Source organism: Musca domestica, unplaced genomic scaffold (assembly GCF_030504385.1).
Source record: "Musca domestica strain aabys unplaced genomic scaffold, Musca_domestica.polishedcontigs.V.1.1 32, whole genome shotgun sequence".
In the NCBI taxonomy this organism is placed as follows: domain Eukaryota; kingdom Metazoa; phylum Arthropoda; class Insecta; order Diptera; family Muscidae; genus Musca; species Musca domestica.
This window is the reverse complement of record NW_026712311.1, coordinates 7,147,281-7,207,113: the sequence shown is the minus strand read 5'-3', so window position 1 is coordinate 7,207,113 and position 59,833 is coordinate 7,147,281. Positions and strand designations below refer to the sequence as shown.

Sequence of the window (59,833 nt, the reverse complement as noted above, 5' to 3'; positions counted from 1 at the left end):
TGGCTCTTTATACCATAGGAACTTCGTCTCGTTGTACCACAGGCCTAAGACAGAATATCTTCTAACAGGTCCACGCCTTCGTATAACCCCAATATAACGGGTGATTTCAGGTACATTATTCATGGAATCGCTTCAAATTTTTTATTGAAAGATCTCAATGGGTACTACAACTAAGGCAAAAAATTTCGAATAGAGGTCCACGTTTCGTATATCCCCCATATAACGGTACCTACCGATATTCGGATTTCATGATTTTTGCGACATCATTCACCGGAATTGTTACAAATTACGTATCTAAGATTCGTTATTTCTTTTAATATGTATTCGTAATCATCGGAGCTATAAATGATGTTTTTTAATATTTTTCGGGTACCATTAAAACTATAAACTTTAGCATATTTCTTTTGAAAGCCATCAGAGCCATCATCATGACTTTTTAATGGCCTCTTTATGACACCAGAAACTTTTAAGAGCAATTTTAAAGTAACTCTGGAAAACTATCAGAGTTAGAAAGATCCTCAGAAATATGATTTAAAAATAGCATTTTTTCATCTTCTCTCTGGCAAAACTTCCACATTACCTCCATTCCCCCAGCGCCATGGCACACAAAAGGCCCCGCTAATGTTAATCATCGTAAACTATTGTTGTGTCATTGTTGTCGTTTGGTTATATTGTTGTTCTCTGGGCACCGTTAACGTGGAAATTATTGCAAATGGGAAAAATGTACCACTAACACAATCACCAGAGAACACACACACATGCATATACATGGCGCTGTAAAGCCAGGACAACCTGAACAACATCAGCGGCAAAAACAAACGAACCCAACTACCAAACTATACCGCCAGAGCTATCATCAACGTTGGCCTAAACAATGGCCAAAAATGGAGATCATACACAAATACACATCCATCTAAACACACATACACACACACATAGATAGAGGCAACGTTTTGATGATGACAGCAACAAAAAAATAAATATAAACATTTGTAGAAATAATTGACATGTGCACACAGCCACACAAACTTAGTTTGGACACACACACACACGGAAATTTAGGCTAAAATACAATTTGTTTTTGTGTCCAAATTATGCAGGTAGTGTGTGGTGTGTGGTGGAATTGTTGTCAATGTGGTTGCTGCTGTTGTTGTTTTTGCTTCGATTTGGCAACACGTGACCCCTCTGTGATTTTTTAGCCACATAACAGAGTAACTTGATTTGGGTTATTATTGGAGTGTGTGGTTTGGTTCGAAACGGTTCCCGATCTCGATGTCCTGGGAGAACTGAGTGGTCGCGCGGGCTCTCTCTCTCGGTGCAAAAGCAAATTGTATTGTATTCATTCGGTGGCTTAATTGAAATAATTTATTTGTTGAAAACCAGAATAAAAATGCCATGGAGTTGAAAATCCATTAGCCAGACAAATGTTTGGTTTAGAGTCTGCGGGATGAGAGGTTTAGAGTTGTAGAAAAAAAAAACGTTAAAAGGACTCACTATATATTGATCAGCAGGATAGTAATAAAGGATTTAACGAAATAAAATACAAGGACTATCAAAAAAAGTGAATTTTCTAAAAATATATTCCAAGAATTTTTTGATAGAAACTTTTTATTACCTTAGGCCTTAAATATTTTATAAGGACCATCAAATGACGTTAATTTTTTAATTTTTTTCTTAAGGGACCATTAAAGGACGTGGATTTTTTAATAGCTATTTTTAAGGCCATCAGTGGACGTTGATTTTTAATAACAATTTTTTTCAAGGGTCATTAGAGGACGTGTATTTAAAATAGTTTTTTCAAAGGACGTGGATTTTTTAACAACTATTTATCAATGATCATCAGATGACGTTAACTTAAAATTTTTTTTTTCAAGGATTATCTGAGGACGTTTATTTTTTAAAAATATTTTTTTTCAGTGACCATCAGAGTGCGTGGATTTTTTAAAAATATTTTTTTCAACATCCGTCAGAGGACCTGGATTTTAAAAAAAAATTTTTTCAACAACCGTCAGAAAACCTGGATTTTTTAAAAATATTTTTTTTAACCCTACAAACAGACGTGGATTTTTTAATAATGCGGATTTTCCAAAAAAATATTTTTTCAACGACCATCATAGGATGTGGATTTTTTTAAAAATACTTTTTCAAGGACCATCATAGGACGTGATTTTTTTTTCTTTTGAAAATTAATTTTTAGGGAACATCAAAACACGTGGGTTTTTAATAAGTATTTTCCAAGGACCATTGAAGGACGTGGGCTTTTAATAAATATTTTTTGAATTTTTTAAAAATATTTTTTCAAGGACTTTCAGTGGACGTGGATTTTTTTAAAAATATTCTTTCAACGAGTTTTAGTGAACGTGGATTTTTTTAAAATATTTTTCAGAGGACGTGGATTTTTTTAAATATTTTTTCAGAGGACGTGGATTTTTTTAAATATTTTTTCAGAGGACGTGGATTTTTTTTAAATATTTTTTCAGAGGACCCTCAGAGGACGTGGATTTTTTTTAAATATTTTTTTCAGAGGACCCTCAGCGGACGTGGATTTTTTGTAAAATATTTTTTCAGAGGACCCTCAGAGGACGTGGATTTTTTTAAAAATATTTTTTCAACGACTTTGAGTGGACGTAGATTTTTTAAAAAATATTTTTTCAACGACTTTGAGTGGACGTAGATTTTTTAAATAACTATATATCAAGAACCATCAAAGGACATGGATTTTTTTTAATATTTTTCAAGGATTGATGGTCATGGATTTGACATGGATTTTTTAAACAAAATACTTTTTTAAACGACCATCAGAGGACGAGGATTTTTTTAAAATATTTTTTTCAGAGGACCATCAAAGGACGAGGATTTGTTAAAAATATTTTTTCAGAGAACCATCGAAGGACGTGGAATGTTTAAAAATATTTTTTTTAGAAAACCATCAAAGAACGTGGATTTTTTAAACATATTTTTCAGAGGACCATCAAAGAATGGGGATTTTTTTTAAATATCTTTTAACAGACCATCAAAGGAAGTGGATTTTTTAAAAAATATTTTTTCAGAGGAACATCAGAGGCAGTGTATTTTTTAAAAATATTTTTCCAGAGGAACATCAGAGGCAGTGGATTTTGTTAAAAATATTTTTTCAGAAAACCATCAGTGGACGTGGAGAGGACCATCAGGACGTGGATTTTTTAAAAACTATTTTAAGGACCAGCAGAGGACGTTTATTTTTTTAAAAATATTTTTCAAGGACCATCAGTGGACGTGGATTTTTCAAAAATATTTTTTTCAATCATCAGAGGACGTGGATTTTTCATAAATGTTTTTTTAAGGACCATCAAAGGCCGTGGCTATTTTAAAAATCTTTTTTCAACGACTATCCGAGGACGTGAATTTTTGAAAATATTTTTTCAAAGACCATAGGAGGACGTGGATTTTTTAAAAAATATTTTTCAACGACCATCAGACGACATGGATTTTTTAAAAAAATAACGGAGGAAGTGCATTTAAAAAAATGTTTTTCAACGACCATCAGAGAACGTGGATTTCTTAAAGAATATCGGAGGAAATGCAGTTTGTTAAAAATATTTTTTAACGACCATCAGAGAACGTGGATTTTTAAATAAATATGTTTTCCATCCATCAGCGGACTTGATTTTTTTTTTTAATATTTTTTCAAGCACCATCAAAGCTTTCCAATAATCATGAATCCTGCAATTGGTAATTTACTAATATTTATTTTATTTCGGGAACCATCGCAGTCATAATCTTAGATTTTGTGAATAATTTTAAGCTAAAATCCTTTTATATTCTGTTTTCAAGAACTAATGTTATTCACCTTTCGACAGAAATTATTTCCAGACCATACCAATTTTTTTGTCAATTGTGGGCATTAAACACTGTGACCAAATATGATTGTAGTCCTATAAGTTTTTTTTTACTTTCTTTCTAAATACAGAATTCTTTCCTAACCTCTTGTTCTTTTATGATGCCTTACATAGTCCTATAATAGCTAATTTACAGTAATTACTCAAATTTCATAGCCTATATAATCTGGGTCTTATCATTGGCGAAAAATCTCTCCGCTCCCTTTAAGTCTGGTACAGTGCCAATGTATCAACGTTTAAAGGCTGCTATAGCATCCATGAAAAACACTTAGAAGTAGCCGTGATAAAAAATACACACCAATCCAAGAAAGAAAATAAAGAAAAAACGCCAAGCAACAAACACTTATGACAAAGCAGATTTTCGGGAGTGTAAAGGAAACTTACAAGCCAACTAAGGCATGTATTCCCCAAACATAAATTTATTGGATTCCAGGCAGCGCACACTTGCAATGAAGGCTAGGGTAAAATTCATTTGGATTCCGTTGTTGCTGTAGTTCTCATCCACCACTGTTGCTTGCTCCTTGCAACAACAGCTGATATCACCGCCGTGGCATCAAGAAAGTTGCAATTAAATAGCTTAACCGCACACCGAACCAGGCGCGCAATTCTCTAACATTTCCTTCCATCTACAATGCAAGCCTTTGTGTAACTGAAGCAGTTAGAGAAGGGGAGAAAGAGGGGGAACTAGAGAGAGTGAGAGAAAAATAGCTTAGCATTGCATTTTAATTGACTCGATTTTCTTCTTGGCAGGCTATGCACCCAAAAATGGCTAAAGAAGTAGGACTTCATAGATGTTATTGCCATTGTTGTGGTTGTTGTTGTGATTGTTTTCGCTGTAATAATTCTAAAAGAGCTATTATTATTTGTTGTGGTTGTTGCTGCTGTTGCTTTGCTGTTAAAGTACAACTAACGACTTGTTAGCGTTAACACAAAGTATTTCCTGCGTTCTCGTCCTGTCCATTTGTAAAGGCCATATAATTGTTGTTAGCCATCGGGAGAAAGGCCAAAAACTCGGAAGGAATTTTTATTGTCTGCAATATCCGTTCGCAATAAACGCAGCCATCCCGTTTGGGGATATGAGTTCTGCAGAAATTAGTAGCAGTTTTTGAGAACAGTATGAGGATGATGGATTGGAATCGAAACTTAAATAATTTTATAAAAATCAAACTCCTTCGATAGTCTTTAAAAAAATATTTTTAAAAAATCCACGTCCTCTGATAGTCCTTGAAAAAATATTTTTAAAAAATTCAGGCCAACTGATTGTCCTTAAAAAAAATATTTTAAAAAATCCAGGTCAACTGATTGTCCTTGAAAAATATTTTTAAACAATCCACGTCCTCTAATAATCCTTAAAAAAATATTTTTAAAATCCACGTCCTCTGATAATCTTTAAAAATATTTTTAAAAAATCCATGTCCTCTGATAATCCTTAAAAAATATTTTTAAAAATTCACGTCCTCTGATAATCTTTAAAAAACATTTTTAAAAAATCCACGTCCTCTAATAATCCTTAAAAAAATATTTTTTAAAATCCACGTCCTCTGATAATCTTTAAACAATATTTTTCAAAAATCCACGTCCCCGATGGTCTTCGAAAAATATTTTTAAAAAATCCACGTCCCCCGATGGTCTTCGAAAAATATTTTTAACAAATCCACGTCCCCGATGGTCATTGAAAAAATATTTAAAAAAAAGTGATGTCTTTCGATGGTCATTGAAAAACTAATTCTAAAAAAATCCACGTCCTCCGACAGCCCTTGAAAGAATATTTTAAAAAAGTGACGTCTTCCGATGATTACTGAAGAAATATTTTTAAAAATAGTGACATCTTCCGATGATCATTGAAATATATTTTTAAAAAAAGTGACGTCTTCCGATGGTCATTGAAAAAAATATTTTTAAAAAATCCACGTCCTCCGATAGTCCGTAAAAACAATAAAAAAAAAAATATTTTTTAAAAATCCACGTCCTCTGATGGTCGTTGAAAAAATATTTTTAAAAATCCACGTTCTTCGATAGTCCTTAACAAATATTTTTAAAAATCCACGTTCTTCGATAGTCCTTAACAAATATGTTAAAAAATACACGTCCACTGATGGTCGTTGAGAAAATATTTTTTAAAAAATCCACGTCCTTCGATAGTCCTTAGAAAATATTTTTAAAAAATCCACGTCCACTGATGGTCGTTGAAAAAAATATTTTTAAAAAATCCACGTCCTCCGATAGTCCGTAAAAACAATAAAAAAAAATATTTTTTAAAAATCCACGTCCTCTGATGGTCGTTGAAAAAATATTTTTAAAAATCCACGTTCTTCGATAGTCCTAACAAATATTTTTAAAAATCCACGTTCTTCGATAGTCCTTAACAAATATGTTAAAAAAATACACGTCCACTGATGGTCGTTGAGAAAATATTTTTTAAAAAATCCACGTCCTTCGATAGTCCTTAGAAAATATTTTTAAAAAATCCACGTCCACTGATGGTCGTTGAGAAAATATTTTTAAAAAAATCCACGTCCTTCGGTAGTCCTTAGAAAATAATTTTAAAAAATCCACGTCCACTGATGGTCGTTGAGAAAATATTTTTAAAAAATCCACGTCCACTGATGGTCGTTGAGAAAATATTTTTAAAAAAATCCACGTCCTTCGGTAGTCCTTAGAAAATAATTTTAAAAAATCCACGACCACTGATGGTCGTTGAGAAATATTTTTAAAAAATCCACGTCCACTGATGGTCGTTGAGAAAATATTTTTAAAAAATCCACGTCCACTGATGGTCGTTGAGAAAATATTTTTAAAAAATCCACGTCCACTGATGGTCGTTGAGAAAATATTTTTAAAAAATCCACGTCCTCTGATGGCCGTTGAAAAAATATTTTTGAAAAATACTCGTCCTCTGATGGTCCTTAAAAATATATTTTTAAAAAACAATGTCCTCTGATGATCGTTGAAAAAAAATATTTTTAAAAATCCATGACCTCTGATGATCGTTGAAAAAATATTTTTAAAAAATCCAAGTCCTCCGATAGTTCTTGAAAAAATATTTTAAAAAAATCCACGTCCTCAGATAGTCCTTGAAAAAATATTTTTAGAAAGTCCTCATCCTCCGATAATCCTTGAAAAAATATTTTTAAAAAATCCACGTCATCTGATAGTTATTGAAAAAATATTTTTAAAAAATCCACCTCCTCTGATGATCCACTTATTTGGCCTTTGAAAAAATATTTTATAGATCCACGGAGAGAGCTTCATCTGGCCTATCACCATCTACCATTTAATAGTTTTTCCCATCGTCCTACTTTACGGCCCCCATACTGTATATTATTAAGCCTATTCATTGCTCCAGAACGACAATGGTAATTTCCTTAAAAAGCTCGTTTAGAATACATTCACCTTGAATTATTTTCTCCCAGCTTGTTATCGCAAAAAGCCACTTTCAACTGTCACACACGCCGTAACAAATAATCTGGTCTAATGCATAACTATGCCAACTTATTTCACAAACAATTGGCTAACAACAACAGCAACTACAACTTCATTGCGATCCTCATCATCACCATCTTTGCATTCGAAGCAGCAACTTATCCATAACCCAAATTTTTGGTTGAAACCCAAAACTAGTATTCCGTTCGTAACCATTAAATCAGTGGCAGTATTTGTCGTGTGAATGCCTAGACTTTACCTTGCAATTTACCTTTGTGATATCAATGACATGCTTCAGTACCGCCACCACCATCACTTCTTCTGCCTCCGCCCCCATTCCCTTGTGTAAACATATCCAACAAAGGGAAAAAATGAGACGCCAATTTTCTTTGGCGCCAAATCGCAGATGAAGCAAAAAAAAGCAACGCACTACAAAAATATGTTCAAGTATTTTTTTCGGTGGCCCGAAAACCGAAAAAAACAAGCTGTAGAAAAGCAAACGAAAGGATGACAAATGTCACGAATGCCAACGCCGCCAACGACATTACCATTATCCTGCTATTTACCTTCTCTCCCTGATGTTGTTCTCCGTGTCGACGTCGTTGTCGCTGTTGGCGTTGGTGTTACTTTCACAACAGCAACGCAATTCACAAGACATGATGAATGTCTGTGACTATGACTGTGCTCTGGGGTCTGGTGTGTATGTGTGTGCTAGTGTTGGTGCACTGTTGTTGCACTCTGCACTTTCTGCCATGACATGGTTGTGGTGGAGTGCAACATAAGCAGGCTCTTTGTCATTTGCTCTATGATTTCATAGCATATTTTCACTTTGTGTTTCCCTTTTGCACCTCCAGACAACGCAACACAACAATGAAAACTTTCACATTTCTCTTTCACCAGAACCAAGGAGCGGGAAAAGAAGACAAGTGAAATGAAAGACATTGCCCAAAAAAGCTGGTCGATTCGTAAATACCAAGACAGCAGACAAAACAACTTTGCAATGGAGCCAAAATGAGAATGGAGAAAAGTAATATTGAAATTATTTATAAGTGAATAATGTAAGAGTGGAAAGAGTGAGGGAGGGGGGAGGTGAAATCAGAAGACAGGGAATAAAATGGGATACAATGTGATAATAATTTTTAGAAAACCCCCTGAAAATCCAAAACTCGAGCAAAGGTATAAAGATAAGCAGCTAATAATATAGGGAGAACAAATAATTTCCTGTAATTATATGGACATAGAAGAGAGTAAAAAGAGAGATATTTGCCGAAATGTTCAATGGAAAAGTGCGTCAGATGGACTCCGAAGCCAATTTCGAGCTTTAAAAAATACTTTGTAGGTTCTATTAGGGTAATAAACAATATATAGCATTTGCCTACGTATATAAATGAGTTTTCCATCCTTAAATGTGCGACAGAAAGCACCCATTCTTGTCCATCTCTTTACTGAGCTTCTCTCGTCTCCTTTTCCTTCTCTTCACTGATCTTGCAGCAGTCAAAAATATTTTCTTACCACATCGCTAGCCACTATTCTTATGAGTAAATACAACTAGTATCTGAGAGATATAAAGATAGGTATCTAAAGGTCAACTTCCTGTGGTTACCAATCAGATTGGCCTTGATTTTTATCCCAGAATTGCTCGGAGGTGCAGAGAAAGACAGGAGGTGAGAAGGAATTATGACCTATTTTCTGAGATTAATTTTGTTATCTGAGATTGGAACAGAGAGGTTGAGAGATAGGGAGAGAAGGGTCAAAGACCTACTTCCTGTGACTACTGGCTAGAATTTTTTTCGCATTATTGCTCATATATTGATAAGACGAAAAGTGATTAGGACTTGCTTCCTCAGTTTACTAGCCATATTGATTACAACTTTTAATGTCAAAATTGCTCAAAGGCAGAGTGAGAGATATGGTGTGAAATGGAACTGCTCAGCGAGAGAAAGACAAACAGAGAAATAAAGATGAGATGTACATTTTCAATTTTAATTTCAGAAATAAAGGGGAAGAAGGGATGAATAATGCTAATTTTATAAAATTTTAAACCTTTGTGAAAAAATGGAAAAAATATTATTTTCCCATTTAGTAGCTCCATGTTTGGTCAGAGAGAAATTGAGATAAAAATTAAAATTTGGTTTAAATGAAAAATTGGTTTAAAATGTTGTCTCAGAAGAGCTCAGAGAAAGATAGAGGTAAAAACAGTGAAGCTGTACTATAGGTCCTAGAACATATTTCGTAGGGAGAGAAGAGATGATGATAACCTACTTTCTGAGGTTAAGGAACAGATTGGTCTCTGATTTAATTTTAGAATCAGTAAAAGTGAAAGAAATGGAATTTGTATACCAGTCTGAGAGAGAAGGGAAGATAGATAAATGCTAGAGTAGGAAGGAACGCCTAATTTCTGAACTTTCCAACGAGATAGGTGTGAATACCTTGACAGCTGTATAAAGAAACCGAGTCTTGTCAAATTTAGAAACTCTTTTGTGAGAGGTACTGCATAAATTGAAAAAATATTTCTTTTCCCAACTACTAGCCATTGAATTGCACCGACAGAGAGACATTTTCACCTGAGAAGAAGGGAAAATGCGTGATATTTAGTGAGAGATAAGAAGAGGCTTACTTACAGAGGCTATCGATCAGAGCTTGGTTTCCACCCCTTGACGGTGGTTTTAATTTTATCTGAGAGTAACTCAAAAAGAGAGAGAGAGAGAGAGAAGGTGAGAAACAGAACAGAGGAGATAGAAAAATACTTTCTGAATTTACCAACCCTAGGCCAATCTGGGTTCAGTTCGTGTCTCAGAATTACATGTTTAGAAAAATTTTAAAACTTGAATCCTTTGCGGGGCAAGAATACGTGAATTAATTGCATCTTTTTGCAATTGCTTCCCGTTGAAATTAAAGTAAGAAAGTTATGGGGAGTATGATGGAAGACTCTTTATATAACAGCTCAGACTAGTTTTAATTTATATCAGGTATATATTGGTTAGAGAATGAGAGAGGAAAATAGAGAGAGAGAAACTCAGGGAGGGAGCATCCGTCCATTTGATCCAAACTTGGGAAGTCGTAATATAATTATCAAACTTAGATCGAGTTCGTAGATGGGTAATATCGGTCCACTCCTTCTGGTACTTCCCCCAAAAAATATCAACATAATTTACTGCACAGAAAGAGAAAGAATAATCCGATTTTACTACAATTTGCAAATCATAATATTTGCATCAGTGCTAGGTCAGGTACGAAAAGGGACAATATCGGTTCACTCCATCAAGTGCTCCCCCACAAGGGGTCAAAATTTTGAATAACCATGAAGCTCATAAAACACGAAGTTCAGATCCGATTCAATTCAGACTTGGTACATCTCCATACTTCCATCAAGACAAGATATGTTATAAAGATGCCAGAGATCTGTCCATTTCTTCTGGTACCTCCCCCACAAAGTATCAACGTTTTGAATATCCATAAAGCTCATAAAACACAAAATTAACATCCAATTCCATTCAAACATGGCACATCTCAATATTTCTATCAACACAAGATCTGTTACAAAAATGGTAGAGATCGGACCATTCCTTCTGGTACCTTGCTCACAAAAGCTCAAAGTTTTTAATAACCAAAACGATCATAAAATTCGAAATAAGCATACGGTTCTCTTCATATTTCATACATCGCATTATTTCTACTAACATAAGATCTGCTGAGAAGATGGGATATATCGGTCCATTGTTTTTGGTACCACCCTCACAACGGGTAAAAAAATTTTAATCCGATCCTATTAAAACTTGATACATTTCAATATATCCATCAACACAAGATGTGTTATAAAGATGGTAAAGATCGAACCAGTTCTTCTGGTATCTCTCCCACATAGGTTATCCGAATGCTCAAAATAAGCGAAATAAGCATCCAACAATCTTTAAAATATTTATCTGTATTGGATGAATTATGAAAATGGAATACTTCGGTCGACTATATCTGACAACTCACGCGTATTTTAACATTTTCTAAAAATTGTCACAAAGCTCATATAAAGTAAAGGAAGTAAGTATAGTCATATCTGGCACGTGGCAATATTTATATCATATGTATGTATTGAGGTCCAATACGAAGTGGACAATACTGGTCCGTTCCAATAGGGGGTCAACAGTTTTGAATAATCGCAACTGAAGAAAAAATATATAAATAATCGATCAATGGCTGAGGGTATATATCTGTGGGCAAAACCGACTGATACTTTTTAACTTGTTTTTTTTATACCCTACAACACTATGTGTTGGGGGTATTATAAGTTTGATTGGGCCAAAAATTATATAACACCTCGAAATATTGATTTCCCACATAGGAAAGTATATATGGATCTTCCTATCTCGCCGAGTTGAGTCGATCTAGCTATGTATGTCCGTCTGTCCGTCTGTCCATATTAATTTGTAATCACTCTACAGGTCGCAATTATGGCCGAACTTCACGAAATTTAGAATGGAGGTGGGGCTAGGGTCAGAATAGAACCCTATTTCTTTTGGAGATGATCGCATAATATTTAGGGGTCGAAATGGACCAAATACTGAAAAAATGTCGGATTTTGCAGTAGCTATACAGATCGCAATTATAGACCAATCGACGCGGAACTTCGCATGTAGCTAGAGTTTAGGGCGGGGAAGAAGCCTACCAATTTGGGTGGTCATCGGATAATATTTAGCGGGTAAAATAGACCATATCTCTTGTGTTGAAAAAATTCAAAATTTTTCATTAAAACGCGAATATTTTAAATCCAGGCAAAATCACAAGGTTACTTCTGATCTTTACATTGATGTTAACATCCAACAGATCGGATATATAGCAAAATATGTGCGATATATATATATATATATATATATATATATATATATATATATATATATATATATATATATATATCAAAGAAGATATGCTTGAAAGATCTCTTATATGTCGAGAACGGTTGAACTGATTTCGACAGTTCTCATTAATTCAGAATGGCCTCTTGGCAGGAAAGAAACAACGTCTAAAAAATCGCATAAAAATATCTCTCTAAAGATGAAAATATTGATTTTGTAAAATTTTCTCATATTTTTTCAATTTTGTCACATTTTTGGCATATTTTCATTTTGAATTAAACATTTGGTAATATTTCTACAGCTAACAAAACTAAGCAGTTGAGATATCAGGATATCATATACAGATCGCATTTATTGCCCGATCCTTACGAAATTTTGCATGGGGATACCCTCATCTTGGTCAGAATAGAAGCCTACTCTTTTTGGAGATGATCGCCATATATTTAGGGATTGAAATGGACCAAAAAAACTGCAAAATTGTCGGCAGGTCGTAATTATCGCCCGATCCTCACGCACATTTGAAAGGGGGTTACCGGACATTGCAAAAGCCAAGCAGTTTTGGATGGCCATCCAAAAATATTCAATGTGTGAAATAGTTTGCCAACTTTTGTAGACAAAATACGAAAAGGTCCATTCCAGTGACTTTTTGGAGAATTCACAAATACAGGAAAGACACACTTCTGACTATTTCGTTAACGCTGATTTCGTTGAAGAATATAGTCAAATGTCTGTATCTCATATAGATGCGTTTCAGTCAAAAACCAATAATAAATGTTAAACTTTTGCCACTTCTGAGAGATTATAGGTCTTTGGGAAATATTGGTTCCAGATCTAGTAAGACCATTTACGTGCAACATCTTCCAATGAATTGGAAATGAGCAAATTAGTTAAAGTTGCTATTATTCGAAAATAAGAGAACGAACCCTGATGGTTTTCTTTTATTATTTGTCACAATATCTTGTGGAACTCTTTCGAGTATCTCGCCTATATAAACTGTATCGTTTATTATAGTGTTGTAGGGTATTCAACGGTCGGCCCCGCTCGACTGTAGACTTTGCTTACTTGTTTTTAATTGCTAAAGTGGTGTTATGAGTCTATGAACCCGAACGCCCTTTCTGTTCAGTTCATCAAAATTCTTTTCTGAATAAAAAATATCTATAAATTCTAATATTTAAAGTAGCCGGACTTCGGCCGGCGCTAAAGATCGCTCCAAAAATACTCATTACCAAACTGGTTACCAACCCATTACTTTAATGTAATTAAATTTTATATTCACACGAAATATGTGTTTATTTTTCGGCAACTAAATGTCACATAAGTTGTTATTATACCCTCCACCATACTATGGAGGGTATATTAACTTTGTCATTCCGTTTGTAAATCCTCGAAATACCCATGTGAGAGTGATGTCCGTTTGTCTGACTGTGTGTCCGTCTGTCTGTTGTAATCACGAGAAGGTGGGTGCCAATAAGGACCACATCGATTTAAGTTTGATAGAAAAATATTGAAGGTTATCGATGACTCCCTGTAGCATGAAAAGATAAAAACATTCCATTTTATTCTCAAAACATTAAACTTTAAAGAACTCCCAGGTGGTGTAACAAACCCATAATTGTTTCCACTTTTCAACTACAAAAAAAAAGAAACCATACCTAAAGTGTCCGTCTGATTCAGATGCTCCACCACCACCTCCATCCATCTCTCCCCTACTAGACTACTAGATGATGCAGCATTAAAGTTTTGTTCCACGAATTTGTTTTTTTTTTTTTTTGCATTTCACATTCGCATTCATTTCGAAACCATTTAAGCGGATATAATTTGTGACATTAACAGTTAACAACGCAACGCCACACAACACAAAGAGGAGAGCCACAAAACAAACTCAACGAAACAATACAACAACAACGACAGCAGCAGCATCCCATCATTAGCGGGAGGAAGGGGGAACTAGGTGATACTGGTTGGTATCCTATATTGCGTGAAAGGCAACCGCAAAAGGGCATTACCAGAGTAAACACCAGTAAACAGTAGCAAATGCATGCTCAAACAATCTACCACCTACTTATCTCCGTTGTTTTGCCGTTTTCCTCCCTCTGCTTTTTTGGATCCGAAATAACATCCTAACAACAATTGGTGATTGGGGGAAACCGCCACCATTATCTGCGATTAAAATTCTACTGACCATTTGATTATAACAATTCCTCTTTGCCGGGTTACTGTTTACACATTCAGACAACAGACTCACTGAGTGTGCGGGGGAGAAAGAAAAGCCAGTTCGACAGACATTGAATGGTTTGGACAGACCAACCATCCAACGAAACAACCGAACAGCCAACCAAGCGTTCAAACAAATGGCAACAAAAGTTTAATTAAATTTGCAAAATGCATTACTCTCGTGTGTGCGTAAGCCGGTTAGTGGATGGAGGGGGTACGGAGGGGTTCGAGCTATCATTTGTTTTCCCCGAACCCAAATACATACGCAACACTGGCGGTGAATTATCACACGCTAAAGAGATATCATCAGATAGGTTGAATCAGCTCTTGTTTCAAATGCTTAAATATTCTTGTTAACACACAACACCACCTCCTCGCTCCCCACCCCCCGCTTCAACAACAGAAGTTGCATCACAGCGGTTCTTGGTTTTGTTTGCAATTGGCTCTCAGTTGTTATGTTGTTGTTGTTGGCTGACCAAAAGGCATTTCTGGTTAGATTAAAAAAAAAACTGGAGATCACTCAAGCATGCTGAAGCTGGTCCTGTTTCTGCTGTTGATGATATGCCAACAGTCAAATGGTAATTTACAAATTAACCTGAAATGCAACAAAAAAAAAAATTGAACAAGCGGTCTACACGTTGGATGCATTCTCCTTTTGTTTGGCGGGTTGGGGCGGCCACCATTTTTAAAGACAAAATTCCATTAAATTTTCGTTTTCTTTGCCGTCCGCATTATTAATTAATATTTCAATTAATTCCATTGAAAGTCAGGTAAATAAATTCAATTGTCGTTAAACGCCATTAGAGAAATGGAGCCTATTTATCTTAAGTGCATAATTTATGAAATCAATTGTGGACGCTTCGAAAAAGGGGTGTCCTGCAAAGGATGTTTAATATTGATATGATGAAAGGGTGTTATTTCGAAAATAATGAGGAGAGAGATTTTAGGAGCAAGGGAAATGGAGTTTTTTGAAAATAGGAAGTATATAAGTACTCCCCTCATAAAGTAATTTTAGATGTATGGACCAGAGCTGCCAGCTATTTTTATACCCTAAGCCATATGGCATTTTATACGGCCAAAACGTGTTTCATAGAAATAACAGGCTTACACCCTAAGTCTCTTTGGACCAAATCCGTTTAGGACATTTGGAGTCGATCTAGCAATGTCCGTCCGTACACCTGTCTGTCTGGTGTCACTATAACTCTCTAAGGGAGTTTCCGATTTGATTCGAATTTGGTACATCGCAATATTATTATCAAACTTGGATGAACACAAAAGGAAAAAGAAATTTTCAAAAAAAATATTTTACTGCACAGAAAGAGAAAGATCTGGCTCCAACTTTGCAAATCCTAATATCTGCATATATCGGTCCACCCTTCTGGTACCTGCCCCACAAAGGGTCAAAATTTTGAATATCCATGAAACTCGTAAAACGTGAAATTAACATCCGATTACATTTAGACTTAGCTCATCTATCAACACAAGATGTGTTATAAAGATGGTAGAGATAGGACTATTCCTTCTGGTACCTCCCCCAAAAAGGTCAAAGTTTTCAATAACCAAAAGGCTCAAGAAATGCGAAATAAGCATCCATATTATTATGGGATTGATGTAGATATTTTAAAACTGAAAAATATACGTTTTTTCCATGTCATAAATCTTACATAGATGCCTGTTTAAAGCCACAAAACTGATATAGATTTTTTATCAACGTCATAAAACTGTTACAGGTGCTTCATTTACGTAAAAAAACTGGCATTGATACTTTATCCACTTCATAACATTGAACTAGACGCTTTATCCAGATAATAGTTCTCACCACAGGTCATTTATCCATGCCATAGATACTTTTTCCACGTCATAGATACTTTTTCCACGTCACAGATACTTTATCCACGTTAAAGATTATATGTCTATGACATAAAGCAGGCGTAGATACTTTATGTATGTGAAGGATGCTTCATCCACGACATAGATACGTTGTCTATTTTATAAAAAATAGCAAATATACTTTTTCCACATCATAGATACTCCATCTACTTCGAAAAATTCGAATTGATACTTTATCTACATCATAAAATTTATATAGATACTTTATTCACGTCATAAAATTAATATATATATTTTTTATCCACGTCATAAAATTAATATAGATATATAGATTTTTATCCACTTCATAAAAACTTTATCTACATCATAAAAATTACCAAGATAATTTATACACGTCATAGGTACTTTATCCACTTCATAAAATTGGCATAGATACTCTATACACGTCATAGATATTTTTTCACGTCATAAAAATGACAAAGATACTTTATATACATCATAGATACTTTATCCAATTCATAAAATTGGCATAGATACATTATACACGTCATAGATATTTTTTTCATGTCATAAAAATGCCAGAGATACTTTATACCCGTCATAGATACTTTATCCACTTCATAAAATTGACATAGATACTTTATGCAGGCCATAAAATCAACAAAGATACTTTGTACACGTCATTTATACTTTATTCACATCATAAAACTGACAACGATTTTTTATAGACGTCATATATACTTTATCTATCTCATAAAATTTACATAGATATCTTATCCACGTCAAAAAAATAATACAAATATTCTTTATGCATGTCATAGATACGTTATCCACTTCACAAAATTGGCATAGATACTGTAATCACTTTATAAAATTGTCATAGATACTTTATACACGTCATAGATGTTTTTTCAATGTCATAAAAATGACAATGATGCTCCACTTCATAAAATTAGCTTTGATACTTTATACACGTCACAAAATTGACTTAGATACTTTATACACGTCTTGAAACTAACAAACACGTCGAAAAATTGACATAGAAAGTATCATGTAGCATGTCATAGATACTTTATCCATGTCATAAAATTGGCATAGATACTTTACCCAAGTCATAAAAATAAAAAAGGTACTTTATACACGTCACAGATATTTTATACACGTCGGAAAATTGACATAGATACTTTATCCACGTCATAGATACTTTTTTCATGTCATAAAATTGGCATAGATACTTTATCCAGGTCATAAAAATTAAAAAGATACTTTATACAAGTCATAGATACTTTATACACATCAGAAAATTGACATAGATACTTTATCGATGTCATAAAATTGGCATAGATGCTTTATCCAGGTCATGAAACTAACAAAGATACTTTATACACGTCATAGATACTTTATACACGTCAGAAAATTGACATAGATACTTTATCCACGTCATAGATACTTTATCCATGTCATAAAGTTGGCATAGATACTTTATCCAGGTCATGAAAATAAAAAAGATACTTTATACACGTCAGAAAATTGAATATAGTTACTTTATCCACGTCATAGATTCTTTATCCATGTCATAAAATTGGCATAGATACTTTATCCACGTCATAGATACTTTATTCATGTCATAAAGTTGGCATAGATACTTTATCCAGGCCATAATACTAACAATGATACTCTGTACACGTCATAGATACTTTATCCATGTCACATAATTGCAAAGATACTTTATACATCTCACAGATACTTTATCTACTTCGAAAAACTGACAAAGATACTTTGTCCATTTCATAAAATTGACATAGATACTTTATTGATTTAATAAACTTCATCCACGTCATAAAACTGAGAAAGATATATTATCAACTTCATAAATTCATACCTCCGTTTTATATATGATATATATAACTGATGCAATAGATACGTTAGCCTCCACATTGGCATGGCATCTATACTTCAGCAACATCACAAAATTATGTAGATATTTTTTCCAGCTATGAAAATTTTTAATTTTTTTTATTAGATTTTTATCTCCGACATAAAATATTTCGTGAGAAATGTGTTAAGGCTCTGTGTTAAAACTGTCGGAGGTACCTTTTCTATTTTGTGAAAAGACTTAAGATACTTCATCAACACTATAGATGCAGATAGATTCTTTGTCCATGTCATAAAAGTATAAGGAAATGATTTAGGCTTTAAAATAATCAAGGATATATTTACTAGGTTGAGAAAATGACATATATACTCTATCTTTGCCAAAGATACATTCTCTAATTTTTTATAAAGTCCTAGGTACTTTATAATAGTTGTGAACATTTCCTTAACCTATTTGTGTCCTGAACATGACCTACAATGCTTCAGTAAATATCATAGATACTTATATTTGAGATTCCTAAAAATACCATAGATACTATTTAATTATACCCTACACCACAAGGTGGTCAGAGTATTATGTCTTTGTGCATTTGTTTGTAACAAGCAAAAGGAAACGAGATAGACCCATAGTTCCTTGTGATGATCTGCATAGAATCACATTCTGAGTCGATGTATGCATGTCCGTCCGTCCATCTGTCCATGTATTTTTGTAAACAAAGTACAGTTCGCATTTATTGCCCTATAGAGATGAAATTTTGCACAAATGGTTTGTTTGGCCCAAGGACGAACCCTATTGAAATTGGAGATAATCGGTCAAAATTTAGATATAGCTCCCATATATGTCTTCGTCCGATTTGCTTTTTATCGTGCACCAAACGTGTAATATCAGTCCGAATAGTATGGAATTTTGCACGTACGATCAGATTGGACCTGAAAATAAGTATGCCAAATTTGATCGAATCGGTTCAGATATAGCTATAGCTCCCATGTATATGTTTCATCCGATTTGTTAGTTTTGTCCTCCGCAGCCGAAATATGTACTCTGTAACAACAATATTTGGGGAAATATATCAAATACAGCTCAGAAATACATTTGCTAAATTTTATCGAGATCGGTTCAGATTTGGATATAGCTGCCATATATAACTTCGTCCGATTTACCTTTCATTGTGCACCAAATGTCTAAAATTTGCCCAAAAGGGTTGAAATTTGGCACATACAACCGAATTGAGTCTAGAAGCTAGTATGTCAAATTTGGTGAAGATCGGTTCAGATATAGCTATAGCTCCCATATATACTGTTCATCCGATTTGTTATATTTGTTACCCACAGCCGTAATATGCACTCCGTAATAACGATATTCAGGGAAATATATCAAATACAGCTCAGAAATATCTTAGCCAAATTTTATCAAAATCAGTTCCGATTTGGATATAGCTCCCATATATATTTTTATCCGATTTCAAATTAATTGTATACCAAATGGGCAATACAAGTCCGAATTTAAAAGATACAAATTCCTCGGCATATTTAGTCCTTTGAACTTTAAATTATAATTATAATCATAGCGTGTATGATTGAATTCTCCCATAAAAACTTTTAATTGTTATGCGGAGCTCTACTAAATTAGCAAAGTGGTGTAGGGTATCATAAAATCGGCCCCGAATGACTTTAAGACTTTCTTCACTGCTTTTAAGATAAAAAAACGTCAACCAAGTTTCGAAAGCATCACAAGAGACCCAAAACCTCTACCTCCCACCCGTATCTCACCCCCATTTCATGCAAAGTTTTCAAATCCATTTGAAACAAATGAAGACCTCTCAAACAAAAGTCGTTAATATAATAGCTATTTTGTTGACCTATCTTTTAAATACAGAGTTGCCCCTTTTTGGTTTTATCCCACATCATTACCCTGCAATTTGTTTATTTTGCGTCACATACATCCTCAGATCCCCTTCTATGTGTTCGCGTGTCTGTGTGAAGCTAATCTGTGCAACTAATTAAACAATAACTTCGAATGACACTACAATTATTGTGTAGATGCCAATGTGTTGGTGTGTGTGTATGTGTGTGTGCGTGCGTGAGCGTGTGTATGTGTGGGCAGCACTTAACCAAATGGCGACATCCTTTCACCATGATTATTACACCACAATTACAAACCGTTAACTGTTTTAGATGAATACTGCCGACACTCTGACACACCATATCATTTGCCAGACAGGGCCCTTGGGCTGAGCTAATGTCAGAACAGTTGCCGGCTGTTTACGAGCCCAGATAGACGAACAATGAAAGGAGGACAACAAAAGTGACTCCAACAACAGCAGCTGCAACAGCAACGACAACGACAAGGACGACCGACAACTATTATTATAAGGATGCCACGGAGACTATAGCCAGTTAATTGCCAGTTTTGATTACTGTTGGAATAACAGCTTTACTTTAGAATGGAACCCAAAATGTGTGTGTGTGCGTGAGAGACCGATAGAGAAAGAGAGCTGGAGAGTGTGCCAACCAAGCGAGCTGTACTATGGCAAATGATTGCCTGAGTGGTTAAGAGGATATAACAGAGGAGAAGGATGTACAGGCGGTCGACCGGGTATGCATGCATGCAGCATGATTTTGTTTTTATGCGTTTGTTTTTGTTGTCATTGTTGTTGGCCGTAAAGTAGAGGAGCTAACCATTTGACTTGTTGGCTTTATCAACAAGTTAAACTTGAGAGTTTTGTCCTTATTGTCGGGGGTTATAACAATTGTGTCCGGTCCGGTTCCTTTCACAAAGACAGATGCTTTTGCCGGCTGGTCTGGCTCATAAATGTCAGTGACTCAATGTAAGAGTGTGTGCGATTGTGTGTGTGTGTGTGTTCAGGGTATTAGCATACACTTCGATAAACCCTGAAGTGGACAACAATGACTACTTGGACGACGACGATGATGATGATAACCAGGACAATAATATGCATAGTTGAGTATGGCAATGTTAGGGTTAGACTTTCACAAAAGACAATGTAATTATAAATATTTCATTTGAAGGGGGGAGGATGTGGCGAAGTGTGCTAAAGAGTTATCTCTTCGTAACGTTGGCCTTAAATTTTATTTAATCTTTAAAATTAGCTAATTTTTAGAAATAAAGAAGAAGGTTGAAAGAGCTTCGGCATAACTTCAAGTTGGCATCGCATTGCACATTATCTATGCCGTACGGCATTAGACAACTCAAACTGTCAAAGTTTACTGCAAACACATGTTTTTGTTTTGCAGCACAAATATCCAATGTAATCCTTCCACCCTCACGCCATATTTGTAGAACGAGTCTGAAGGAAATTCGCTTGATAGACTCTTAAGACATTAGTGTTTTTCACACAATGGGGCAGGTTTTTTTAAAGTATTACGGAAAATTTTCTGCTAAGAGGGTTTTTTACCTCCTTAGAATCCAAGATGCCAAATAAGGGCCAAATCAATTGAAACAGCTGAAAATAGGGGATACCTTCATATAGCGGTTATCCCATAACGTGGTGTGTGGATTGAAATTTTGGAGATGTACCAATTGTAAATGGCGTTTTGTGAACTTCATGGATATTCAAAATTCTGACCCTTTGTGGTGGAAGTACTAGAAGGAGTGGAGCGATATTTCTGAGCTTCACAGCAGGTCTTTGTTTAGTAGAAGTATTGAGATTTGCGAAATTTGAAGAGAATCAGATGCTTATTTATCGTTTTACGAACTTCATGGCTATTCCAAATTCTGACGCTTTGTGGGGGGAAGGTACCAGAAGGGGAGTATCGATATATCCCATCTTCACAGCAGATCTTGTATTAGTAGAAATAATGGGATGTGTGAAATATAAAGTTTTGGTTATTCAAAATATTGACACCTTTGTGGGGGAGTTTCCAGAAAGAGTGGACCGACACATTCCATCTTCACCGAAGATCTTTGGTTAATACAAAAATATTTGAAGGCAATCAGACTCATACATCATATTTTATAAGAGTTATAATTATACCCTCAGCCATATAGCTACAGAGGGTATATACAATTTGATACGGTCAAAACGTGTCTAGTGGAAATAACGGTTTTAGACCCTAGGTCTCTTTGGACCAAATCCGTTTCAGGACATTTGGAGTCGATCTAGAGATGTCCCTCCGTCAGTATGTCTTGCTAGATGGTGGGCACGATAACTCTCGAAGAGAATATCCAATTTGTTTCAAACTTGGTATATCGTAATATTATTATCACACTTAGATCGAGTTCGGAGATGGGCAATATTGGTCCAATCCTTCTTGTACCTGCCCACAAAAGATTGAAATTTTCAAAAAATATATTTTCTGCACAGAAAGAGAAACGATAATCCAACTTTGCAAATCCAAATATTTGCGTCAGTGCTAGATCAGGTGCGAAAATGGACAAGATCGGTCCATTTCATCAAGTACCTCGCCCACACAGGGTCAAAATTTTGAATAATTTCAACTCTTATAGAGTGTGATGCAAGAATCCGATTGTCTCCAAATTTCACACATCCTAATAGTTTTATTAACCCAAGGTCTCGTGCCAAGATGAAATACATCGGACCATTCCTTCTGGTACCCACAAAGGTCAAAGTTTTGAAAAAATCATTTCACTTTGGGTTTCTTCTTCTTAAAGTTTAATTTAGTCAAGGAGTCCAGGTCCAGACTCCTTTATCTCCCTCCCATGTTGAGTGTTGTGATTAAACCCAAATCGTTACTTCTTCCTTCTTACTTGTACATGATACCTTCTAAGTTGTCGTCTTATTTTGGGATTTGACGGATTTAGTTGCCTTGAAGTCAATAATTGATAATTTCTCCTTCTCCTTATTCGTCACCTTAATTGTAATATAGTATTTTACTTCTCTACGGTTTGGTCGTCTATTCAAGACCTTTTTAACCAATTTCCTCATTATGAGCAAGGTCGACGGTTTTTTCTATTATTCTTACGGCGGGCATAATCATCAACCAGACATCGATTTTTTTTCTTCTAATTTCATCTGAGATTGCGGTGCCCGTCCTAGATAGACTACATTTTGCCTCATGGCATTCTCTCCGCCCCTAGTTATATCCTAGCTAGGCACGCGAGAAACTGATCTAAGTAGTCCTTTTTTCACTTTAATTTTAAGGGATCCCTTATTCAGAGGTCTGAAATGCTCGAGTAAATAGTAAAACTCGTTCGAATTCGCGTATAAGTACTCCCGTGTGTAAAAAAAACACGAGTGTGCTCTATTTCCTACGACACTCAAAAGGCAGTATCCTTTTTTCGTTTTCAAATGTGAGTACATTAGCTCGAAATCACTCGAGCAAATTCTGATCTTGTTGAGTAATCTCTTAAGATTTTTACCCACTGCTGCAGCCGGTACCTCCTCCTTACACAATGACTCGAAATAATTGTTTCCACTCAATTTCACTTTGAGAGTGAACTCTACTATTTTTTCCGAGGGGTATTCTCGAACTATCCAACAAAAACGGTTAGAGTTGAAATTTCTTGTAAAGCCCATACTTTCCGGACACTCCCTCTTGGCAAAATTTGTTTCAAAAGCGAGTAAAATCGGAATTTATATTTTATCTCAAGTGCCTCCAGCCCAAAATGCGATGTCTTTATGGATTGACATATCATAGAGGTAGGTAAACCTAATACGAGTTCGAGTTTAGCATAGTCTCAAACAATATCAAGGTATATGAACGTTATAGTAGAATGTCCTTGAAGAAGAGTATTATCCAACGTAGCTTCCACTAATTCGACAATAGTAGGACATACAGGGTTGCCCATATTCGACGGACCCATGTTTTTTTTTTTTTTTTTTTAAATCAAAGATCAAGATGTTCCAAGTAAATTTGTTTACATCAATTTTTAAATATGATATCTCTCAAATGGCCGCCTCTGGCGTTGATGACGTATTGTGCCCTTTTTGCTGCATTTTCCATCGTTTTTGCCAACATTTCGGCCGGAATAGCGGCTATTTCTTCACGAATGTTGTCCTTGAGCTCTTCTATGGTCCTTGGCTTGTTAACGTAAACTTTTGACTTCAAATATCCCCACAAGAAGAAGTCAGACGGCGTCAAATCGGGCGAACGCAGTGGCCAGTCCAAATCACCACTTTTCGACATCAAACGGCCCGGAAACAAATTCTTCAGAAAATCGATTGTTATGCGACTTGTGTGCGGTAGAGCGCCGTCTTGTTGAAACCAGAACTGCCTCATACGCTTTCGACGAATAATTGGCATCACAAAATTGGTCATCATGTCGCGATAACGCTCCTGATTGATGGTAAAAGCATGGAAGAAAAACGGCCCAATGACCGTTTTCGCACTAACGCCGCAGCAAATTGTGACTTTTTCGTCATGAAGAGGCACTTCTTGAATCTCCTGAGGATTTTCAGTGGCGTAAAAACGGCAATTTTGCTTATTTATGGTCTCATTCAATGTGAAATGGACTTCATCGAACATGATAATTTTGTTCCAAAATTGCTCGTCATCTTCGGCCATTTCGATGACTCTTTGGACCGAGCCATGCCCAATTGCTGAGAACGGCGTTTTGGGATGTTCTTGGGGACCTCTCAATATGCTCATACGACAGCGATATTCTCGGCCGATCGCCTTGGTCGACTTTTATATGGCCTCTTCGGATTAGAAAGAGCCTTACCAGTCGAAAATTTTTCGTATAAACGCTTAATGGTGTTCTTAGAAGGCGCATTTCTCACTTTATTTTTTTTCACAATTGACTTCTTGTGTTGAATGTAAATTTCAACTATTTCAGAGCGCTCGCGTGGCGTATATTGGTTCATGGTAAAAATCTGTTTGGACTGACGCTTCAAACGCGGTATGTCATTAAGCGATGTGACATCTCTGTCAAAAGTTATGGCGTGCCAGATGGGTCCGTCGAATATGGACAACCCTTCACACTCCTGACTCAGACTCAAAGCCTTAATTTACCTTGTAATACTCCTACTTGCTGCTCAAAACACAGCTAGCCTCCAGTTATTTTTAGGTCGAGGCCGGCAGTTATCGTCTGATTAGCGGGGCGAAATTTTGGCCTACAAAATCTTTTGTCCTCTTCTATGCCCAAAGGCCTCCTGGATAAAAATACTTAGTTGGCGTAAATACACTTAGTGCGACGTCAAAGTTGCAGTCGTATTAATAACTCTCTGGATGGAAAGAATGTCCTTAGTACTACCAAGAGTGCCATCAACACTAACTTTCTAATCCGACGTCAGTTGGTCATCCCAAAATTGGAGTTGCTCCTCACCTGATTCAAGACCTTAGTTTTCTTTATAAGGTCATATACTGCCTTGCTGTTCACATCCAAGTTTGCTCTCAGCATATCTCGCGTCGCGCTCAAAATTTCTTCGGTTAACCCTGAAAAATTTTAGAGTCCGAATCTTTTGTTCTCAACTATATCAGCTCAAGACAATTCAACAACAAGAACTTTACCCAGTCCTTTGTCCATTTAAATGTCCCACCTGTTATGATTGATCTGAGAATTTTGTGGTTCAATTTAAGCAGAATTGGCTGATGATGGCACCTATATAAGTTTGTGAACATTTTTTATTGTTTTTTTGTTTAACGTTTTTATAAATTTAAATAGCGTGTTTATGTTAAATGGGAGCACTTGACAATAACTTTCACCCAACATCCCTATATTATCCTTATTAGCCCATTTCATCCCATTGTGCCCCGCCTTAGCCATTTACATATGTGGAACATGCATTGCGTGCCGCCCTCAACTTCATCATTGCCATCAACCCCCCAAAAAAGAAGAAAAATTCTACGGATATAACAAAAGGGCGCCACTATTTTATTCAGATTGTTGCAACGATTGGTTGTTGCCGCTTTTGTTGCAGTTGTTGTTTTTGTCGCCGGTTATTGCAACTTTCAGCTAGACATGTTTTATATCATCACAAATGCATCATAGAAGGAACGTGTCTTCGGCATATGCAGATACTTGAGACCAGTTGTGGAATATAGAATAAGGTTCCTATCCCCCCTTCCCCTCCCTACACCCACCAAGAAGCCGACGTAAAGTTTTCTTTGCATAAATGTGTCGTTTTCTTCTCTGCTGTTGTTTTTTTTTTTTTTTTTGTCATTCGCTACTCACGTTCCCACATATTAACCACACATGACAAATGGGAAAAGTCTGTGTAAGCAGCGATAGCAGCGTTGTCTTTGCCTGATATTGTAACACGTCACAGCATGTGATGTCTGCTGGTGGTGGTGGTGGTGGTGGCGGTGTTGGATGGCTGGATGGATGCTACTGTTTTGAGTCATGATAGTGGCAACGTTGCATTTCAACCAGCCAGCCACCATTCTTGCTCCCAAATGGTTTCGGCTGCAATTTATGTGACTGACTTCTTCGAATTTTTCGTTTTCTTCTTTTGATGCCACCAGAACAGTCAAAGTAGAGCGAATGTGAGCGAGTGAGAAAAATGAAATATTGAAAAAATTATGCAATATTAATATTGGTAATGCAAATATTTTCGATTTCAACGCCAGAACAGAAATTAATACAAGTTTGATGAAAGGTGGAAAAAGAAGGAAATAAAAATATGTGTTTTTTTTCTGACGTTTGAAAACCAGTCAAACTCAATGTGGAACAGATGCTCATTTATAGAAAAAAACTGTGTCTTGAAAACTTTTCGTATTTTTTTATCTAAGAAAAAGATTTCAGTTTAACTTAACTTTGGGAGGGAAATGCTGATGTTCTGACGCATGTGGGAGGAAACACTCACGTATGAGGCTACGTTGATAACCGAGGAAACGTAGGAAATAAATAAACCAGTAAAGAAAGTCTTAAAGTCGGGAGGGGCCGACTTTATGATACCCTACACCACTTTGCTAATTTAGTAGAGCTGTGCATAACAATTAAAAGTTTTTATGGGAGAATTCAATCATACACGCTATGATTATAATTATAATTTAAAGTTCAAAGGACCAAATATGCCGAGGAATTTGTATCTTTTAAATTCGGACTTGTATTGCCCATTTGGTATACAATTAATTTGAAATCGGATAAAAATATATATGGGAGCTATATCCAAATCGGAACCGATCTCGATAAAATTTGGCAAAGATATTTCTGAGCTGTATTTGATATATTTCCCTGAATATCGTTGTTACGGAGTGCATATTACGGCTGTGGGTAACAAATATGACAAATCGGATGAACAGTAAATATGGGAGCTATAGCTATATCTGAACCGATCTTCACCAAATTTGACATACTAGCTTGTAGACTCAATTCGATCGTAGGTGCCAAATTTTATCCAATTTGGGCAAATATTAGACGTTTGGTGCACAATCAAAGGTAAATCGGACGAAGTTATATTAGGGAGCTATATCCAAATCTGAACCGTTCTCGGTAAAATTTAGCAAATGTATTTCTGAGCTGTATTTGATATATTTCCCCAAATATTGTTGTTACAGAGTGCATATTTCGGCTGCGGAGGACAAAAATAACAAATCGGATGAACAATATGTATGGGAGCTATAGCTATATCTGAACCGATTTCGATCAAATTTGGCATACTTATTTTCAGGTCCAATCTGATCGTACGTGCAAAATTCCATACTTTTTGGACTGATATTAGACGTTTGGTGCACAAGAAAATGCAAATCGGACGAAGATATATATGGGAGCTACATCTAAATTTTGACCGATTATCTCCAATTTCAATAGGGTTCGTCCTTGGGCCAAACAAATGTTGTTTGCAAAATTTCATCTCAATCGGATAATAAATGCGAACTGTACTTTGTTTACAAAAATACATGGACAGACGGACGGACAGGCGGACATGCATAAATCGACTCAGAATGTGATTCTATGCAGATCAGCAAGAGAACTATGGGTCTATCTCGTTTCCTTTTGCCTGTTTCAAACATATGCACTAAGACATAATACCCTGACCACCTTGTGGCGTAGAGTATAAAAAGGAACATTATAGATATATGGTGATTTAATGATATTCAATAGGTTAGTGACCCTTTTATAAATACAAGATCACTCAATTGGAATTGCATAGATAGGATAGGATCCGAATGGCATACGTTAGAAGAAAACTCTTGACAATGGTATTCAATAGACAGAATATCATTAAAATGGCCAATAATCTCATGACAAGGGGTTCCCCTACATCGTACTAATACGAAACAAGAACTCCACAATTGTGGTAACCAACCACCAATATGATCAGATTTGTGAATTAGTCTGTATCGGAGATAACATATATCGTTATGTTTTTCTAGATTTTGGAATCGGAAAAGACATTGCTTCGGTTAGTCAAAATACGAAATACGAGCAGACTTCTTAGCCTTCACCATCGTCTCAGTCTTCATTCGAGAATGATAAGGAACTACAGCATCATGCATCACAGGGTGTTTGCCAAGGTAGGGTAATATTTCCGTAGCTGTGAGACCTCTACTATTTTTAAAGTCTTTGCCCTCCAGATGGAATAAATATCGCTAAGTTTGGAAGCAATTATACGATTTTAGCGCCGTCGCGTTTTAATGGTTCTTGTAAGATTGAGCTAAGAGTTTTTTTTTTTTTTTTTTTTGAATGAAAGCAAAAAATTTCGGAAATAGCATCACATTTTAGAACTGGTCACCTTTAGCACAAACTATGGCCTTTAAACGGCCAATGAAATCATCACACGCTGCCCGAATGTTGCTCTGCGGTATTTTGGCCCATTCCCGGCGAAACGCTTTATTGAGGTGATCGACACTTTGATACTTTTGAGCTCTAACCTTTCTTTCCAAAATACTCCAGACACAATAGTCCAACGGATTGGTATCCGGAGATTTTAGTGGCCATCGAGCGCTGGAAATGAAACGAGGAACCTCATTTTGTAACCATTCTTGGGTGGCGCGAGCTGAGTGCGATGGTGCTGAGTCCTGTTGGAATGTCCAAGGTCTGCGGAAAAAATGTTTGCTTCCCCAAGGCTTTAATACACCCTCCAGAATATTTTTGCGATAATATTCGGCATTTATTCTGATGCCACGGTCGATTAATACGAGCGAAGATCGACCATCGGCTGTTTTGGCGGCCAACACCATCACCATGGCGTGCGCTTGAGTTTCTGGTGGCCAACAGAAGGTGCACATTTTCAGTTGACCTCTTTGGCAAGAAAACACGATTAGTTTGTTTGTTTACAAACTGCTGGACAACGAATGTTTTCTCATTGGAGAAAATCAAATTCGGCAGTTCACCACTTTCGGCCAAGCGAAGCAACTCTTTAGCTCTTTTGAGTCTATTTTCTTTCTGTTGTGGTGTAAGTTCTTGCACTCTTTGGAATTTCAAGGGCTTTACCCCGAGTTAATTTTTCAATATTTGCCGAATTGTATGTTCAGCTCACGAGCCATTTTTCGGCCACTGCGACGCGGGTTTGGATCAAGTCGCTTCTTTACTTTTCGAACCAATTCTGCTGATGTTGCTGTTTTCTTCCATCCACTTCCTTGACGTCGGGCTAAGCTACCAGTATCACGGTAACCAGCGATGGTTCGAGACACAAAACATTTATTCACATTTAAATGCTGGAGTGCTCTAACGATAGCCACTTGTGGTTTTCCAGCCTAATATAAAGAAATCACACAGTCACGCTTAAATTCCATCACGAATAACTTTTTTCTGGAAAATTTTCACCAAAATGCTTTTGTATGCTTGTAAAAAATACAATGAGCTATCACTGGAATAGTTTTAACAGCTGTCGGACGAGTGGCTCAGAAATTAAAGCAGTCTGTAGTTGGTTGCTGTTTTTTCATCTTACTCTGTATAGTACACATTTCCGAAACCACCTCCATATGTCCAAGCTACACGTGAACAGCAACCCTAATGCCAAATTTCAGATTTCAAGTGCTATCTGTTTACACAATACCAACTCATACCAAATATTGTACTATTTAGTACTTTTCGTGCACTTGTAGTACACATTTACAAAACTACCTACCAATACAAAATTTCATAATTGTAGTTTCATTGGTTCACCAGTGACTTTCATTCCTAATTTCAAAATTCTAGCTCATTCCGTTTGTCCAATATAAAACATTCAATTTTAAGTATTTTTCGTACCCTTTTAGTACGAATTTCCAAAACCCCAACCTTGCTATATGCCTACGCACCAAGACTGACCCTCGTGTAGGATTCCTCAAATTTTCGTCTGGGCGTTTTTTCTCGCTCAGTCAGTCAGTAATTCAGTCTGTCAGTCAGTGCTTCTATTATCATAAATCAAAACTCTACCCTCTATTAAGGGTTCGTATTGGGCGCGGATTGGTTCTGCCGTACATACATTACAGGCCCGGTTACTACACCACATATTTATACTTATAGTCCTATCAAACCTATCCAACTCACTTTTCTTAAATAAATCCAGTAGACCATCGACTCCGAAGTCTATTTCGAAATAAAAACAAAAATTGCAATAATTGAAATTTAAAAGTTCTTTAAAAAATATTTTGGAAAAACCCATGAAAACCCGGCCTACAGATGAACCTTATTCTATTGAGGGTATATAAAATTTGTCATTCCGTTTGTAACTCCTCGAAATATTTATAATAGACCCTACAAAGTATATATATTCTGGATCAGCGTAAAATTCTAAGACGATCTAGCGATGTCCGTCTTTCTGTCTGTCTGTCCGTTTGTCTGTCTGTCTGTTGTAATCACGTTTTCTTTCGAACGAATTGAGATAGATTTGCATGCATGCATAGTTTACCAGTAGGCAGGTTAAGTTCGTAAATTGGCCATGTCGGTCGACGTTTAGCCCCCATATAACGTCACCTCCCGATATTCGGTATTTCGATGATTTTAGCGACATTATTCTCCGGAATTGTTTCAAATATGGTATTTAAAGTTCGTAATGGATACTACAGCCTACGACAGATAATTGTCTATACAGGTTAACGTCTTCGTATAGCCCCCATAACAGTACCTCCCTATATTCGGTACTTTGATGATTTTAGCTACATTATTCGTCGATTTTTTTTCAAGTTTCGCGTTTGAATATTGTAATGGTTTATGACAAAAGTTGCCTATGCAGGTCCATGTCGTCGTATACATACATACATTCGGTATTTTTAAGATTTTAACAGAATTCAAAACATATTTTATTTTTTTGAAAATTGCCAAATTCGTTCCAAAAGGTTGGATGATATACAAAGTTCGGCACGGCCAAATTTACAGTTTTTTTACTTGTTTATAGTAGGTTGAATCCAATGTAGAAGAAAGTCTACCAAATTCGAATATTTTAAACTACCCATTTAACCCATCATGTTCTCCCGATATGATTAATAATTGGCTCAGGATATTAAAACCAAGTCAGCAAAGACTTAAGTAAGGCGGTGATTGAGTTTCAGAAATTATTTCTTTTTTATCGATCATAATTTTAACAAAAAAATATATATATATATATTTTTTTTTTTTTTTTTTTTTTTTTGAATAAAAAAATGAAATCCCTTTCAAACTGAACAAACTCACCCCTGAAGAACCTCTAAATATGAGGCAATTGGAATTCCCTTCTCCATACACATGTACGACATTCAACATACATTAAATAAACCCTTTAATCTGATATAAAAAAACTATTCCTCTCAACTTAAATCAATTTTCTATAAAAACCCTTAACTAAAAGTTATCATCACAAAATCATCCAAATCCAACAAATCCCCTCTGTCGTTGTTTGAAATAAATTCCGTAATTAAAATTCATATTTTGAAACATTTGTGGCACAATAAAACAGTGTTGGCACCGACAATAATGACATGATGTTGGTCGTTAATTTATGAATACAAATTAGCCTGAATTCATGAATGATGGAAGGATGCGAGTACAACATGGATGGAAGGATGGATGGATGGATGGGTGATACACCCATCTATCCTCCATTCATTCAAACACATAATGAACGGACTGGTTGCATTTCATTGTCCTTGTTTCGTTGCGGTTTTTTTTTTTTTGGAAATCACGAAATATTTTAATGAGCAAATCCTTGCTGTGATGCTAGCTATCAAAGCCAAGAAATGAATGCAAAAAGATAACATAGAAAACAGCGCGAAAGAGCAAAAAAAGAACACCATGCCTTTTTTTTTTTTGGAGGATGGCTCTTCAGCTGAGTGTGTTTGTATGTTTAAATCTTGCTAGTTTTGATGTCACTTTGATTTTTTTCGCTTTTTTGGTGGCCACAAACTTAAGTGATTCCTTTTCTCGTCCGTTTTTTTCCCAGTTTCTCTGTTTATTTTGGCTCGCTCAAGTACATTAATTAATTTTAATAAATTATTATTTTTTTATTTTGTTTCGTTGCCAATGGGAAGGCTATATGAAATGTTATTCTAATCAGCGTTTTGTTTGATGAACAAGGAAAACATGAGAAAATGGAGAATGGAATAAGCCAAAATTAGATTAAAGCAGAAAGTGATAGTTGTTGCAAAAGGATATAAGATCCTCTTCTTCTTGACAACTCAATTGAGTTTGTATAAATGTGTTTCCTTTCTCTGAACAAACATCCAAGACATTGCATTGCATTCTAAACACATTTCCGTTCAATTTAAAAAAATATCCATAAATGAAGTGTCTTTCACAGCATTAGTCTGAAAAAAAAAATCGTTGCTCTTCAAATAATGGGAAATTGCAAAAATTTTGGAAAATATTAATAATGTTTTGGATAATCTTAACATGAGAAAGGATCACGACCAGGGATCTAACTTTCACTAAATTCACATTTTATGAGAGCATATATACCCTCAGCCATATGGGTAGGGAGGGTATATACCATTTGATATGGTCAAAACGTGCCTCATCGAAATAATGGTTTTAGAACCAAATCTGTTTCAGGACATTTGGAGTCGATCGATCGATGTCTGTCCGTCCGTCCATCTGTCTGGCTGGTACTCACGATAACTCTCTCTGAGGGAGTATCGGATTTGGTACATCCTAATATTATTATCAAACTTAGATCGAGTTTGGAGATGGGCAATATCGGTCCCCTCCTTTTGGTACCTACCCCACAAAAGGGCAACTTTTCAAAAAGAAAATGATTTACCTCATATAAAGAGAAAGGATCATTCGATTTTGTAGAAACTTTGCAAATGCCAATATTTTCGTCGGTGCTATCTCAAGTGCCAAAATTCAAAATATCGGGCTGCTCCAACAAATACCTCCCCCACAAGGGGTCAAAGTTTTGAATGACCAAAACCATTATAAAATCGAAAATAACCATCCGATTCTCTTTATATTTCACACATCACAACATTTTTTATTAACCCAAGGTCTGGTGTGAAGATGGAATATATCGGTTTACTCCTGCTGGTACCTCCCCCCCAAAGGGTTAAAATTTTGAATAACCATGAAGCTCATAAAACTCGAAATTAATATCCGATTCCATTCAGATTTGCTACATCTCAATAATTCTATCAACACAAGATCTGTTATGAAGATGATAGAGATCGGACCATTTATTCTGGTACCTCCCCCACAAGGGGTCAAAATTTTGAATAACCAAAACTATTACAAAATTCGAAATAAGCATCCGGTCCTCTTCAAATTACATACATCACAATATTTATATTGACCAAAGGTCTGGTGTGAAAATGGTATATATCGGTCCACTCCTGTTGGTACCTCCCTCACAAAGGCTCAAAATTTTGAATAACCGTGAAGCTCATCAAACGCGAAAATGACATCCGTTTCGATTAAGACTTGGTACATCTCAATATTTCCATCAACACAAGATCTGTAATAAAGATGGTAGAGATCGGATCATTACTTCTGGTACCTCCCCACATAGGATTCAAGATTTTGGAAAACAAAACTTTCAAATAAAGCGAAAAAAGCATCCTACTGAAGATGGCTATGAAATATACGATTTCGGATAAAATTGGATATAAATGTTCGATGTTCTTGCAACTTTGCCCATATCAATATTTGCGTATTTATAAATGAAGTATGAATATGGAATACTTCGATCGACTACCAGTTCCTCACGCATATTTTAACATTTTCTAAAAATTATCACATAACTATTTATAAAACAAGTAAAAAAGCTGTAAGTTGGACCCAGACGAACTTAATACCCTCCACCATTTGTAACGAATTTGGCAATTTTCAAAAAAATAAAATCCTTTAAAAATTCTGTTAAAATCTTAAAAATAACAAATATAGTCATTACATTAGGGTCTATACGACGCCGTCGACATGCATAGGCAACTTTTGTCATAAGCCATTAAAATATTCAAATGCGTAACTTGAAAAAAAAAATCGGTGAATAATGTAGCTAAAATCATCAAAATACCTAATATATAGAGGTACCATTATGTGGGGGCTATACCAAAACGTGGACCTGCACAGACAATTTTCTGTCGTAGGCTATAGTATCCAATACGAACTTCAAATACCAAATTTGAAACAATTCCACTGAATAATGTCGCTAAAATCATCAAAATATCGAATACCGGAAGGTACGGTTATTTGGGGCTATGTGAAGACGTGGGCCGGCAAAGACAGTTTTCTGTCATAGTATCTACTATGAACTTCAAACTATAAACTTGAACCAATTCTGGTAAATAATGTCGCTTAAATCACCTAAATTCCGAAAATAGGGAGATACCATTGTATGGGGGCTATACCAAAACATGAACATGCACAGACAATTTTCTGTTATGGGCTTTAGTATCCATTACCAACTTCAAATACCAAATTTGAAAGAGTTCCGGTGAATAATGTCGCGAAAATCATCCAAATACCGAATATCGTGAGGTGCCATTATATGCGCCTTCTAAGAACACCATTAAGCGTTTATACGAAAAATTTTCGACTGGAAAGGCTCTTTCTAATCCGAAGAGGCCATATAAAAGCCGACCAAGGCGATCGGCCGAGAATATCGCTGCCATACGAGCCAGTGTTGAGAGGTCCCCAAGAACATCCCAAAAACGCCGTTCTCAGGAGTTGGGCATGGCTCGGTCCACTTTACAACGGATTATTCGCATTGATTTGCATTTGTTCCCGTACAAAATTCAATTGACGCAAAGAATGTTGCCTGCGGACAAGCCTCGTCGATTGGAATGGGCCCAAAGAGTCATGGAAATGGCCGAAGATGACGAGCAATTTTGGAACAAAATTATCATGTCCGATGAAGCCCATTTCACATTGAATGGGACCGTAAATAAGCAAAATTGCCGTTTTTACGCCACTGAAAATCCTCACGAGATTCAAGAAGTGCCTCTTCATGACGAAAAAGTCACAGTTTGGTGCGGCGTTAGTGCGAAAACGGTCATTGGGCCGTTTTCTTCCATGCTGTTACCATCAATCAGGAGCGTTATCGCGACATGATGACCAATTTTGTGATGCCAATTATTCGTCGAAAGCGACGGCGCTCCACCGCACACAAGTCGCATTACAATCGATTTTCTGAAGAATTTGTTTCCGGGCCGTTTGATGTCGAAAAGTGATTAACATTGCCAACCGCCAAATTTTTATTTTTTTCTTTGATTTAAAAAAATCATGGGTCCGTCGAATATGGGCAACCCTGTATAGTCCAAACTTGGCACGTCGCAATATTTATATCATATTTATTTAGATCCGATACGAAATGGACAACATGGCTAATCCTTTCGGAACCTACTCCATAGAGGGCCAACAATTTGAATAATCATAACAGAAGTCTAAACATATTCAAATAATCGAACATTGGCTGAAGGTATACATCTGTCGGCAAAACCGACTGATACCTTTTAAATTATAATTTTAAACCTTGACCTTTTGTGTCTGGTGTCTGGATTGATTTGTACCAATTTCCCATTAGATTCCGTTTTATTTCAAAACTTATTATTTCACCTCTCAAACTTCCACAACTTCCCTCTGCCCAATGTTCGTCGAATATGCAACACATTTGTTTTGTCTATGCAACATTTTTCATTTTCTAAACACAAGAGCTTAAACAACAACGTTCAAAAGGAATCTTGAAAGAAAAAAAGAAGAATAAGAGAAAAAATTGGAAACTTGTCTTCGCCAGCCATCGAAATACAGGCTACATAAAACGGAAATGCGAATCATACAACGCTGGTGATTGACACACTGATGAACCGGAAATGAAATTTCTCTCTGCCGAAGAACTTCAACAAATGCACTCATTTACGGTTGTTCCCCGCCTGACTGACTGCCTGCCAAGAAAGTGAGAATAATACAACATAACAAACACCTTTACAAAAACGAGGTTTTGGGTAGAGAGAACACAGCAAAAAAACCGAAACAACCATGTTATTGACATAAATAATAAACTGCACAGAGGCCACTGGGAATCGAGTGGGAAATTGTGAAAAAAAATTCTGCAGTTCGATGGTCGTGTAAAGCAAGAAATCAAAATTAAGTGTTCTTTTGTTACAAAAAGCTTAAATCAAAAACTCTTAACAAAGTTTAAATATTTAATACTTTAAACTGTTCGGCCCCACCTTTAGCTAGCAGTCATTAGGTTACATGACCCAACTATTTCTAAAAACTTTCCATGTAAAGTTCATGGCAAAACAATCAAAAGTAAATATTTTTAACAAAAATATTAAAGCATAAACTGAGCAACAACGACAACAACAACAACAACGATAACAATAACATCCGTATAATAAATAACAAACTATAAACAAATGGTTTGTAAAACCATTCCAGCCAAAGTCAACAATGACTCTAGCAACACAAACAGCAGCAGCAGCAATGACAACAACAGCAACAATAACACTGCGTCAACAACTTTCATTGTGGATAGTTTTATTTTTGTCCTTTTTTTCCTAAAAAAAAGAGGATAGAAATCTAAAATGCTAAAATGATGACAATATGTAACAAAACTCTTTCAACAAACAACCAGTGGCCATCAGGGGTCGCCAGGACGAAAAAAACATTCTCAGGTTAGTGAATTGGGACAATGGACAATTTTCTGGAGGACTTCAGTAGATAAAGAACTTTCTAGTTGTATCTCCCTACTAAATATTTCTCCATGCGACACTCTGATAATCGATAAAAAAAATCAAGGACTAAATGATTCATTATCGTGGATATTTTATGAATTTATTTTCCGACAGGACCTACAGGTTTTTTGGCATTTAAAGAATTTTTTGTGCGGACCGAGAAGTCGAAATTTTCCTTCCAAGAAGTAACAAATCTATGATCATGAATTGTATAAAAAAATATTAAAAAAATAGTCATAAATGATAGATTAAAAGAATAATAATTGCGGTGTAAAAATATAAAGGATCAATAGAGTCATAATTATGTGCGTTTTTTTAATTTTTTCTCAAGGATCAACGGACGTATTATCGTATAATTTTGTAGTATTTTTTTCTAAGACTAATAGACTTATTCTTTCAGACTTATTTTTTTCAGGAGGGAGTAATCCTGAGTTTCTTAAAAAATATTTTTTCAACAGGGCTATTTTCGTAAGTTTTACAAAAATATTATTTCAAGGACATACAAACCTATGATCTTATATTTTTTTTTAAATTGGTTTTCAGTTGCCAACATAGGTATTATAGAGGATTTTTTAAGGACCTACAGAATTATGGTTGCGAATTGTTTTTAAATATATTTTTTCTGGGACCAATAGAGTTATGATCATTATTTTTTTTTTTTTTTTAAATATGTTTTCAAGGACCTTCTGTGCCATTTTCTTGAATTTTTTGAAGGATTTACTCAGTATCATCCGGAGTGTGTATCTTTTATATTTTTGTTATTTTTTATACTTGTTATCATGATTTTTTTTAGAAATATTTCTCTAAGGACATAAGGGGATTTAAACGCGATTTCTTTTTAATGTATTTTTTCTAGGACCGACTGGCACCCTGGTGGTTTTAAAAATATTTGTTTTTTTATAACAAAAAGCCCTTTGATCTTGATTTTTTTTTGAAAATATTATTTTAAGAACCAACAGGCCAATGATCTTGCATTTTTTTGGATCGTGAATTTTTAAAACCAGTACGAGACAAGAAAAACTATGATCGCAGATTTTTTAAAAATACTTTTTTAAGGTGAAGTAGACTACTTGAGGATTTTACAAAAGAAAATGTTGAAGACCAACAGAGCAATAATCAAATATTTTTTTAAAAAAAAGTAAAAAGAGTTGCGAATATGAATTTTTATCTTTTTAAAGACCTCAAACGAGAATTTTTCACAAATAGTTTTCAAGGATCTCAAGAGCCACAAATCTGAATTTTTATACCTTCACCAATATGGCTACAGAGGGTAAATATCATTTGATTCGGGCAAAACGGGCCTCATCGAAAAAAGCAAAGGTCCTAGGTCCCTTTAGAGAAAATTCGTTTCAGGACACTTGGAGTCGATCTACGGGGTATCCGTCCGTCCGTCTATCTGTCTACCTAGTGCATGCGATGAATCTCGAATATTATTATAACATCGTAATATTATTATCAAACTTAGATCGAGTTCGAAGATAGGCACTGTCGGTCCACTTCTACTGGTACCTCCCCACAATAGGTCAACATTTTCAAAGAAAATAATTTACCTCATAGAAAGAGAATAATTCGATTTTGATCGACCCACTCCATCAAAAGACTGGAAAAATCTTTAAAAGTTTGATTGTCTTAAAATGTATCCTAATATATCAACCAACTCTATATCTAGTATGAAGATGGGTGAATGAGAAGAGAAACCAAACACTCTGTGTTGAGATCAGTTCCAAATCTCACTCCTGAGAAATAAAACACAACCGCTCGTTTGGGTTGCTGGTTTAAATCTGATTTTATTTTCAAAAATATTGTTCTTAACTGCTACAAAAACTGATCTAACTTAACCTATTCGCAGCCACACAATTGTCCTTATCTATTTTTAGATTTACAATGAACCATTGCATAGCTGTTTGTCCCTTCATTCAAGTGGTCTTGGCTACCTACTGGCGCATCGATAATTGTGTGTGTGTGGGTCATGGACTTTATTATTTTACACATTACCATATGCGACAGCGCACAAGATCACTGAATTGTATACATGTGGTATTTTATGACCGCTGGGAAACTGATAATGTTTAAATATTTATTTTTAATTTTTGGATTTTCCCAGCGCCTCAACCGCACACAAAAGGATGTACAAAGTATTTTGTACAATGGGATAGATCAGACCACTTTCTGGTACCTACTCCACAAAGGGTCAAAATTTTGAAAAATCAGAACCCTTAAAAAATAAAATTACCATCTGATTTTTTTTTAAACTAGGCACAAGCCACAAGCCAACACAAAATCTGATATGAAAATGGAATTTATTGGACCACACCTTTTGATACCTCCCCAGTAGGGGTCAAAATTTTGAATAATTATACTTTCAAAATAAGAAAGCAATTTGCTTCAAACTTCGTGCAGCTTAATTGTTCTATCAAATATAGATCCAATGTAAATGCCAATATAGTATATGTCGGTCCCCTCTTTCTGGTAATTTTCAGTTCAACACTTTCCAAAAAAAAAATTAATAGGTCACATTCAATATGGACAATATTTGTCCACTTCTTTCGAAGGCCTCAAAAGCGACTTATACTTATTAAATTTTTTAAGGAATATTTTTTAAGGACAGATCTGAATTTATAAGAGAAAAATTCACAGACTCATAAGCCACAAAAGCGGATTTTTTCAAGAATTTTTTAACAGCAAATGTGGACTAAAAAAAATATTCAGGGAAATTCTAGGGTTCGAGGACCCTCAAAGCAAATAACTAATAATATTTAATATTATTAATAATCATTTTTAGGCACTCTTCAAGCAACAAACATAGACCTTTTAATAATTGTTTTAATTCGCAAAGTGACAAGAGATGATTTTGATAATTTTTTTCAGGGACTTTTTGGGTTTCAATCGTGGCTTTTTATGAATATTTTCAAGAACTCGCGAGCAAGCAGACTTGTGTCTGTTATGATAATTTCTTAAATGATTCCATCAGATCTATAATTCTCGAATATTTAAGGACTTTGTTTAACAGGATTTTTAAGGATATTTTTTCTAGGACCACCAGACCTAAAACCAGGATTTTTTGAAAGGATTTTAACAAGGGTAGTTTAGATTAACTACAATTTTTTAAAGGAGAATTAGACCTGAAATCGTGAATATATTTAATTTTTTTTTTCTCAAGGAAAACCTGACCGTTAGTGGTGTTGGTTTTGTAATGGACTATCAGACGAATAGTCATAATTTTTTTTTAAAAGAACAATCAGAATCAGAGTCGTGATTTTTTTTAAAAAGATTTTTTTGTATTGGAATCCTTTTTAGAATTCCTCATTTAAGAACCATCGAGAAGAATTTTTTTTAACGACAATTAGAAATGTAAATTTATTGAAGCTTTTGTGAAGCACATTTGTCATCGTATCCGTAGATTTTTTAAGAATTTTTCTCTAATAATTTAAGCAAGAACCAACAGCATTAGAGTTAGGAATTTTTATAAGAACCAATCGTCGATCGATTGTTTTCTTAAAAATGTTTCAAGGACAATCATAACTATAATCGTTTCAGAGGATTTGTTTTAAAGGACTATAAGACTTTTAAGGTTTTTTTTTATCAAAATCCTTGTTCAAGGACTTGAAACGTCATTTTTCAAGATCAAATTGTATATAAAGGATCCACCGGACTAATATCGTGAATTGTATACCCTCCATCATACATAGTATGGAGGGTATATTAAGTTCGTCATTCCGATTTTAACTCACCGAAATAATTATTATTATAATAATTATTTAAGACCCAGCAAAGTATATTAGCCCTGTCCGTCCGTCTGTTGTAATTACGCTACAGTCAAAACGAACTAATATAGAAAGCTAAAATTTTGCACAGATCCCTCTTTTGTATGAAGGCAGGTCAAGTTCTAAGATGGGCTATGTAGGTCTACGATATCGTATAGCCCCTTTATAACGGTATTTTGACTATTTTAGCCACATTTTCCAATGGAAAAGTCTGAAAATCCACACGAGGAGTCCTTGTGACACTTTACTCCCTGAAAAAGAATTGTCTATATAGTTCCTCGATATCGTATAGATAATACCCCCCGTATAATGATACCCACGATATTCGGTATTTTGATGATTTTAACCACATTTTCCAATGGAATTGTCGAAATTCCACACAAGGAGTTCCTCGTGAGTACTTTACCCCCTAAAATAGAATTGTTTATATAGGTCCAGGATATCGTATAGCTCCCATATAACGGTACAAGGAGTTCCTTGTGAGTACTTTACCCCCTAAAAGAGAATTGTTTATATAGGTCCACGATATCTTATAGCCCCCGCTACCCCCCCCCCCCAATATTCGGTATTTTGATGATTTTAGACACATCTTTCCATGGAATTGTCTGAAATTCTCACCAGGTGTTCTTTGTGAGAAATTTATCCCCTGAAATAGAATTGTCTATTATTCACAATATCGTATATCTTCCATATATCGGCACCTTCCGATATTTGGTAATTTTAAGATTTTAACAGAATTTTTAATGGATTTTTTTTTTTTTTTTTTTGAAAATTTGCTAATTCGATCCAAATGGTGGAGGGTATTCAAAGTTCGGCCCGGCCGAACGTACTGCTTTTTTACTTGTTTTAATTTAAAATATTTTTAAAAATTTAAGTATTTTTAAGGACCAAAAAACCTATTGTCGCATATGAGCCTTTAAAATGTTTCATATTTATAAAATAAGTTATATCGTATAAAATATTTTTTTCTTTATAAAACATTCATTGGTCCTTTATGGTTATATAACCGGTTCCAATTCACTGACCGCCCAATTCATAAATATTCAAATTTTCCATGTTATCCATAGCATGTGTTTGTTTACATTTATATCTGAATATAGAGATGTATGTATAAATGAATGAATGAATGAATGAATGGACGAACAACCGGACGAATGAATGAACTTCATCTGTTGTGGTTTGTTTACATTTTGTCTCCTTTTTATTGTCCCTGCTCTCTTTTTTTCGGAAGTTACCTTTGGGCAACCAATACCGAACACCATCATCAATTGGATATTTTGAATGATGGTGTGCGTCCATTCAATGTGTTGTGACAGTTGTTTTGTGGACACGTCAGAACAAAAAGGTCCTGCAGGTTACATCTGTGAGTATGAGTGTGTGTGTGTATGTGAACATGGCTGAATATTGTAGTTTAATTGTCATGCTGACATATGTGTAAAGTCATATTTTGATTTAACAGTTTGACCAAAGACCTACGCAACTGAATGGAAAAATATATTTTTTTTATTTGATATCCTTTAACGGAAAATTTTGATTTCCCATGAAAATATATTCTTATGATCTGTTGTAAATGGAAGTGTTCTTGTAACTGAGTTTTGAAATTATTATTTTTTTCCATTTCTGAAATTTTTATTTTTTTCTTTTCTTCAGATAGTGCTTTAACCATTCCCAAGAAATAAAGTATCCTCGGCAATCCTAATTTCATTTCAACTCATGGAATACAATTTTAAATTGTTCCTCGAAACTTCCTTTAAACAGAATTTCCAAATAGGTTTCATGAAGAAAATGTATTTCAATTACTTTCAAGTAACTTTCACCGCCATTCATCTGGCGGGGAAACACCACAAACAACAAGTGCAACAACAACTACAGCAAATAGTTGCAACTTCTCACAAACTATTACCTGAATTATATATAAATAAGTTGAGTGGTATAGAAAGAACTATACAAGACTGGCTCAGACATAGCTAAGGAGAGGGAGAAAAAAAAATAGAAACAGTCATCATTATTTTTCATTATTTTTTTTCCATTCCTTCTTTCTTTTTATACCGGCGAATCCTAAGAACACCGTCGCTGAAAGAAAAGCGAAACTGAAATGTGATGAATAAAAACTATCAACCAATGAAAGAAATAAACCCAAACAAAGAAAAAAACGGGAAGAAGTAGAAAAAAATGCATCTCAGGGATTTGTAGGAGTTCTGCAAGGCAAAGGGATGCTGGACAAATACGTCTCACGGTTGGTGGGTGTCTAACAACCTGGACGGCTACAAAAATGCATTAGACGAATCATGTTGAAAAGGTAGAATTTTTTCCCCCATCCATGATGGATATGGAGTTGGAGCTGGCAAGTGTAACGTGGCTTAGATTCATCAGCGAAATGGATAAAAAGAAGTTGAAGATTTTATTACTTCGCCACAGTTTCAATTACAAGATCAGAATTGCAGTTTTTTCTTTCTTTTACATTTCCTGAAATTCCAGTGCCAGCCATAACTTCGATGGTATTTCATGAGAAAATATGTAGACGATTGAAAAAAAATAATAAATTGCACATAAAATAAATTTGTAAATAAACAGGAGGAGACCAAAATTAATAAAAAAAATTATAAAAATAATAAAAAAATAAAAAAGGCTCTAAAATATTATCAAAGGCTTTTTACCTATGTCTGGAAAAATTTGGTAAAAAAAATGGGAGATTAGAGGTTGGAGAAGTATTTTAGCAAGTTAAGAGGTATCCGTCGGCTTTGCAGACAGATGTCCAGGTTTAGCAATTTTATATGAGATATGTGTATGTATTTTTTTTTTTTGGAAAATGTTGAACTTTTTTGGTGGGTGTACCAGAAAGAGTAGACCGATGTATTCCGCTCTCACACGTCATATAATACCAATAAAACAAGTTAAAAAGTATCAGTCCGTTTAGCCGACAGATGTATACCCCCAGACAATGTTCGATTACTTAAATATATTTTGACTTCTGTTATGATTATTAAAATTGTTGACCCTCTATTGCGTAGGTACCGAAGGAATGGGCCAATACCGTCTATTTCGTATCGAACTTAAATAAATATAATATAAATATTGCGATGAGCCAGGTTTGGACTATATCGACAATTTCTTTCACTTTATATGAGAAATGTGATAATTTTTAGAAAATGTTAAAATGGGCCTGAAAGTCGACCGAACTTCTCAATTTTCATACTTCATCTAATACAGATAAAAAATATTGGTTTGGGCCAAATTACAAGACAATCGAACATTTTATATCCAATTTTATTTATTTTTACGTTTCTGGTTAAGAGAAATATTTAGGTATAGAAAGTTGTACAGAATAGCTGACTTGATTCGCAAGTTATGACATATTGTGGATGAGATGTCGCGAGGGTTTCGCAGATATATATCGTCTTCACAACAGATTTTATGTTAGAAAAAATGTTTTTATACCCTACAACACTATGTGTTTGATTGGGCCAAAAATTATGTAACACCACGAAATATTGGTTTCCCATATAGGAAAGTATATATGGATCTTCCTAGCTCGCCGAGCTGAGTCGATCTAGCTATGTATGTCCGTCCGTCCGTCTGTCCGTCTGTCCATGTTAATTTGTAATCACGCTACAGGTCGCAATTATGGCCCGATCCTAAAGAAATTTTGCACGCAGGTGGGGTTTGGGTCAGAATAGAACCCTATTGCTTTTGAAGATGATCGCCAAATGTTTAGGGGTTGAAATGGACCAAATACTAAAAAAATTTCGGATTTTGCAGTAGCTATACAGGTCGCAATTATAGACCAATCGACGCGGAATTTCGCATGTAGCTAGAGTTTAGGGCGGGGAAGAAGCCTACCAATTTGGGTGGCCATCGGATAATATTTAGCGGGTAAAATAGACCATATCTTTTGTGTTGAAAAAAATCAAAATTTTTCATTAAAACGCGAATATTTTAAATCCCGGCATAATCACAAAGCCATCACAAGGTTACTTACTGACCTTTACATTGATGTTAACATCCAACAAATCGGATATATAGCAAAATATGTGCGATATATATGTCTATCAAAGAAGATATGCTTGAAAGATCTCTTATATGTCGAGAACGGCTGAACTGATTTCGACAGTTCTCATTAATTCAGAATGGCCTCTTGGCAGGAAAGAAAAAACATCTAAAAAATCGTCTAAAAATATCTCTCTAAGGATGAAAATATTGATTTTCTAAAATGTTCTCATATTTTTTCAATTTTGTCATATTTTTGGCATATTTTCATTTTGAATTAAACATTTGGTAATATTTATACAGCTAACAAAACTAAGTAGTTAGGATATCAGGATATCATATACAGATCGCATTTATGGCCCGATCCTTACGAAATTTTGCATGGAGAGGGTCAGAATAGAAGCCTACTCTTTTCGGAGATGATCGCCATATATTTAGGGGTTCAAATGGACCAAAAAACTGCAAAATTGTCAGCAGGTCGTAATTATCGCCTGATCCTCACGCACATTTGAATGGGGGTTACCGGACATTGCAAAAGCCAAGCAGTTTTGGATGGCCATCTAAAAATATTCAATGTGCGAAATAGTTTGCCAACTTTTGTAGATAAAATACGAAAATGTCCATTCCAGTGACTTTTTGGAGAATTCAGAAATACAGGAAAGTCGCGTTTCTGACTATTTCGTTAAGGCTGATTTCGTTGAAGAATATAGTCAAATGTCTGTATCTCATATAGATGCGTTTCAGTCAAAAACCAATAATAAATGTTAATCTTTTGCCACTTCTGAGAGATTATAGGTCTTTGGGAAATATTGGTTCCAGATCTAGGAAGACCATTTAAGTGCAATATCTACCAATAAATTGGAAATGAGCAAATTAGCTTAAGTTGCTATTATTCGAAAATTAGAGAACGAAACCTGAGTGCTTTCTTTTATTATTTGTCACAATATTTTGTGGAATTCATTCGAGTATCTCGCCTATATAAACTGTATCACTTATTATAGTGTTGTAGGGTATTCAACGGTCGGCCCCGCTCGACTGTAGCCTTTGCTTACTTGTTATTTTTAAAATTTGAAGAGGGTGGTACCAGAAGAAATGGTCCAATATTTAACATCTTTGTGACAGATCATATGTTGATGGAAATATTAAGATGTTCCAAGTCTGAATGGAATCGGATGTTAATTTGGCGTTTTATGGGCATTGTGAATATTCAACATTTTGGGGGAAGTACCAGAAGGAGGGAGCCGATACATCCCATTTCCGCAGCAGATTTTGTGTTAGTAAAAATAATGGCATTTGTGAATTATTGTTTTCCTTTCTATGCAGAAAATATATCTTTTGAAAAGTTCGACCTTTTTTGGGGGAGGTACCAAAAGGAGTGGACCGATATTGCTCACCTCCGAACTCGATCTAAGTTTGAAAAAAATATTACAATGTACCAAGTTTGGACCAAATCGGATACCCCCTTCGACAGTTATCGTGCACACCATCCAAACATACGGACGGACGGACATAGCTAGATCGACTCCAAATGTCCAGAAACGGACTTGGTCTAAAGAGACCTAGGATCTATAACCGCTATTTCAACTAGCCACGCTTTGACCGTATCAAATGATCTATACCCTCTCTACCCATATGATTGAGGGTATGAAAAGACCACAAGTCTCTTTAAAAAGAAATATTCTTTACGAACCCAATCATAAGGTCGGAAAATTCTCGAAAAAAAATTTATTTAGAAGCCCCATTATTATTGTCGGAAAAAAGGGACCTTGACAAGAATATTATTTGAAAAAGTCCAAATTGTGCAAAAATCCCTTAAAAATAATTCCTTAAAGCTTAGAAATGTAAGCAGCCATACCACCCTCCACCATTTAGAAGGAAATTGAGAAAAAAAATCAGGCGAAAAATGAAAACCGTTGTGTGAGGACTATACGTATGAGGTCCTGCAGTACCGATTTCGGCCGCAGTACCGATTTGGAACTTTAAATACGAACTTTGGAACCATTCCGGTGAATAATGTCGCTAATATCATCAAATTTGAATGAATTCCGGTCAATAATATCCCTAAAAGCATCAAAATACTAAATATCGTTAGGGTTCTATTGTTGGGTCAGCGTGCCGACGGTTTTATATTTAGTTATTTTCGTTTTGTTTCTACATTAAATTAAATTATATTATTATTTATATTGGGTTAATTTATTCCATATTATTTACTTTCTATCAATTCCCATTTAAATGTGTTTATTTATTCATTTCGATCCATATTTATTTATATTCTATTTATTTTAATTTATTATTGTGTTTAATGTTCATTTTATCGTTGTTGCACTGTTCACGTTATCTATCTTTCGATGCTTTCTGTGCCTATGTCGATCATAAGCATAACAAAGCATTCGATAGGGAATGAGTGTTTTTTATTTTGCTTTGATCTCTAACGAGAGTTAGAAACCAAAAGCATCAATACATATAAATGTTTGTACATATGTGCATGCATGCCTATTTGAGCATATACATATGTACATTATCTGTTGTCTCGTCCTCTTCGTCTGTCTGTTTTTTGTTCAATAAATATTGTACTTCGAAACATTGAACCACCAACTTCTTTTAATTTTTTTCGCTCCCTTTTTTGGACTTCGGTTTTACACTGCCCAAGAATCTTTCTGCAGTGCGGGTTTATTTAAATAAAATAATTAGAACTCCCTGCCGGTCAAGAAAACTCTCTTGATCGTACATTTTGGCGACCGTGACAGGACAGTGTAAAATTTGTCGCAAATTATATCGTTTTTTGTGGATTTTTTGGAAACTAATTTTCTAAAAAATATTTTTGGCCCAAGCCAGGTGAAACAAACATTGTTGTTGTGATCAAATTACATCAATAATTCTCGTGGTTATTCTTTGCAACCAATTTATCGTGAAAAATAAACATTCTGTCTCAGTTTATTGAGCATAAAAAATTAGAAACAGAAAACATTATTTCTCGTGGTTATCGTTGAAAAATAATATAACAATTATTTAACATACTGTACTGGTCCAAGCCATACGTATACAGTGTTGTTGTGATCATTGAAACTGTCTAACTTTAATAAAATCAAACAAATTGTCGTTTTGGGGCAATTTAAATAAATATTTGTATACGACAAAATTTCGTGGTTCTTCTTTATAAAAATAAAACAAAAAAAAAAAAACTTTTTCAAAGAAAAATTGCACTGGCTCTACGTTATACATATGCAAAACATTGTTGTTGTGCGGATTTTAAGCAAACCAAAGCAATTTATGTTGTGAACTGTATGCAAAGAATCTGTGTCAATCGAAGGTTAAAATTGCGTAAAACAAACTAAATAATTTTGTGCAATTATAAACAATAATACAAAACTCAAAAGAGTTCGAACACATTGTCGTTGGTCGATATTTATCAAATCGACAAAAATATTAAGTTGCAAGGTTAGATAACCTAAAACCTGTGTGATTTTGTCGTAATATTTTCGCCATTTTGCAAAATCATGAGTTTGGACGATTTGAAACAACAACGCGCCATTACAAAAAAGAACATTTCCCGCATTAAAACTGTGATCGGCGCCAACGCAAAAGGTGAAGGCAAATCACTCTCTGCCGCAGAATTAAAATGTCGCCTGGGTATTTTGGACTCATATTTTAAACAAATTTTGTCGGTTCAAAATAAAATCGAAAACATTGACCCAGACGACAATGGCCGTGCTGACATCGAGGATTTGTATTGCTACATCAACTCGCAGATACAACACCAACTGGTTGAGGACGGACATAACACAACTTTTGCGGAATCGTCGTTTGCTATCGCTGTCCCCTCAAACAAGCTGCCACGACTGAAGTTGCCTAGCTTCAATGGCAAGTACAGTGAGTACAAAAACTTTATAAATTCGTTCAAACAAATCATCGATCGTGAACATGGGCTTTCGAATATTGAGAAATTCAACCATTTGCTGAACTGTCTCCATGGTCACGCTCTAGAAACAGTGAAAGCATTCCAAGTGACGAACGAAAATTATCCCAAGGCTTTAGAACGGCTGAAGACACGCTATGACAATAGCACCCTCATATTTATGGAAAATATTTCCACTCTTTTCGATCTGCCTGATGTTTCTAAGCCTAGCTCTGGTCAACTAAGAAGCCTTGTGGATAATGTTTCAGCCCTCTACAGTTCACTTCAGTCTCTTGGCTCGCCCACTGATATTGTAAATGCAATGCTGATCCATATTGTGATGGGAAAAGTTGATAGTGACACCAAAAGAAAGTGGAAAGACTCCTTGGACTTTAGCAAACTTCCAACATGGGAGGATTGCTCTAATATTCTCGAAAGAAGATGTCAATACTTGGAATCATTGGATTCAAACACAATTTCTCGTCGACAAGATCACCATTCTGGTAAATCTAACCAAAAATTATCGAAACATGGTTATACTTTCTCGTGCTCCAAACGTGTTTGTGCCTTCTGTTCCAAATCTGATCATTATATCGCACAATGTCAACGCTTTAAGGACTTAGATGTACCAACCCGCTTCGAAAATGTAAAGAAATTTGGTCTTTGCATTAACTGTCTCGCCAAAGGTCATCAAGTCACCAACTGTCCCTCATCGTTCAAATGTAAACACTGTTCTCGCTCACATCACACATCTAGAGCAGCTGCAACTGACATTTCTGCTTCTGTTCACGCCCATATGGAAAGTTCATCGCCTCATGTTCTTCTCGCCACAGCTATGGTTTTAGTTCGTGATAATTCTGGCTCATACAAGTTAGGAAGAGCTCTATTGGATTCTTGTTCACAACTAAATTTCGTCACCGATGAGTTTGCTCAGCGTTTAAACCTACAACGAGTGAAAAAATCCGTCGAAGTGTCCAGCATTGGAAATTCCAGCACGAAAGTCAAGCATAACTGTTCTACAAACATAAAATCTCGCATTACAGACTTCGAAGTTCCGCTTTCGTTTTGTATTACGCCGCATATTTCCTATCAACCTGACTCGGAATTAGACGTTACTTCGTGGAATCTACCTCCGAACACAGAACTTGCTGATGACAACTTCTACAAATCAAGGAAAATCGACTTGCTCATTGGTACTGAAACATTCTTCGATATTTTGTCTGTTGGTCAAATCAAGCTTGGTCCTAATCTACCCAAACTACAAAAAACTTTGTTTGGTTGGATTGTCACTGGGAAATACAATTCTTCAAGAGAAAACAACTTTGTGTCTTCGTATTTGCTCTCAACCGAGGAAAAAATCAACATGAATTTAGAACGTCTATGGAAAATTGAGGAAATTGATGCTGCCTCAACTCAAACTACACCAGAACAATTAGAATGTGAAATATTCTTCCAAACCACAGTGTCCCGAGAATCTTCAGGTAGGATTGTTGTAAAATTGCCCTTTAAACAATCTTCAGACTCCCTAGGTCTATCACGCAATAATGCGTTGCAACGATTTGCTGCCCAAGAAAGACGACTGGCACGAGATGCAGAACTAAAATCCCACTATTCTGCATTTATGAAAGAATATGAAGATTCTGGACACATGAGCCTGGTGAAGAAGCCTATTTCGGAAGAATCACACTACTACATCCCACATCACTGTGTATTCAAGCCGAATAGCACCTCTACGAAACTTCGTGTTGTTTTTGACGCCTCTTGCTCTACGTCCTCGCATACATCGCTAAACGATATCTTAATGGTTGGTCCTACAATCCAAGAAGAGCTTTATTTGCTGCTGCTTCGTTTCCGGCTATATCGTTTCGCAATAACCGCAGATATCGTCAAGATGTACAGGCAAGTTCTAGTTGACCAACATGACCGTAAGTACCAATATATTTTATGGAGATATTCTGAGCAAGAACCAATTCGAACATACCAATTAAATACTGTCACCTATGGGACATCTGCTGCACCTTTTCTCGCCGTGCGCTCTTTGCACTACCTCGCTGATGAATACATGGAAAATTTCGAACTTGGCGCAAGAGCTATTAAAAATTCGTTCTATGTGGATGATTTTCTTTGTGGCGCTGAATCTGTTGAAGATTTAGCTCAACTTAAATATCAGGTGACAGAAATATTGAAAAAGGGCTGTTTTGAATTGGATAAATGGCACTCCAATCATGAAAGCTTTCGTCACGACAAAACCATTAAATATTTAAATCTTGATGACTCGTCAGTCACAAATGCTCTCGGTATTTCGTGGGATCAACAAAAAGATCAATTCTTGTTCTCGTTTTCATCGAAATTCAAAATTGAAAATGTTGTTTCTAAACGCTCAATCCTGTCACTTTCGTCTTCGCTTTTTGATCCACTTGGACTTTTGGCACCTCTTATCATAAAGGCCAAAATACTACTTCAAGAACTTTGGATACTCAAGATTGGCTGGGATGAATCTGTCCCGCAAGATGTACACACAGCCTGGCTACAATTCGTCAACGATCTTCAATCTTTATCGTCACTACATATTCCTCGCTATTGTTCATCGCCTAGTCCAGAATCCATTCAATTACATGGCTTCTGTGACTCTTCAATTCGTGCTTATGGCTGCTGTCTCTACATCAGGGTGAAATCCAGCTCAGGCCAAGTTTCCTCGAAGCTATTTACTGCAAAATCTAGAGTAGCACCGACAAAAAGAAAATCGCTACCGAATTTAGAACTTTGTGGAGCTCAACTTCTTGCAAAATTGTACTCCAAAATACAACATCTTCTCAATATCCCAAGGCATTTTGTATTTTTATGGACTGACTCACAAATAGTTCTCCACTGGCTCAAACAACATTCGTCGACGCTGTCTGTATTTGTTGGAAACAGAGTTTCTGAAATACAAGAGCTTACAAATGGTTGTAATTGGCGATATGTACCATCGAGTTTGAATCCTGCAGATATCGTCTCTAGAGGATCCACTATTGAAGAGTTAAGATCCTCAATTTGGTTCACTGGTCCGGATTTCCTCTCCAGGGAACACGAAAACTGGCCTCAAAGCAGATGCGATGAAATCGACCAAGACGTAGTGGAAAAGGAGAAACGAAAAACAACACTTCATCTCCAAGTGCAACTCAACAATATCACTGAGTTCATAAACAATTGCAGCTCATATCTAAAGATGGTTCGAGTTGTAGCATGGATCTTCCGGTTTTGGCAAGGATTATCTTCTTCAAAAACTAAACAATTTGTTTCTGACTCTTTACAGCCTCAGGAATTGGAGCACGCTATACTGGCAATCGTTTGGCACATTCAACAACAACACTTCAAAGATGACATTGTTCGAGCTGCAAAGAAGAAAGATCCTCAAGGCCCGCTAAAGTGTCTCAACCCATTTCTTGATTCTTCAACAGGCATAGAAATTCTAAAGGTTGGAGGCCGTCTTGAATTAGCAGACATTCCTGAGGCTCAGAAACACCCTATAATACTGCCGAAAGACAACAATTTTGTGAACTGCTACATTCGCCATCTTCACATCAAAAACTATCATGCTGGTCCCAAAGCTTTGATGTCATTGACCCGAATGCGCTTTTGGATAATCAACTTACGAAGTCTTTGTCGAAATATTGTCAACTCTTGCCCTCAATGCATTCGATATCGTCCAAAACTACTTCAGCAAATGATGTCCAATTTGCCTGCAGATCGACTGAACCCATCAAGAGTTTTTGCAAGATGTGCGGTTGACTTTTGTGGCCCTGTGAACACATATCTTCGGATTAGAGGAAAGATTCCCTACAAAACTTATATCGCTGTGTTTGTCTGTCTCGCAACAAAAGCCGTCCATATTGAAGCTGTTTCCGACTTGTCAACAGATGCCTTTATCGCAGCTCTCAAAAGGATGATTGGTCGAAGAGGTCTTCCAACAGACATCTTCTGTGACAACGGCACCAATTTTGTGGGAGCAAACAACAAACTGAGAGAGTTGAAAAACTTTCTCTTCGATAACAAACACCAAAACATAATCACAAATTTTGTTGTAATGAATTTATTAATTTTCATTTTATTCCCCCTAGGGCACCCCACTTTGGTGGCCTATGGGAGGCTGCCGTCAAATCAGCGAAAGGTCATCTGAATCGCACCCTCGCAAATACCCGTTTGACATTTGAAGAGCTCGTTACATCTCTAGTAGAAATTGAGGCAATTTTGAATTCTCGGCCTATCTCACCGATGTCTTCTGACCCCAGCGACCTTGAAGCTCTTACCCCTGGACATTTCATCACTGGCAGTGCGTTACGTTCTCTCCCAGAACGAGAAGTCACCACAAACAACATCAACAATCTGAAGCATTGGGCCCAGATAACTGCCATAAAGCAACGATTTTGGAAAAAATGGGCACATGAATACATTAACGAACTTCAAGTGCGAAGCAAATGGTCTACTTCTAACTCGAATATCACAGTTGGTAGCATGGTTCTGGTCCATGAAGATAACATCCCTTCTCAAAAATGGCTGTTGGGCAGATTGGTCAACATTATCCCTGGTAGAGATGGAAGAATCCGAGTTGCCGATGTAAAAACTACACGAGGAGTCATTCGTCGACCCATCCACAAACTCGCATTATTATTTAATTGAAAGAGCCCTTTCAATGGGGCCGGTATGTTGGGTCAGCGTGCCGACGGTTTTATATTTAGTTATTTTCGTTTTGTTTCTACATTAAATTAAATTATATTATTATTTATATTGGGTTAATTTATTCCATATTATTTACTTTCTATCAATTCCCATTTAAATGTGTTTATTTATTCATTTCGATCCATATTTATTTATATTCTATTTATTTTAATTTATTATTGTGTTTAATGTTCATTTTATCGTTGTTGCACTGTTCACGTTATCTATCTTTCGATGCTTTCTGTGCCTATGTCGATCATAAGCATAACAAAGCATTCGATAGGGAATGAGTGTTTTTTATTTTGCTTTGATCTCTAACGAGAGTTAGAAACCAAAAGCATCAATACATATAAATGTTTGTACATATGTGCATGCATGCCTATTTGAGCATATACATATGTACATTATCTGTTGTCTCGTCCTCTTCGTCTGTCTGTTTTTTGTTCAATAAATATTGTACTTCGAAACATTGAACCACCAACTTCTTTTAATTTTTTTCGCTCCCTTTTTTGGACTTCGGTTTTACACTGCCCAAGAATCTTTCTGCAGTGCGGGTTTATTTAAATAAAATAATTAGAACTCCCTGCCGGTCAAGAAAACTCTCTTGATCGTACATCTATACTAAAACGTGGACCTTTACCTCTCTTCCAAGAGGTAAAGTACACAGAAGGAACTCCTTGGGCGGATTTTCAGAAAATTTCTGAGTACGATCATGAGTCGGGAAGGGCCTGAAAGATATTGTTAAAAAGTCCACGATTATTGTCCAAAAAACCTATGAAAATATATTACAAATTTTTACGATTATAACTCCTATAGAATCGGAAAAAAATTCCTATAACATCCATAAATATTGGTCGGAATGTACATTAAATTCAAATTATCTCCGACCAAAAAGTCGCTGAAAAATTTATTTTTAGAAAACCTACGATTATATCTCTGACGGTGTCTAAATTAATTTTTAAGAATCCAGAATTTCAGATTTGCTTATTATCTAAAAAAGTAATTTTAAAAAATCCATATTAATAGCTCCAGGTGTCCTTGAGAACATTCCGGCTTACTACTACAGGCCCTTTAAAATTTGTAAATCCAAGATTTTAGCCACGAACTCTTTTAAAAAATATTATTTATAAACCGAAGGCCATAGCTTTGCCACTTCTTCAGAAAATATTCTTTACAAAATACTCGATTTTCCCTCTGCAGCTCTACAAAGGAAAATTGTTAAAAAATCAAAAGTTTCCGCTCTTCTTGTCCTTGACAGAATGTTCCAAAAACTCCAAGATTTTAGTTACACCAACTTTTGAGAAATAACTCTACAAATATCTAATTTTTTTGTCTCGGTCAAACCTTTCAAAATATAGACCTAAAAAAATCACAATGTTATTTCTGCTGAAACTTGAAAGCTTATTTTATCTCAGTTGTCCCTTAAAATTAATTTTTCTTAATCCATGACTAAACCCTTAAGGTGAGGGTAAAAGGCAGCTTGATATCTTCGCATGGCATTTTATAAATATGCCTAGCCATCATGGCCAAGCTGTACCATTACCTTTAGTATTCTTTTTAAAAAATTAGATTTTTTCACTTTTAGATTAAATTTCAAAAATTCCCTTAAATTTTTCCAATTCCCTTCTTTTTTCTGGCTCCCAGGAAATTATTAAATATTTACTTTTCAATTTGTCCAATTCCCTGGCAATTCAATTCAATCGAACTCATTCATTCATCATTGACTACTATTAACCCTTTTTACAATTTGCTTTATTTGTTTAGTACAAGTTTGTTAGCCTTCATTTAATGGCCATAATAATGACAGGAATTCAAACACATTCCAGGCAAAGAAAAAAAGCAAAAAGAACATCCATTGAAAACTCATAACAATCAAAACGGAGGGGAACGGTATCTAAAATATATGAAAACGAGGCCTAAAGCCTGGCACATAGCCAACAAACATTATTTACAAAAAAAACCTAGAAATCTCCAAAAGGTATAGCCAGCTCTGCGAACCGTCAATTTTTCTTGGGGGAATTGTAACAATTGTTGTTAAATTTCCGCTGGCATCACTAACCAACTGGTCCAACCAGTCGTCAGCACATCACACACACACACACATTCCCCTAAGCCCGCTCGAGCTATGGAGTAGCACAATTGTCTTCAGTGTCCTTGTGGCATTATGGGCTGTATGCTGTGTGCTTGATGTGGCAGCAATAATTTAGCAAATAAATAAACGGAAATGAATTCAATCAAAGCGAGTTGCAGTTGGCTTCGAACCAAATGTTCATGAGATTTGCTTGACATCGGTGTGTGTGAGAGAGTGTGTGAATAAATAAAAAGTTGATTGAAGAATGAATGACGTCACAAAAATAAAAATCGCAAACAAAACTATTAAAATTTGACTAAAAAACTTTGATTTAAAAAAAAATCAATATTGAGTCATGGCCCTCAGTGGCGTATTAGTAATATTAACATGTAGACCACCCTGCGTATACACAATATTCTTTAAATATTCATAATACGCCCAATCCGTTTCAACTCATTGACTGCAATTTTGTACTCGAAGCCTTCCATTAACCCACATAGATTTTTGTCGAACCTCACACATTCATATTCCATGCATTCATCCATTTATTCATAATTCTGATATGAATCATCATTTAGATCATTATCACAATTATCTTAATGACATCATTATTATGCGATTAATTACAAAAGATTTCTGCCAACAACACAAACAACAAAACTTTGCCAATTATCTCTTTTATCTTTAAAATTGTTCTCTGTCATTCATTGCGAAGTCCATTGGGGGCAGAGGAGATTTATATAAACGTTATGTCCAATGAGTCTGATAGATTAGATGTCCAGCTGTCGGATAGACATTTTTGGCATAATTAACTATTTAAAAATATGTCGTATAGTATGTCAGCCCAAGACTGAATAAATTTTGGAACTTTTCAAAATTTAAAGAAACTGGATTTCGAACATTGTCGCAACAACGGATCCCATTTCATCCATCACCATATGAACACCTAATACATACTACTCAACGTCCATACACCTATAAGTAATCTCGTCTGAAACCATGTCCCCTGGACGTTGTTGCGAGTTTTTAAGCAACTTGTGTCTCTGCTCATCGATGCTCGCTACCTCATTGAATGAAAAACCATTTTCGGGTGCCATAATGAATTTGAAATCATTAAAACAGTCTCGTAACAAAGGACAAAGGCCAGAGGCAAGACAAAAAACCGGAGCAGCCATAAATAAGCAAAACAAACTCACACATACACACAGTGGCCAATATGGAGGGAAAATTACAGGACATACTACAGGGAATAAATCCAAAATAATTTTTCCATTTTTTTCCTCTTCAAACTTCGTGAATTCTTTATAAATATATTTTCTTCTCCAAAACTAAATGCCTGGATTCAAAAAAAAAAATTCCACAAACTTCAAAGCAAAACCGTACGTTTTTTTAAATATTCTTCATCAAATTTAGAATTGGAATCATAAATTTTTTAAAATGGTTTATAAATACCTTTACAGCTACGACCAAGGGTTTTTATACCCTCAGCCAAAGGGCTATGGAGGGTATATATCATTTGATACGGCCAAAACCTGTCTCATCGAAATACAGTTTTAGATTCTGAGTCTTTTTGGACCAAATCCGTTTCAGGACATTTGGAGTCGATCTAGGAGTGTCCGTTTGTCTGGCTGGCTGGAGCGCATCATAACTCTCGAGGAGTATCCGATTTCGTTTAAAATTGGTATATCATAATTTAATTTTCAAACTTAAATTGTGTTAAAAGATTGTCAATATCGGTCTACTCCTCCCCCACAAAAGGTCAACATTACCCATTTCCTCAAAACAAGTCGAAATTATATATATATATATTTGTTTTGAAAGTCGTCAGTTTTCGTCATTGTTTTCTTCAATTGTGGATTTTTTTTAAATTAATCCACAATTCTGGATTTAAAAAAATCCTCAGCCAAAGGGCTATCATTTGATACGGCAAGAAGTGCCTAGGTGTCATTAGACCAAATCCGTTTCAGGACATTTAATGTCGATTTACCGATTTCCGACCGTCCGTCCGTCCGTCCGCCTGGCTGGTGAGCACGATAACTCTCGAAGGAAGTGTGGGATTTGGTGTATCGTAATATTATTATCAAAAACCTATATCAAGTTCGGAGATGGACACTCCTTCGGTCCTCTCCTTCTGATACCTCCCCACAAAAGGTCGAAATTTCCAATCAAATATTTGACTGCAGAAAGAGAAAGGATAACCAGATTTTGCTTCAACTATGTGAATCACAATATTTGCATCAGTGCTAAGTCAGGTGCGGAAATGGACAATATCGCTCCACTCCATCAAGTACCTCTCCCACAAAGGGTCAAAATTTAAATAATTTCTCACACATACCGATATTTTTATTAAACCAAGGTCTGGTGTTGAGATGGGATATATAGGTGCACTTGACCCCACAAAGGGTCAAAATTTAAAATAGTCATGAAGCTACAAAATGCGAAATTAAAATCCGACTTCATTCAGACTTGGTACATCTCAATATTTTTTTCAACTCAAGATCTGTTATAAAGATGATAGGGATCGGAACATTTCTTCTAGTACCTACCCAACAACCGGATAAAATTTTGAATAATTATATCTCTCATACAATTCGAAGTAAACATTCGATTCTCTTCAAAGTTATTACAATACAATATTTCTACTAATACAAGATCTGTTATAAAGATGGTAGAGATTGCACCATTTCTTCTGGTAACTCCCCCACATTGGGTTCAAAATTTTCAAAAACAAAACGCTCAAAGAAAGCGAAATAAGCTTCTAACTCTCTTCAAATTTCACACATACAAACATTTTTGCTAACACATGATCTGTTGTGAAGATTATATATATCTGCGAACCCCTGCTGGTACCTCACCCACAAAGGCACACACTTTTCAATACTTTTATCTGTCATAACTTGGGAATATTTCTCTCAACCAGCATCCTGAGATGAATATGGAATTTATGATTTCGCTAAAGATTGGATATGAATGTTCGATTTTCTAGTAATTTTGCCCATACCAAAATTTGTATCTGTATTAGATGAAGTATGACAAAAATTATTATATATATCATATAAAGTGAAGGAAATAGTCGATATATAATTCAAAACCCGGCACATCGCAATATTTATATCATATTTATTAGGTCCGATACGATATGTACTTTTTGACCCATTCCATGGGAACCTTCTCCGTAGAGGGCCAACAACTTGGGTAATAATTACAGAAGTCAAAATATATTTAAATAATCGAACATCGGCTGAGGGTATAAATCTGTCGGCAAATCTAACCGATTAAAGAATATCATTTTATTTTAAAAATATTTTATATCCTCAGCCATATGCCTACAGATTTGGTACTGCAGCATCGAAATAAATATTTCTTCACAATTTTATATTAAAAAAAAAATCCATACTAGTTTTCTCTAAATATTTTAGTTAATAAATTCCATTATGAATCACTCAATTTTCACATTGTACATAATGGAATATTGTAAAGCATTTTTTTATCCCACTGTTCCATAATAATTAGACAATTCATTCATTATGAATTTTCATTCATTCTCTTAGATGAACTATGTATTGTAAACTACTTCGGTTGGCTTTATGTTTTGCAAATAAAATCGCTGATAAATTACGGTGCAGTAGTTTCCAATACAAGTAGCGTTTTTGATTACAGTGATAGATTTTTATACCTAATTTTCTATTGTTAAATCAACAAGGACACGTTTGAATATAAGTATGAATATAGGTTTTAATCTAGCAGGAGTCATTTCAGTGCTCTCAATAAATAAGCCAAATAAGAAGAATTCTAATATTTTTTATGCTATTAAAATATTATTATTAGTTATTTAAAATATTATGATTATTAGTTTTACAATTTCAAAATTATTTATCGTATACGTTGTATTTATGTAATTATATATTTAAAATAACATTTTTCAAACTGTTCCCCAATTCAAAATTTTATAAAACTTCGTAGTTTCTCTCTCTCTTTCTCTCTCTCTCTCTGTCTCTTCTTTGAAAAAATCTCTATATTCTAATATAGTTCCAGGCAAAAGAAATAAATGTATTATTATTCATAAGAATTAATGCCTCCTAATTTTAAAAGATTAACATCCGTTTCCTGTTTTTCGTACCAGCGCCATCTATCTGCACAAACGATAAAGTCTAGTTCTTCGTATGGTTTGTGTCTTAATTTGAGAACACTTAATAAAGGCGTGAACCAAAATTAGAATACTTGGGTTAACTGGAAAGAAGCCGGCCCCTTTCCAGCATCCATTATTGGATGTTGTTGTCTTTTAAAGTAGACCCAGCAGGGTGAAATTTCATCCACTTAATATCCAATGGGAATCATAATGTTCACATTTCAATAGCAATGGAACATGATGACAGTGTACATCATCAGTGTTATCGACTAAAAAATTAGAAACTGGT

The 59,833-nt window shown here is 35.4% G+C and overlaps 2 protein-coding genes across 2 annotated transcripts; both read left to right on the top strand.

Annotated features, from left to right (window-relative positions):
* Positions 1-48,248: 48,248 nt before the first annotated feature.
* On the top strand, positions 48,249-49,269 carry LOC105262492 (uncharacterized). The gene is made up of 2 exons (XM_059125109.1): positions 48,249-48,959; positions 49,138-49,269. The coding sequence occupies exons 1-2, from the start codon at positions 48,249-48,251 to the stop codon at positions 49,267-49,269; spliced, it is 843 nt and encodes a 280-aa protein (XP_058981092.1).
* Positions 49,270-49,443: 174 nt separating this feature from the next.
* On the top strand, positions 49,444-52,695 carry LOC131803701 (uncharacterized). Its single transcript, XM_059125237.1, has 2 exons — positions 49,444-50,127; positions 51,942-52,695. Exons 1-2 carry the CDS (start codon positions 49,482-49,484, stop codon positions 52,007-52,009), a joined length of 714 nt encoding a protein of 237 aa, XP_058981220.1. The 5' UTR covers positions 49,444-49,481; the 3' UTR covers positions 52,010-52,695.
* The last annotated feature ends 7,138 nt before the right edge of the window (positions 52,696-59,833 follow it).

Excerpts from the sequence above, each read along its gene's own strand:
- LOC105262492 (XM_059125109.1), top strand. The coding sequence starts at position 48,249 with ATGAGTTTGGACGATTTGAAACAACAACGCGCCATTACAAAAAAGAAC. Across the intron at positions 48,960-49,137 it reads TTGGCTCGCCCACTGATATT|ATCACCATTCTGGTAAATCT; the intron begins GTAAATGCAATG and ends CTCGTCGACAAG.
- LOC131803701 (XM_059125237.1), top strand. The coding sequence starts at position 49,482 with ATGGTTTTAGTTCGTGATAATTCTGGCTCATACAAGTTAGGAAGAGCT. Across the intron at positions 50,128-51,941 it reads AGTGTCCCGAGAATCTTCAG|CCTCAGGAATTGGAGCACGC; the intron begins GTAGGATTGTTG and ends GACTCTTTACAG.